General features: G+C 35.2%; 2 long non-coding RNA genes across 2 annotated transcripts; one reads left to right on the top strand and one right to left on the bottom strand.

Annotated features, from left to right (window-relative positions):
• Positions 1–20,852: 20,852 nt before the first annotated feature.
• On the top strand, positions 20,853–30,106 carry LOC116583565. The gene is made up of 3 exons (XR_004282783.1): positions 20,853–20,947; positions 23,752–23,753; positions 30,095–30,106. It is a non-coding gene; the product is annotated as an uncharacterized LOC116583565 (long non-coding RNA).
• Positions 30,107–30,330: 224 nt separating this feature from the next.
• Positions 30,331–46,234, bottom strand: LOC116583568. The gene is made up of 3 exons (XR_004282786.1): positions 46,224–46,234; positions 39,577–39,584; positions 30,331–30,426 (listed from the first exon to the last, which is right to left on the bottom strand). It is a non-coding gene; the product is annotated as an uncharacterized LOC116583568 (long non-coding RNA).
• Positions 46,235–72,089: the final 25,855 nt, after the last annotated feature.

The raw sequence follows: 72,089 nt of genomic DNA, 5'->3' as shown, positions 1-72,089 counted from the left end.
ATCATATTGATTAATTTGAAGATATTGAACCACCCTTATAGCCCAGGAATTAAATCTCACTTGGTCATGGTAAATAATCCTTTTAATGTACTGGTGGATCCTACTGGGTAATACTTTGGTAAGAATCTTTGCATCCATGTTCATCAGGGATATTGGTCTATAATTTCTTTTCTTTTTCTTTTTTTCTTTTTTTTTTTTTTTTTGGTGGAGTCTGTGTCTGGTTTGGGGATCAAGGTAATATTGGCCTTATAAGAAGAGTCTGAAAGTTTTCCTTCCATTTTTTTTTTTTTTTTTGCAAGAGCTTCAGAAGAATAGTTATTAATTCTTCTTTAAATGTTTGGTAGAATTCACTTGGGAAGCCCTCTGGCCTTGGGCTCTTGTTTGTTGTGAGATTTTGGTTATGCCTTCAATTTCCTTGCTGGTTATGGGTTTGTTCAGGTTTCCTATTTCTTCCTGTTTCAGTTTTGGTAGTTTATACATATCTAGGAATCCATCAATTTCTTACAGATTGCCTAATTTATTGCCATATAGTTGCTCATAGTATGTTCTGATAATTGTTCGTATTTCTTTGTGATGTCTCCTCTTTCATTCATGATTTTATTTATTTGGATCTTTTCTCTTTTGTTTTTGATAAGTCTGGCAAAGAGTTTCTCAATCTCAATTAATTCTAAGAAACAACTCCTCATTTCCTTGATCTGTTCTACTTTTCCTTTGATTTCTATTGCATTGATTTCTGCTCTAATCTTTCTTATGTATCTACTCTTGCTTGGTTTAGGCTTTATATGCTGTTCTTTCTCCAGCTCCTTTAGGTGTAAGGTTAGGTGGTGTATTTGAGACCTTTCTTTTTCTTGAGAAAGACTTGTATTGCTATATACTTCCCTCTTAGGACCATTTTTACTGCATTCCAAAGGTTTTTAACACTTGTGTTTTCATGTTCATTTGTTTCCATGTTTTTTTTTTTTTAATTTCTTCTTTAACTCACTGGTTGACCCATTTTAGTAGGATGCCTTTTAGCCTCCATGTATTTGAGTTCTTTCCAAATTTTCTCTTGTGATTGAGTTCCAGTTTCAAAATATTGTGGTCTGAAAATATGCAAGGACTGATCCCAATCTTTTGGTACCATTTGAGATGTGATTTGTTACCCAGTATGTGAACTATTCTGGAGAATGTTCCATGTGTAGTTGAGAAGAATGTGTATTCTGTTGATCTAGGATGGAACATCTGTGAAGTCCATCTGGTCCAGTGTGCCATTCAAAGCCTTTGTTTCCTTGTTGACCTTCTGCTTAGATGACCCGTCCATTGCATTGAGGGGGATATTAATGTTCCCTACTATTATTGTATTATTATCAATGTGTTTCTTTAGTTTTGTTATTTAACTGGGTTATATAATTGGCTCCTCCTGTGTTAGAGGCATAAATATTTACAGTTGTTGATTTTTTTGGATAGAACCTTTAATTATGATACAGTGTTCTTCCTTATCCCTTATAATGGACTTTGGTTTAAAATCTAATTTGTCTGATATACAGATTGCCACCCCAGCTTTCTTTTCATATCCTTAGCATGATAAATGATTTTCCATCGCCTCATTTTCAATCTGGAGGTGTATTTGGGTCTCAAATGAGTCTCTTGAAGACAGTGTATTGATGAGTCTTGCTTTTTTTTTTTTTTAATCCAATCTGATACCTGTATCTCTTGACTGTGGATTTTAGCCCATTTATGTTTGAAGTAACTATTGAAAGATATTGATTTAGTGCCATTGTATTACCTGTCCAGTGAAGGTTACTGTATATTATCTCTGGGGTTTTTTTATTTGTTTATTTGTTTTGTGTTGTTTTGTTTTTTTCTGGTCTGTTACTTTTGGACTCTGTCTTTACTTAGAGGATCAATTTTAATATTGCTTATAGAGCTGGTTTGGTGATCACAAATTCTTTTAGTTTTTGTTTGTACTGGGAGATTTTTATCACCCCTTTTGTTCTCAATGAGATTCTAGCTGAATAAAATATTCTTGGCTGCATATTTTTTTTCATTAGCACCCTAAATATATCATGCTAGTCCTTTCTGACCTGCCAGGTATCTGTGGGTAGGTCAGCTGCCAATCTAGGTTCTACCCTTGTAGGTTACAGACCTCTTGTCCCAAGCTGCTTTCAGGATTTTTTCTTTGTCTTTGAGATTTGTAAGTTTCACTATTATATGTCATGATGCTGACCTATTTTTATCAATTTTGAGGAAGTTTCTATGTGCCTCCTCGATTTTGATGTCTGATTCCTTCCCCACATCAGGGAAGTTCTCCACTATAATTTGCTCCATTATATCTTCTGCCCCTCTCTTTCCTCTTCTTCTGGGATTCCAATTATTCTGATATTGTTTTGTTTTATGGTATCACTTTGTTTTGAATTCTCCTCTTGTGATCAAGTAGTTATCTTTATTCTTCTCAGCGTCTTTATTTCCATCTTATCATTTATATCACTCATTCTTTCTTCTGCCTCATTCATCCTAGGAGTTAGAACTTCCATTTTTATTGCATCTCATTAATAAACTTTATGATTTCAATTTGGTTAGATTTTAGTTCTTTTATTTCTCCAGAAAGAGATTCTTGAGTGTCTTCTATGCTTTTCTCAAGCTTAACCAGCATCTTTTTAATTGTTATTCTGAACTCTTGATCTGACATCTTATTTATATCCATTCTGATTAGGTCCCTTACAGTCAGTACTCCCTCTTCTTCTTTTTTTTTTTTGAGGTGCAGTTTTTCCATCTTGTCATTCTGTCAAGGGAAGAATCGATGAAGTAGAGAAAGAAATAATAAAATGACAACAAAGACACTAGAAAAATATACACTAAACAAATCAGAAGAGACCCAAAACAAGAAAAAAAATTTTTTTTAACATAGCAGGGGGAGTGGGAGAGGGAGAAGCAGGCTTGCCGCATCAGGGAGCCCCATGTGGGGCTCGATCCCAGCACCCTGGGATCATAACCTGAGCTGAATGCAGACGCTTAATTAGTGAGCCACCCAGGTGCCCCAGAAAAAAAAAATTAAAGAGAATATAATCTAACAGGTGACTAGAATAGAGAAATACACTGGATTCTGTGTGTAGTTTGGTCTGTTTGTTAGAAAACTAGATTCCAAAATTGTAAAGAAAACTTATATGTGTATAGAAATGAAATTAAATACAATGAAAGGATAGAATGTAACTGTAAAAATGGATTCTAAAAGACAAGAAAAAACAAAAGAGGACAGCAAAAAAAAAACACAACAACAACAAAAGGAAGGAATATAAACAAACTTGTGAACAAAACAGAGCAATACCTTATCTCCTGAGTGTATTTTGTCAGTTGGTTAGAAAAAACTACATATCAAAATTATAAATTGTAAAGAAACAAAATTGTAAAGAAACAAATTATACATACAAAAATAAAATTAAATACATAGAAAGGATAGATTGTGCCTTTCAAGATGAAAATTAAAGAAGACCTTAACAAAACAAAAATAAAGAAAGAAAACAACAACAAAGAGAATATGATCAGACAGGTGAATGGAACAGAGACATACAATAGATTTCCAGTGAATTTTGGTCTGTTAGAAGAAACTACATCCTAAATTTGTTTATATATATATATATATATATATATATATATATATATATATATATAAAATTTGGTACAAAAAAGGGATAGAATATAACTAAAAAATGAAAGCTAAAAATATTTTTAAAAAGAGTTGATAAAAATAAGAAAAAAGTTGAAAACAGAAAGAAAAAAAAAATAAGTTGAAAGACTAAAGAGTCATGGGGAAAAAAAGCCCTGAATTCTATGTGCTGTATTCCCTTAGATCTGGAGTTTTATGTTTCTCATTGATTGGTAAACTTGATCTTGGCTGGATGTTCTTGCTGATCTTCTGGGGAAGGAACCTGTTGCATTGATTCTCAAGTATCTGCCCCAGGCAGAATTGTGTCACCCCTGCCAGATGGCCAAGGTAAGTAATTTACTCTGGTTTGCTCTATGTGGCTTTTGTTCCCTGAAGGCTTTCTATAAAGCTTTAGAGAATGAAATAAAAATGGTGGTCTCCCTATCTCTGACCCTGGTGCTGAAAGCTCTGGCTCTACTCCTCAGTGCATCATGAGAGAAAAGCAGTCAATCACTCCCTGGTCCCTGGTCACACTCTGTGCTCACTCACTCTGTGACAAAGTGATTCTATCTCAGGCACATGACCCTGTTCCAAGACTCCAAACCCTGTAGACTATTGTGATGTGCTCCTGTGCCACTCTTTCAGGGGCAGAAGGGGAGTGTTGCTGGCTATGCCACTTGCTGGGCTCCTGCTTGGAGAGCAGTCACCTGACAATGCCACAGTTTGCTGTTTATGGCAACCCCAAGTCCAGAGCCTACTCCTGGGCTCACTAATACAGCCGGCTTCCCTGTTCTGATGCCTGGAAGCTCTGCTGCACTCAGGCACCACTGGTCTTCTTATACGCTGAGAATCTAGAGACCACACTGTCCCAGCTTGGGTTCCATCTCTGCTGAGCAGTCTGAGCAATGTCCCTCACCAGAGCAGACTTCTAACAGTTCCAATTTTGTGTTCCACTGTTATATCACTTGCTGGTAGCCAACTGTTGGAGGCTTCCTCCTCACTGTGGTCTGTCTTCTCATATATTGCTTTGGTTTGCTGAAAGTGGTTATTTTTTTTGTTGTTTTTTTTTGTTGTTGTTGTTTTTGTTTTGTTTTCATCTCTAGAGTTGCAGCTCTTATTTTCTTTGCTCTGTGGTTGAGTTGGCAGGTGCTCAGAATTATTTGATTATCTAGATGAATTCTTGGGACCAGAGGAAATTAAAGTCTCCTATTCCCCTGCTATCTTTGACTCTTCCCCTGGGTTACAGATTATGTACCATAGTTTAAAGTGCCTTTCCTATCCCTTGATTATTAAAACAAAATTTCACCCATGTTTTCCATGTTTTCCTATTTTCTTCTAATCCTCTGGTAGCTTTTTTATTTTTTTTAACATTGGAGTTTATTCTGGGTTTGCAGTGTATATTATGTTGTGATAATCTCTTCTCATCTTTTTTTGTTGTTGTTTTTGCTGGAATATTTAAAGGCAAATTATAGACATCATGTCTGTTCACTCTTAAATAATTGAGTATGCATATCAATGTGATAGAACTTATTTTTCCATTAGACTTCCATGCCATTATCATAGCTATCCAAATTAAGTTATCCCTTATTTATTTCTAACCATGCTACATTAAAATTTTCCTGATTACTCAAAAAGTGTCTCTATACAATCATTTATTTTTTCTCTTATCAGTATCTAAATAAGGGCCATATATCACATTTGGTTGCTATGTCTCAAGTTTGCTTCATTCTACATCCTCCTGCTTTTCCCTATATTACATATATACATTTAAGGAGCAGAAAGAGGAGAACCAGAAGAGTGCAGTATCACTCTTTAAAAATGGCTTTAGAGAGTTCTCAAATACTTTTGAGAAAGAAATAAGATTTAAACAAACAAATAACAGTTAGCTTTGCCCAACATATTTAATTTTATCAAGACATGTGATTCATAAAAAGTAATTTTTTGATAAATTTAAACTTCTTTTCCATTAATCTAGAATTCTTCAAATTGTTCTTTGTGAATATACTTATCAGTTCACATTTTATATACTTATTGTTATATTTGTAATATTTTCTAGTGGGAGAATGAAATAATTTCAGTAATGTACCATAATTTGGGTACAATATGTACAATTACCCTGAAACATTGTGGCAGGAGTGTGGTGAGAGAGGTCCAAGTGACTTGGAGATAAATTGTACAGAGAGAAGTGGATTTTAAAGCATTCAGGACTCTTTAGGCCCGTAAGATATCTTGGGTTTTTTCTTGAGAACAATAGGAAGTCATTGAAAAGTTTTAAATTTTCAGCTGTATATCCTCAACTCAGTAAAATTCTGAATATTTATCTGTTGAGTAACTAGCTCGCATTAAAAATATACAAGAAAATGTAAATTGGCTGCCATACACTAACATGTGATTAAAATCTCAGTAAATTATGTTGTCAAGCCTAGAAACATGTCACTGCATTTCTGTTTACATTTCCACCAACTACTGTAGTTTATGCAGAAAACTGACCTGTTACCTGACATATAAGAACTCAGGATGCAAATATCTCTATTTGAAAAGAAAATAAATGATATTTTAAAAATAGAAAAACTGTACAGTCATTACCTTTTCAGAAGTTACTTCAATGTCATTTATTTTCCTTCCCACGTACTTAAGATGCATCTGTGTGAAGCATTTTTCTGTGATGAGAGCTGCAGTTTTACCACCATTGATTGGTGTACTTTAAAATCTCATTTTTTAATATGTAGAACTCCAAAGTAAATATTATCAATCACTTAATATTTATCAAATGAGACTAAATTTACTTGTAATACAGAGATTGGTTGTTAAAAGCAGATTTTCCTGGGGCGCCTGGGTGGCTCAGTGGGTTAAAGCCTCTGCCTTCAGCTCAGGTCATGATCCCAGGGTCCTGGGATCGAGCCCCACGTCGGGCTCTCTGCTCAGTGGGGAGCCTGCTTCCTCCTCTCTCTCTCTGCCTGCCTCTCTGCCTACTTGTGATCTCTGCCTGTCAAATAAATAAATAAAATCTTTTAAAAAAATAAAATAAAAAAAATAAATAAATAAAAGCAGATTTTCCTGAGTCATAAAACAATGTGCTATTCTTTTAACAGTGTTATATATTTCCCCATGCTCATTTTGATTTCGTAAAATCAATCTTCTTGGAAAATAGCATATTGTAGCAGAGGAAACATCAGGATTGAAGTCAGTCAGAAGACTGTCACAATCCCAGTTTCACTACATATTTGTAGTATATCTTGACCAAGTTACAGTCTCCCCAAGTGTTTGTCATTTTTTATTTTATATACATAGTGGAAATAATAGTATCTAATACATGTGAGTATCTAATAGTACTAATAGTGCTATGGTATCTAATAATACTGTGAGAATTGAGTGAGATTGTTTATGTAAACATTTGGCACACAGTAAATGCTCAGTGTAATTATGATGTTTTATTGTCATATTTAATATACTCATAATGGTAGATTTAAGAGATTTGAGATATATTAGCATTTCTCAGTATAATATTACATATTATATACATATATATTACAAACAGCTAATGATCTTTTATTTATAAGTGATACATTTCATCATTGGTATATCTCATTGGTAGTCACTCATTGATAATGTTTGAAGGATTATTGATTTTATTCTTTACACCTCTAGGGTGTCCACTTATAATTTTATAAATTAGGCCATTAGCATTATGAGACAAAGTGATCTTGCCTTATTTTGCATTCCTTTCTTAATATATCCCATTCTCTTTCTTATACATGTGTTTTCTTACTAGAAAAGTAATATAGCCTTAAGTGATTTTCATTTGCCAGACCAAATCATCACAGATGTAAAATAGTTATTCTAACAGTCATCATACAGTATTACTCTGACTCTGGATTCACTTGCTTTACAAAGTCTAGTGGCTACTCTCTATTTCATTTTACTCATACCCACAGTGCATCTTAGGGGACATGTCTCAGCTAGCATGTGAACCAGTCTTCTTGGTTGCCACTTGGTGCCTCCCATTCTCTTCCTCTCTTTGCTGTAGTCATGTTTCCTGTCTTGCCTATGCAAAAAGAATTTATGTAAGACATTGTCTCTTAAGGCCACATTCATTGCTGATAGTCTTTGAAGGTTCTTGCTGCTTCTGGAACTTGGATGTCTTTACATTAATGTTGCTAATATCTACTGCTTTTGCCCAGGAGGGATATCTCAATTAAGGGTGCCATCTCCCAACTGAAGTTGTTGATGATAGTGTTTCAGAGACCACAATGTAAGGATTAAACACTTGATGTGTTATGAAAATGTGATAGCTGAGGTAAAACAGCTATGTAATGAAGTAAAACAGCTCATTGCATTTTTCATGTTTGGTTTTCTTCTGGGACCGAAATGTGAGTCCCTGTGAGTGAGCTGGATTAATGACTAATCCAACTGAATTATAGACATCTGTGTATAATTTAAATCATTCTTTCTAATGGACCTGCCCCCTTGTCTTTGAACTTCTCTTTAGTTCTGTGAAATTTACTTCACAGAGAAGAGGAATTATTTTTCGAGAGGTTCTGTGACCCTTCAGGTAGCACTGCTCTGCCACCAGTTCTCCAAGTATACACAGATGTGTTCAAAACCCAAGTGGTACAAAGTTGGGGGCATTCTGAGACCCCTTACAATCTTTTTTCCTGGTAAAAAAGAAAAAAAAAGTTGTAGTACATACCACAATCTGCGTCTTCACTCAGGAATCAACACATAATAGAATGGGAAAATAAGCAATCCTTTAGCCACTCTAAGATGGTTCACAGGCCCAGATTCTCATGTACCAAACAATGCTGGTCTGTTTGTGACATCCTTCCATGGAATAACCCAGGTGATAGAATAATGTTGGGCTATAGTCCAGATTTTAAATTACCTCTGTGGTTAATTAATACTCTTTCTCAATACAACCATTTTCCATTCTCTCTTTGATCTCTTTTACCCTAGAAAAGTAGGCCTCCATGCTCTTTGAGTCTTCTGGAACTTCCTGAGAGCTCTCTGGAGAAGTTTCGTGTTCAAAAAACACTGTCTATTATAAAGCCTATGTGTATGGGCAGGCAGAATCCTTAGCTCATAGTGGCAATAACTCTGTTCTCATTTTCTGACTATCTACCCTAACTTCTCTTTTCTCATGGAAATCAGACACAGTCTACTTCAAACTTTTCTTACAAAAAGGACAGATACTTTATTTTCCTGCATAATTCCTCAAGCTCTGGGTTCACATACATAGGGAAAGTATCATTTCCCAATTCATCTACAGGCAATAGATCATGTTGGTAGACATCACTGTGTTAGATCCATCCCATTTTCTGCCAGCCCTTAGTCACATTAGGCCAGGCTTACTGAATTTCAATTCTCAACTCCCACTCCAATGGAAGCGGGTCTGTTGACAGGCAGGATTTATACTAAATTTGCAAAAAATAAGGGTGAAGAAAGTGGTATTTTTTTCTGAAAATGGTAATTTTTTAGAGTATTTATAGCCAAATGGAAAGGATGTCATGTGCTAGCTCTTAACCTGTGTTCTCTGCTTACACTACCTGTTTTGTGGCATGTTCAGCAAAATCCAATCAAATCCTTTAGGTTGTGAATTTACTGAGATTCATGATGGGGTTATTCTAAATATTTTTTGTGCTCATCACCTGGACTACCTTATATAATAGCTTATATATGAAGAAGCATTTTTTTCCATAAAGTTGAAGCGACTGTGATTAGAGCCCTTTAATTTTGGTCTTGATGAGTGAAAAAAATGGGTTTCCAAGAGCCTGCTCCAATGAATTCTGCTGTTTGGCTTTATTTTTTTAAATTCTTCATTTAAATTCAATCCAGTTAACATATAGTGTATTATTAATCTCAGGGGTAGAATTTAGTGGCTCATCAGTTGCATATAAGAACCCAATGCTCATTACATCAATTGCCCTCCTTAATGCCTATCACTTAATTACCCCATCACCTTACCCACCTCCCCTCCTGCAATCCTCAGTTTGTTTGCTGAAGTTGAGCATCTCTTATGGTTTCCCTCCCTCTATATATTCATATTTATTTATTTTTCCTTCCCTTCCTCTATGTATACCTATTTAGTTTCTTAAATTCTACATATAAGAGAATCATATGGTATTTGTCTTTCTCTCACTGACTTATTTTGTTCAACATAATACCCTCTACTTCCAACCATGTTGTTCCAAATGGCAAGATTTCATTATTTTTTATGGCTGAGTTATATTCCATTGTGTAAATATATATACTGCATCTTTATACATTCATTAGTTAACAGATATCTGGGCTCTTTCCATATTTTTGGTATTGTGGACATTGCTGCTATAAACAATGGGATGCATGTGTCCCTTTGAATCACTATGTATGTACGCTTTGGGTAAACACCTGGTAGTGCAATTGCTGAGTCATACGTAGCTCTATTTTTAACATTTAGAGGAACCTCCATAGAGTTTCCTGGAGCAGCTTCACCAGCTGCATTCTCATCAGCAGTGTAAGAGTGTTCCTCTTTCTCCATATCCTTGCCAATATCTGTTATTTCCTGACTTGTTAATTTTGGCCATTCTGACAGGTATGAGATGTTATCTCCTTGTGGTCTTGATTTTTATTTCCTTGATGCTGAGTAATTTTTGAACATTTTTTTTTCATGTGCCTGTTGGCCATTTGTATGTCTTCCTAGAGAAATGTCTGTTCATGTCCTCTGCCAATTTCTTGACTGGATTTTTTGTTTGGGGCTTTTGAGTTTTCTTGACTCCTTTCTTTGCTGTGCAGAAGATTCTTATCTTGATGAAGTCCCAGTAGTTCATTTTTTATTTTCTATTCCTTGCCTTTGGAGATGTGTCTAGCAATAAGTTGCTGCAGCCAAGGTCAAAGAGTCTGCTGCCTGTGTTATTCTCTGGGGTTTTGATGGATTCCTGTCTCACATTTAGGTTGTTCATCCATTTTGAGTTTAATATTTTATGTGATGTAAGAAAGTGGTCCATGTTCATTTTTCTGCATGTGGCTATCCAATTTTCCCAACACCATTTATTGGACAGACTATTTTCCATTGGATGTTTTCTCATTCTCTCCATTTATTGAAGAGACTATTTTCCATTGGATGTTCCTCATCCATAGAGTTGAGGGTCCATTTCTGCATTCTTAATTCTGTTCCATTGATCTATGTGTCTGGTTTTGTGCCAGCCCCATACCATCTTGGTGATTACAGCTTTGTGGTAAAGCTTAAAGTCTGGAATTGTGATGACTCCAGTTTTGGTTTTCTCTTTCAATATTACTTTCAGAGTCTTTTATGGTTCCATAAAATTTTTAGGATTGCTTATTCTAGCTTTGTGAAACATGTGGATAATATTTTGATAAGGATTGCATTTGATGTGTAGATTACTTGGAGTAGCATAGACATTTTAACAATATTTCTTCTTCCAATCAATAAGCATGGAAATTTTTTCCATTTATTTGTGTCTTTCTCAATTTCTTTCAAAAATGTTCTGTTGTTCTCTGAGTAGAGAACCTTTAACTCTTTCATTAGCACTATTCCTAGGTATCTTATGGTTTTGGTGCAATTATAAATGGGATAAATTCCTTGATTCCTATTTTTTCTGCTTCATTGTTACTGTATAGAAGAGCAGCTGGCTTCTTTGCATTAATTTTATATCCTGCAACATTGCTGAAATCCTGTATCAGTTGTAGCCATTTTTTGGTGGAGTCTTTTGGATTTTCTACATAGAATATCATGTTGTCTGCAAAGAATGAAGTTCAACTTCTTCATTGCCAGCTTGAATGTTTTTTATTTCTTTTTGTTTTCTGATTGCTGAGCTAGGATTTCTAGTACTATGTTGAATAACAGTGGTGAGACTGGACATCTTTATTATGTTCCAGCCTTAGGAGAAAAGCTCTCAGTTTTTCCCATTGAGCATGATATTCTCTGTAGGTCTTTTCATAGATTATTTTTAATTATGTTGCGGTATGATCCATCTATTTCTACATGGTGGAGAGTTTTATCAAGAAAGTATGCTGTAATTTGTTAAATGGATTTTCTGCACCTAGTGAGAGGATCATATGGTTTTCATCCTTTCTTTTATTAATGTAGCATATCACACGGATTGATTTGCAGATGTTGAACCACATTTGAAACTGAAGAATCAATCCCACTTGGTCATGCTGAATAATCCTTTTAACGTACTATTGGATCCAATTAGCTAGTAATGGGTGAGGAATTTTGCACCTATGTTTATCTGGGATATTGGTCTGTAATTTTCCTTCTTAGTGGAGTCTTGGAATTTGGGATCAAGGTAATGCTGGCATCCTATAAAAATTTGGCAAATTAGTCTATTTTTTGGAAACAGTTTGAAAAGAATATGTATTAATTCCTTTTTAAATATCTGGTAGAGTTTCCCTGGGAAGCCATCTGGCCCTGGACTCTTGTTTGTTAGGATATTTTTGATTACTGATTAAATTTCTTTTCAGGTCATGGGTATGTTTAGATTTTCTATTTCTTCCTGTGTCAGTTCTGGTAGTTTATATGTCTCTAGGGATGTATCCATTTCTTCCAAATTGCCTAATTTGTTGGCATATAGTTGTTCATAATATTTTCTTAGAGTTTTTTGTAGTGCTTTGGTGTTGGTAATGATCTCTCCTCTATCATTCATGATTTTATTAATTTGGGTCATTTCTCTTTTCTTTTTAAAAGTCTGACTAGTCTCCAAAGGCAAGGGAAACAAAAGCAAAAATTAACTTTGGGGATTTCATCAAGATCAAAAGCTTCTGCATAACAAAAGAAACAGTCAACAAAACAAAGAGACAATCCACAGAATGGAAGAAGATATTCACAAATGACACTGCAGACAAAGGGCTGATATCCAAGATCTGTAAAGAACTCCTCAAACTCAACACACACAAAACAGATAATCATGTCAAAAAATGGGCAGAAGACATGAACAGACACTTCTTCAAAGAAGACATACAAATGGCTAACAGAAATGAAAAAACATTCATCATCATTAGCCATCAGGGAGATTCAAATCAAAACCACATTAAGATACCACCTTACACCAGTTAAAAAGGCCAAAGTGAACAATACAGGAAACAACAAGTGTTGGAGAGGATATGGAGAAAGGGGAACCTTGTTACACTGTTGGGGGGAATGCAAGTTGGTGCAGCCACTTTGGAAAACAGTGTGGAGATTCCTTAAGAAATTTAAAACATCTAGCTATCCTATGACCCTGCAATTGCACTACTGGGTATTTATCCCAAACATACAGATGTAGTGAAAAAAAAGGGCCATCTCTACCCCAGTGTTCATAGAGAGGCAATGACCATAGTCATCAAACTGTGGAAAGAACCAAGATGCACTTCAAAAAATGAATTGATAAGAAGATATGGTGTGTATATACATACAATGGAGTGTTATGCCTCCATCAGAAAGGATGAATACTCATCTTTTGTATCAACATGAATGGGACTGGAAGAGATTTTGCTGAGTGAAATAAGTCAAGCAGAGAGAGTCAATTATCATATGATTTCACTTACTTGTGGAGCATAAGGAATAACATGGGGACATGGGGAAATGGAGAGAGGAAGTGAGTTGGGGGAAATAATAGGGGAAGACAAACCATGAACAACTGTGGACTTTAAGAAACAAACTGAGGGTTTTGGAGGGGAGGAGGTTGGGGGATTGGGTGAGCCTGGTGGTGGGTATTATGGAGGGTACATATTGCATGGAGTATTGGGTGTGGTGCATAGACAATGAATTATGGATCACTGAAAAAAATTAAATTAAATTAAAAAAAATAAAAGTCTGGCTAGGGGTTTATCAATCTTATTAATTCTTTCAAAGAATCAGCTCCTATTTTTGTTGATCTTTTCTACTTTTTTTATTGTTTCTATATGATTAATTTCAGATCAGAGCTGTCTACATGTTTCAAAGAACTTTATTTCCTCTTGTATTTCCAGCTTTTTCAGGTGAAAGTTTAGGTTGTGTATTTTAGGCTATTCTTTCTTCTTGAGAAAGACCTGTATATACTTCCCCCTTCAGACTGCCTTTGTTGCATCCCAAAGTTTTGAACTATTGTGTTTTCACTTTCATTTGCTTCCATGCATTTTTAAATTCAACTTTAATTTATTGGTTGATCCATTTATTCCATAGTAGGATGTTTTTTAACTTCCATGTATTGGTGATCATTCTATCTTTTTTTTCTTGTGGTTGACTTCAAGTTTTAAAGCATTGTGGTCTGGAAATATGCATGGTATGATATCATTTTTTTTTTTTTGGTATTGTTTGAGAACTGATTTGTGACCCAGTATGTGATCTATTCTGGAGAATGTTCCATATGCTCTTGAGAAGAATGTGTATTGTGCTGCTTCAGGATGAAGTGCTCTGAATATATCTATTAAGTGCATCTGGTCCGATGTGTCATTCAAAGCCCTTGGTTCTTTATTGATCTTCTGCTTAGATGATCTGTCCATTATTGTGAGTGGGATGTTAAAGTCCCCTACTATTATTGTATTATTATCATGAGTTTCTTTAAGTTTGGTATTGATTGATTGATATATTTGGCTTCCCCAAGTTAGGAGCATAAACATTTAGAATTGCTAGATCTTTTTGTTGGATAAACTCCTTTAGTAGGATATAGTGTCCTTCCTCATTTCTTTTACTTGTCTTAGGTTAAAAATCTAGTTTATAAATATGTTTGGTTACTTCTGTTTTGTATTGTTCTAGTGGCATAATAAATTGTTCTTTACCCCCTCACTTTCAATCTTCAGGTGTCTTGGGGTCTAAAATGAGTAAGCAGCATATCAATGGATCTTGTTTTTATATCCATTCTGATAACCTATGTCTTTTGATTTGAGCATTTAATTCATTTACATTCAGAGTAGTTATGGAGAGATATGAATTTAATGCCTTTGTATTATCTGCAAAGTCATTGTTCCTCTAAATTGTCTCTGTTCCTTTCTAGTCTTTGTTACTTTGGGGATCTCCCTCCACTGAAAAGATCCCCTTTAGTATTTCTTGGAGGACTGGTTTAGTGTTCACAAATTCCTTTAGATTTTGTGTGTTCTTGAAACTCTTTATCCCTCTTTCTATTCTGAATGACAACCTTGCTCGATAAAGTATTCTTAGCTGTATATATTTTTTTTCCCTATTTAACACGTTGAATGTATCATCCCTTATGTGTCTACACATAAGGTTAAAGACCTTTTGTCCTGAGCTACTTTCAGGATTTTATCTCTGTCTTTGTGAAAATTACAAGATTCACTGTAATATGGTGAGGTGTTGTACTATTTCTAGTGCATTTGAGGGGGATTATCTGTGCCTCCTGGGTTGAAAGTTTGTTTCCTTTCCCATATTAAAGAATTTCTCAGCTCTAATTTGTTCAAATGAACCTTCTGCCCCTTTTTCCTGCTCCTTGTCTTCTGGGACCTCTATCATGTGGATATTATTTCACTTTATGGAATTGTTGAGTTCCTAATATGCCCTTCATGATATAATAGTTTTCCTTCTCTATTCTTTCCAGCTTCATTATTTTCCAACTTTTTATCTTCTATATCACTGACTCTATCTTCTGTTTTGTTCATCCTCATTTTTATGGCTTTCACTTTGGGACTGCATCTCAGTAATAACATTTTTAATTTTGGCCCGACTAGATTTTATCTCCTTTATCCTAACAGCTAGGGATTCTTTGGTGTTTTCTATGTTTAGTGTCTTTCAAGCCCAGCAAGTATTTTTACAATTGTCATTTTTTAAAATTCTATTTCAGGGACACCTGGGTGACTCAGATAGTTAAGCATCTGCCTTTGGCTCAGGCCATGATCTCCAGATCCTATAATCAAGCTCCATTTCAAGTTTCCATCTCAGAAGGGAATCTGCTTCTCCCTCTCCTTGTGCTTCTCCCCCTTCTCATGGTCTCTCTCTGTATCTTTCTGTCTCAAATGAATAAATAAAATCTTTAAGAAAAATAAATTCTACTTCAAACATCTTACTTTTATCAGTATTGATTAAAACCATGGCAGTCAGTACTAATTCCTATTCTTGCTTTAGGTGTGGTTTTCTCCATGTTGTCATTTTCTACAGAAAAGAAAGGAAGACGAAAAAGAGAAAAGAAAAACCAAAGTAACAAGAATAGCAAGAATAAAAACAAAATTTCAGAAAATTTCTGGTCTACAGTGTTTATACTCTACTGTTGCATTTTGGTTGGTCATTCCAACTTGTCTATCTTCTATAGAGTACTTCCTTGCTTGTAGTAGGGATTGTTTGGATCTTTAAATTATGTGTGTTTTGATATGTTTGTCAAGATAAGCATGTACAAGAAAGAAGAAAAACAAAGTTTGATCCACTACAGGAGAAAAGGAAAAGGAACAAAAATACAAAGAAACATTCAAACAAAAAATTAAAAGCTTGAATCCAAAAAATAAAAAGAAAGAAAGAAAGAAAGATAAGAAATGAAGAAAGAAAGATAAGAAATGAAGAAAAGAGAGAGAAAAAAAAGTCCAATCTGAAAAATAAGACAGGGAAACAAACAATACAATAAATGAACAAAAAATTGTAAGTCTGATCTCTTACAAAAAGAGAAAAGAAAAACAGAAAAAGATATAAAAGATAAATAATAAGAAACAAAAAAAACTAAAAAAAATTTTAAAAGATAGTTATAGAAAGGAGAGAAAAAAAAAAGAAAAGAAAAGAAAAGAAAAGGAAAAACCCTGTTCCTATTCCACTGGAAGCTGATGATTTGGAGATTGATTGATTGATTGATGTTTGTGAAAGTCTTTTTTTTCTTTTTATTTAAGTTCAAATAATTAGCATACAATTCATTATTAGTTTCAGAGGTAGAGTTCAGTGATTCATCAGTCTTATATAATACCTGTGCTCATGACATCACATGCCTTCCTTAATTTCCATTACCCCATTACCCCAATTCCCCACCCCCTTCACCTCCATCAAACTTCAGTTTGTTTTATATGTTGGCTCTCTTATGTTTGTCTCCCTGTATGATTTTGTATTGGTTTATTTTTTCCTGTCTTTCTCCATGATCCCCTGCTTTGTTTCTTTAATTCCACATATGAGTGAAATCATATGATAAGTGACTTTCTTGGAATGAGTTATTTCACTTAGCATAATACCTTCTAGTCCCATCCAAGTCCTTGAAAATGGCAAGATTTTAATTTTTTGATGGATGAGTAGTATTCTATCGCATATATATTTCACATCTTCTCTTTCTATTCACCTGTTGATGGACATATGAGCTCTTTCCATAGTTTGGTTATTGTGGACATTGCTGTGATAAATATTGTAATGTAGGTGACCCTTCAGATCTCTACACTTGTATCTTTGGGAGATACCAAAGTAATTAATGATCAATACCCAGTAATAAAATAGCTGGGTCATAGGGTATTCTATTTTCAATGTTTTGAGAAACCTTTATATTGTTTTCCAGAGTGGCTGCATCAGCTTGCATTCCCACCAACAGTGTAAGAGGGTTCCCCTTTCTCCACACCCTTATCAACATTTGCTCTTTCCAGTCATTAATTTTAGCGATTCTGACTGGTGTGAGGTGGTAACTCATTGTGGTTTTGGTATGTATTTCCCTGATGCCAAGTGATGCTGAACTTTTTTTCATGTGTCTATTAGCCATTTGGATGTATTCTTGGAAAAATGTTTGTTTATGTCTACTGTCCATCTCTTGACTGGATTATTATTTTCTTTTGGTGTTGATTTTTCAAGTTTTTAAATAGATTTTGGATATTAACTCTTTATTGGATATGTCATTTGTATATATTGTCTCCATTCTGTCAATTACCTTTTGGTGTTGTAGAATGTTTCCTTTGCTGTAAAAAAGCATTTTATTTTGATAAAGTCCCAATAGTCATGTTTACTTGTGTTGCCTTGCCTCAGGAGACTCGTCTAGCAAGAAGATGCTGTGGCTCCAGGTCACAGAGGTTGCTGCCTGTACTCATCTCTAGGATTTTGATGGATTTCTGCTTCACAGTTGTTAATTTATTGATTTTGAGTCCATTTTTCTGTATAATATAAGGAAATGATCCAAGTTTCATTCTCTTGCATGTGGCTGTCCAATTTTCCCAAAACCATTTGTTGAAGAGACTGTCCTTTTTCCATTAGATATTTTTTCCTATTTGTTGAAGATTAGTTGACCATAGAGTTGAGGACCCATTTCTGGGATCTCTATTCTGTCCCATTGATCTGTGTCTCTGTTTTTGTGCTGGCACAATACTGTCTTGATTATTACAGTTTTGTAATTGAGCTTGACATCTGAGATGTCACCAGGTATGGTTTTCTTTTTCAATGTTCCTTTGGCTATTTGGGGTCTTTACTGGTTCCATACAAACTTTAGGATTATTTGTTCCAGCTCTGTGAAAAATGTTGATGGTATTTTGATAAGGATTTCATTGAATGTGTAGATTACTAAAGGTAGCATAGATGTTTTAAAAATATTTTTTCTTCCAATCTGTTAGTGTGGAATGTTTTTCCATTTCTTTATGTCTTCCTCAGTTTCTTTTATGCATGATTTATAATTTCCTGAGTACAGGTACTTTGCCTCTTTGTTTAGGTTAATTAATAAGTATCTTACAGTATAAGGTGCAGTTGTAAATGGGATTGATTCCTTAATTTCTCTTTCTTCATTTCTCATTGTTAGTGTATAGAAACACAACTATTTCTGTGCATTGATTTTATATCCTGTCATGCTGCTGAAACCTGTATTAGTTCTAGTAATTTTGGGGTGGCATCTTTAGGGTTTTCTATATACATAATATTATGTGATCTGCAAAGAGTAAGAGTTTGACTTCTTTGTCAGTTCAGATGTCTTTTATTTCTTTTTGAGGTCTGATTATTAGTACTTCTAGTACTATATTGAATAACAGTGGTGATAGTGGACATCCCACCATGTTACTGAACGTAGGAAAGCTCTCAGTTTGTCCCCATTTTGGATGATACTTACTGTGGGCTTTTCATAGATGGTTTTGAAGATATTGAAGTATGTTCCCTCTATCCCTACATGGTAAAGTATTTAATAAACAAAAGGATGCCTTACTTTGTCAAATGTTTTTCTGCCTCTGATCAGATGATCATATGGTTATTAATCTTTCTTTTATTAATGAGGTGTATTAAACTGATTAGCAGTTGTTCAACTAACCTTGTAGCCCAGGAGTACATCCCACCTAGTTGTGGTGAATAATCCTTTTAGTGTACTGTTGATTCCACTAGTTAATGTCTTGGTGAGAATTTTTGCATCCATGTTCATCATGGATATTGGTCTATAATTCTCCTTTGTGGTGAGGTCTGTGTCTGGTTTGGGGATCAATGAAATGCTGGTTTCATAGGATGAGTTTGTAAGTTTTCCTTCCATTTGTATATTTTGAAACAGCTTCAGAAAAATTGGCATTAATTTTTTTCCAAGGTTTTATTTATTTGACAGAGGTGGAGAGAGTGTAAGTGGAGAAAGTGGCAGGCAGAGGAGACAGAAGCAGGCTCCCTGCTGAGCATAAAGCCCAGTGTGGGGTTCAGTCCCAGGACCATGGAATCATGACCTGAGGCAAAGGTAGATGCTTAACCAACTGAGGAAACCAGGCACCCCATCTTCTTTAAGTATTTGGTAGAGTTCTCCTGGAAAGCCATCCAGGTCTGGAATGTTCTTTATTGGGAGATTTTTGATTACTGATTCAATTTCTTTGCTTGTTATGGGTCTGTTCAAGTTTTCTATTTCTCCCTATATCGGTTTTGTTAGTTTATGTTTCTAGGAATGCATCCATTTCTTCCAGATTGCCTAATTTGTTGGCATATAGTTGCCCATAATATTTTCTTACTGTTGTTTATGTTTCTTCAGTGTTGGTTGCAAACTCTCCTCTCTCATTCATAATTTTATTAATTTGGGTCTTTTGCTTTTCTTTTTGATAAGTCTGGCCAGTGGTTTATCAATTTTATTAATTCTCTCAAAAAACCAGCTCCTATTTACATTGATCTGTTCTACTGTTCTTTTGATTGCTATTTCATTGACTTCTGCTGTAATCTTTATAATTTCTCTTCACCTGCTTAGCTTGGGCTTTATCTGCTGTTCTTTCTTCATGTCCTGTAAGTGCAAGGTTAGGTTGCATATTTGAGACCTTTATTGTTCCTTGAGAAAGGCTGGTGTTGCTATATACTTCCTTCTTAAGACCACCTTTTCTGCATCCCAATGGTTTTGAACAGTTGTGTTTTTATGTTCATTTGTTTCCATTTTTTTCTTAATTTCTTCTTTAACTTCCTTGTTAACCAATTTTAGTAAGATGCCCTTTAACCTCCATGTGTTTGAGTTCCTTCCAAATTTCCTCTTGTGATTGATTTCCAGTTTCAAAGCATTGTGGTCTGAAAATATGCAGGGACAGATCCCAGTCTTTTGGCACCAGTTGAAATGTGATTTATGACCCCATATGTGAACTATTTTGGAGATTATTCCATGAGCAATTGAGAAGAATGTGTATTCTGTTGATCTAGGTTGGAACACTGTATATATCTATGAAGTCCATCTGGTCCAATGTATCATTCAAAGCCCTTGTTTCCTTGCTAATCTTCCACTTAGATAAGCTGCCCATTGCCATGAGTGGGACATTGAAGTCCCCTACTTTTATTGTATTATTATCAATGTGTTTCTTTAGTTTAGTTATTTATTACTTTACATAATTGGGTGCTCTCATGTTAGGGGCACAAATATTTACAGTTGTTAGATTTTGTTGGATAGGCCATTTAATTATGGTATAGTGACCTTCCCCATCTTTTATTATAATCTTTGCTTTAAAAATCTAGTTTATCTGATATCAGGATTGCTACTTCAGCTTTCTCTTCATGTCCCTTAGCATGATAAATGATTTTAACATCCTCTCACTTTCAATCTGGAGGTGTCTTTGGATCTAAAAGGAGCCTGCTGCAGACAGCATATTGATGAGTCTTGCTTTTTTTATCCAATCTGATACCCTGTGTCTTTTGATTGGGTCATTTAGCCCATTTACATTCAGAGTAACTGTTGAAAGTTATGAATTTAGTGCCCTTTGTATTACCTGTAAAGTGACTGTTTCTGTGTATTGTTTCTGTTCTTTTCTGGTCTATGTTACTTTGGGGCTCTCTTCAGGATCACCTTTAATTTTACTTGCAGGGCTGTTATAGCGATCACAAATTCTTAGTTTTGTTTGTCCTGGAAGCCTTTTAATCTCTTCTTGTACTTTGAATGAGATCCTTGCTGAATAAAGTATTCTTAGCTGCATACTTTTCTCATTAACACCCTAAATATATCATGCCAGTCCTTTCTGACCTGCCAGGTATCTGTGAATAGGTCAGCTGCCAATCTAGTTTCTATACTTGTAGGTTACAGACCTCTTGTCCCAAGCTGCTTTCAGGATTTTCTCTTTTTCTCTGAGATTTGTTAAGTTTCGCTATTATATGTCATGATGCTGACCTATTTTTATTGATTCTGAAGGGCTTTCTATGTGTCTCCTGGATTTTAATGTCTGTTTCCCCAGATTAGGGAAGTTCTCCACTATAATTTACTCCATTATATTTTCTGCTCCTCTCTCTCTTTCCTCTTCTTCTGGGATTCCAATTATTCTGATATTGTTTTGCTTTATGGTATCACTTATGTCTTGAATTCTCCCCTTGTGATCCAGTAGTTATCTCTATTCTTCTCAGCACCTTCACTTTCATCTTTTTATCATTTATATCACTAATTCTCTCTTCTGCCTCATTTATACTGGGTGTTAGAGTCTCCATTTTTAAAAATATATTTTAAAAGATTTTATTTATTTATTTGAGAGAGAGGGAGAGAGTGAGAGAGAAAGCATTAGAGGGGAGAAGGTCAGTGGGAGAAGCAGACTCCCCATGGAGTTGGGAGCATGATATGGGACTTGATTCTGGGACTCTGGGATCATGACTTGAGCCAAAGGCAGTTGCTTAACCAACTGAGCCACTCAGGCACCACAGAGCCTCCATTTTTAATTGCATTTCATTAATAACCTTTTTGATTTTGACTTGGTTATATTTTAGTTCTTTTATTTCTCCAGAAAGGGATTATCAAGAGTCTTCTATGTTTTTTTTTTCAAGCCCAGCTAGTATATTTTTAGTCATTATTCTGAACTTTTAATCTAACATCTTGCTTATATCCATCTTGATTAAGTCCCTGGGAGTCATTACTGTCCCTTGTTCTTTTTTGAGGTGAGTTTTTCCATCTTGTCATTCTTTCCAGGAAAAAAAATAGTTGAATGAGAGAACAAAATAATAAAATGGCAATGACCTTAGAGAAATATACACTAAACAAATAAGAAAAGAGGAGAAAAAAATAAAGGAAGAGAAAAAGAGAGAGAGAGAGAGAATATAATCTGACAGGTGAGCAGAATAGAGCAATACACTGGATTCTCTGGTCATTTTGGTCTGTTTGTTAGAAAACCAAAGCCAAAATTTTAAAGAAAGAAAAACCTCATATATGTACAGAAATAAAGTTAAATACAATGAAAGGATAAAATATAACTGTGAAAATGAAAATTAGGACAAAAAAAGGAGGGAATATAACCATACAGGTGAACAGAGCAGAGCAATACACTGTATCCTGTGCGTATTTTGGTCTGTTTGTTAGAAGAAACTACCTTCCAAAATTTAAAGAAAGAAAAGCTTAATATACATATATACATGTATTTATACACAGACTAAATATATATATATATATATAAATAATTATATATAAATATATATACATACTAAATATATATAAATATATATGTGTGTATATATATATATATACATACACAAATAAATTAAATACAATGGGATGATAGAATGTAATTTTAATGATGAAAATTTAAAAAGACTTTAAAAAAGAAGAAGAAGAAGAAGAAGAAAAAAGATAATATGATCAGATAGGAGAAGAGAACAGAGCAATACACTAGATTCTGGGTGTATTTTGGTCTGTTTGTTCAGGAAACTACATTCCAAAATTGTAAGGAAATATAAATATATATACTCAAAAATAAAATTAAATTTAATGGAAGGGTAGAGTGTAAGTGTAAATTTAAAAATCCTCAGAAAATTTGATAAAAGAAAAATTTTTTTGAAAAAGGAAAGCAAAAAAAATTAAAATTGAAAGGTAAAGAATCATGGGGAAAAATCCCTGTGAATTCTAATCCACTGTTTTCCCTTAGAGCTGGAGTTTTGCAGTTCTGTGGAATTGGTAATCTTGTTCTTAGCAGGATGTTCTTGGTGATTTTTTGGAGGGGGCAGGGGTAGAGGCCTCTTTGATTAATTCTCAGGTGTCTGCCTGGGTGGAGTTGCACCACCCTTGCCAGGAGGCCAGGGTCAGTGTAATTGGCTCTGGATTGCTCTATGTGGCTTTTGTTCCCTGAGGGCTTTCTGTGCCACTTTAGCGGGTGAGAATCAAAATGGCAGCTTCTAAGTCTCCATCCCTGGAACCAAAATCTCGGGCCCTCACTCTTCAGTCCACCCTCAAAGAAAAGAAATCTATCACCCCTGTCTCCCTGGTCTTCGTCCACACTCCATGCTCACCAAGCCTGTGACTAAGCATTTCTATCCCTGTCTCATGACCCCATTTCAAGTCTCCAAACCCTGCAGACTCCTGCAGTGCACACCTGCACAATTTCTCCCAGAGGGGAAGGGGAGGGGGTCTCAGCAGTGGTTCTCCTGCTTGCTTACCATCTGCTCAGAGATCAGTCACCCAGCTGTGTCACAGATCATGGTTTACAGTAACCATGAGCTAAAAGCCCACTCCTGGGCTTTCTGATTGCAGCCGTCATTACTGCTCCCATGCCTGGGAACTCTGTCACACTCAGGTACCCCTTTTCTTTCTGTGACCCCAGGGATCCTGAGAACACATTATCCCACCTGAGATTCTGTCCCACTTCACCACCCGAGTGGCTTTCAGGCAGGGAAGTCCCTCACTGGAGCAGACTTCTAAAACTTCAGATTTTGTTCCCCACTGCTACATCAATTTCCAGCAACTGGCTTAGGTAGGCTCCCTCCCCCCATAGCTATCTTCCCATATATCCCCTCAGTTTCACTTTTCTGCACCTCCTACCTTGCAATAAATGGTCACTTTTCTATCTGCAGAGTAGCAGCTATTCTTTTCTTAGATCTCCAGCTGAGTTTGCAGATGTTCAGAATGATTTGATAGTTACCTAGATGAATTTCTGGGACCAGACAGAACTAAGGTCTTCCACTCCTCAGCCACATTGGACACCTTTTGGAGCATTCTATAATTAGCAGAATTGCAACATCCAGGGACATGTGTTGGTCTTCTGAGGGAGAGGCCCATTGGTCTGACTCACAAATTGACTTGCCCTTGTAAAGATATCCCTGTCAGGTATAATGGGGCAAGTTTTAGTGTAGGGGGCTCCAGCCTCCACTGGAGGTGCTGTGTGCATCAGGGAGAGAGGGGTGATGGAGGAGGAATACAGTGTCACTCTACCCTGATGTCTGCATGGAGGGGACCCCTGGACACCACTGTTCAGAAGGCTCTCTCAGAAAAGTGAGCAATCTCCTGTGTCCCAGGTTTTCATTAGTTCCTTGCCCTTAACTTGTGCACTCCCAGGCTGTTTATGTGCCCGTTGCCACCAGATCTCCTGCATTTTATCTCTGGCTGGTAACTGGGATTCAAAACTCCAAGTTTTAAAGGGCCTTGCAAATTGTGTACCCCCACTTATCCCCTGGAGGAAAGCTTCATGGTGCACCTGGCATTCTCATGTCCCAGAAAAGCAGCTGCACAGTACAAGCATGGAGGCTAGAGTTTATTGTGATGCACAGAGAAAAGTTGCAACAAAGTTCTTCTGTCTGTGCATGACTCAGTCCCCTACTCTGTTCCTTCCCAGAAAAGCAGTTGCACAGAAGCTTGCATATATTGTGGCAGACAGCAAAAAGCAGTAGCTAGGTTAGCTGAAGTCTGCCCCAGTCTCTATTTTCTGTTCAGTTCTGCTGCAGAAAAGCAGCTGCTTGGTTCACATACAGAAGTTTACGCCTATTGTGGCTTTTCTGTGCTCTCCGTACACCTCTGACCTCACTGTTGAATGCTGCTCAATGGCTCCTACTTGCCCTTTTGTCCTTGGAAGGACAAAATATGCTCTTCCAAATACACTCCAGGAAGGGGAGTGATCTCTCCCTGTGCGACCCAAGGGATCTCCTCACTATGGCTTATTTTCTGATATCTACCCACAGTACTTTTTCCCACTTTCTCTCTTTCTTTTGCTCCACAAAAAGTGTCCCTCCCCTTTGAGGCTGCACAATTGCTCTCAATCCCAAATCATGGCTCCAAAACTTGCATCTGCCATGTTCTCTCCTTCCAACTGTGCTGATTGCTTTTTTAATTCTCAAATCATATTCCTAGTTGTTCAAAATAGTTGGATGTTTGAAGGACATGCCAAGCTCAAGGTCACCCTACTACTCTGCCAACTTAACTCCACCCTATTCCCTGTTACCTGTTTTTTTTTTAATTAATTTTTATTTTTTATAAACATATATTTTTATCCCCAGGGGTACAGGTCTGTGAATCACCAGGTTTTACCTGTTACCTGGTTTTAAAAACAATACATCTTTGTTCATTATTAAAACTATGGGCTTGGCATTATGGATTGTTTCCAGATACACTGCCAAATTTGAACATCTTTTGCATTATGCTCAAGATTCCTAGTGGACTTAATGTATACAATCATTCTGGTAAATAAAACAAAAGAAAATACAGGTCCAAATAGGTCTAGGGTCTTTTTTTTTTTTTTTAGTAGTCTCAGTCATTGCTAATGCTTTCACAACTCAAGGCTGATATCCTCTGAGAAAAATGAAATGAGTGAAAAAAATCTGATATTTATGTTTTCCTTGCACAGACCAGTGAGAAACTTAAAATGATATGTGGCTATTTGCAAATTTTGTCATTCTTAAAATGAAACACTAAAAGAGTCTTTTGTTTTGTTTTGTTTTGTTTTGTTCTAGTTTCAAGTTTTTATTTAAATTCCAGTTAGTTAATGTATAGTGTAATATTAGTTTCAGGAGTGGAATTTAGCAATTAATTACTTACATAAAAAGGGCTCATCACAAGTGTCCTCCCTCATACCCATCACCAATTTAACCAATTTCCCTTCCCACTTCCCCTCCAGCAACCCTCAGTTTGATCTCTATATTTAAGACTCTATTTTATGGTTTGCCTTATTATTTTTCTCCCATGTTCATCTGTTTAATTTTTTTAATTCCTTATATGAGTAAAATTGTATGATATTTGTCTTTTTAAATGACTTATTTCATGTTAATAAGGCTCTTAGTTCCATTCACATCATTGCAAATTGGCAAGATTTCATTCTTTTTATGGTTGAGTAATATTCCATTGTGTATATATACTACTTCTTCCTTATCCATTCATAAGTCAATGGACATTTGGACCCTTGCCATAATTTGGCTCTTGTAGATAATACTTCTATGAACATCGGGGGACATGTGTCAATTCGAATCAGTATTTTTTATTTTCCTAAATACCTAGTAGTACAATTGCTGATCATAGGATAGTTCTATTTTAAAATTTATGAGAAACTTTCATACTGTTTTCTGGAGTGGCTGCACCAGTTTCTATTTCCAACAAAACTGTAAGAAGGTTCTCCTTTCACTGCATCCTTGTTAACATCTGTTGTTTCCTGTGTTGTTAAGTTTAGCCATTCTGACTGGCATGAGGTGGAATTTCATTGGAGTTTATGTTTACATTTCAACTATATTGAGTGATGTTGAACATCATTTCAATGTGTCAACCATCTGTAGGTCTTCTTTGGAAAAGTGTCTATTCATGTATTCTCCTCAATTTTTAAATGGACTATCTGCTTTTTAAGTGTTAAGTTTGATAAGTTCTTTATATATTTTGGACATTAACCCTTTATCAAATATGTCATTTGCAAATATCTTTGCTCATTCCCTAGGTCATCTTTTACTTTTGTTGATAGTTTCCTTTGCTGTACAGATTATTATTTTGATGAAGTCCCAAAGTTTTATATTTTATGTTTATTTTTTAAAAATTTTTTGCTTTGGGGCGCCTGGGTGGCTCAGTGGGTTAAAGCCTCTGCTTTCGGCTCAGGTCATGATCCTAGGGTCCTGGGATAGAGCCCCGCATCGGGCTCTCTGCTCAGCAGGAGGCCTGCTTCTCTTCCTCTCTCTCTCTGCCTGCCTCTCTGCCTACTTGTGATCTCTGTCTGTCAAATAAAAAAAATAAAATCTTAAAAAAAAATTTTTTTTGCTTTTTTCCCCCTTGCCTCAGGAAACATATACAGTAAATAGTTGCCATTTACTGTCAAAGACATTACTGCCTGTGTTCTTCTTTAGGATTTTGATGGCTTCCTTTCTCACATTTAGGTAATTCATCCACTCTGAATTTATTTTTGGGTACGGTGTAAGAAAGTGGTCCAGTTTCATTCTTTTGCATGTTGCTGTCCTGTTTTCCCAACACCATTTGCTGAAGATACTCTTTTCCTTTGGTTACTCTTTCTGGCTTTGTTGACAATTAATTGACTGCATACTTGTGGGTTCATTTTGGGGTTTTCTATTCTGTTCCATGGATCTATTTGTATTTGTGTCAGTACTGTATTCTCTTGATCACTACAGGTTTATAATGTAACTTAAGTTGGAAGTTTAATCTTTTTTTTTTCCTGCTGATCTGGATGCTTTATATTTATTTTTATTGTCTGCTGAGGCTAGGACTTCCAGTACTATGTTAAATAACTGGTGAGAGTGGATATCCCTCTCTTGTTCCAGACTGTAGAGGGAAAGCTCTCAGTTTTTTCCCATTAAGGATGAAATTAGCTATGGGTCTTTAATATATGGCCTTTGTTGAGGTATGTTCCCTCTATACCTACTCTATTGTTTTTGTTGTTGTTTTTTATCAAGAGTATATGCTACTTTGTCAAATACCTTTTATGCATCTATTAAAATAATAATATACTTCTTATTCTTTATTTTATTAATGTGATATATCATGTTGAATAATATGTGACTATTGAACCACCCTTGCCACACAGGAATAAATTCCACTTGATCATGGTGAATGTATTGTTGGATTCGATTTGCTACTATTTTCTTGAGTATTTTTACAGATGTGTTCATGAATGATATTGGCCTGAAATTCTCTTTTCAGTGAGGTCTTTCTCTGGTTTTTGAGTTAAGGTAATATTGGCCTTGCAGAATGAGTATGGAAGTTTTCCTTTCATTTCTATTATTTGGAAAAGTTTGAGAAGGATAGATATTAATTCTTTAAGTATTTGGTAGAATTCCCCTGGGAAGCCATCTGGCCTTGGGCTTTTGTTTTTTTGGAGATTTTTTTTTTTTTTTTTTTTTTTGACAGAGAGAAATCACAAGTAGACGGAGAGGCAGGCAGAGAGAGAAAGGAAGGGAAGCAGGCTCCCTGCTGAGCAGAGAGCCCGATGCGGGACTCGATCCCAAGACCCTGAGATCATGACCTGAGCCGAAGGCAGCGGCTTAACCCACTGAGCCACCCAGGCGCCCCTGTTTTTTTGGAGATTTTTGATTGCTGAATCAATATCTTTGCTGGTTATGGGTCTGTACATTCTTTTTTTATTTCTTCTTGTTTCTGTTTGGTAGTTTCTATGTTTCTCGGAATTTATCAATTTCTTCCAGATTGTCCAATTTGTTGGTATACAAATTTTCATAACATTCTCTTATAATTGTTTTTATATGAGGTGTTGGTTGTTATTTTCCTCTTTCAGTTGTGAATTTATTATATTATCATTCTTTATCTTTTCTTTTTGATAAGTCTGAGGTTTATCAATTTTATTAATCTTTCAGCTCCTGGTTTCATTGATCAATTCTACTGTGTATGTATATATATATATATATATATATATATATATATATATATATCTCTATCCCCTAACTTTCAATCTGTAGGTGTTTTATATATATATGTGTATCATATATATATATATCATATATATGTGTATATATATATGTGTGTATATATATCATATATATATATGATATATATGTGTATATATATATATCATATATATGATATATGAGGTGTTGGTTGTTATCATATATATGATATATATATATACACATATATATCATATATATATATGATACACATATATCATATATATATGATATATATATATCATATATATCATATATATGTGTATATATATATGATACACATATATATATAATTTATTTCTGCTCTAAGCTTTATGATTTCCCTTAGTCTGCTGGTTATAGTCTTCATTTGTTATTTGTTTGTACTTCTATAGATGTAAGGTGAGTTTAGATATTTGAGATTTGTCTTGCTTCTTGATTTAGACCTGTATTACTTCTTCTTAGGACCATATTCCTGTATCCCAATTGTTTCATATGACCACATTTTCATGTTCATTTGTTTCCATGTATTTTTTTTTTAATTTCTTCTTTAATTTTCTGGTTGACCCATTCATTCTTTAGTAGGATATTCACTAACCTTCATGTATCTGTAGTGTTAACAAATTCTTTTCTCATGGTTAACTTAAAGTTTCACAGTGTTGTGGCCAGAAAATATGCATGGTGTGATCTCAATTTTTTTATACTGTGGAGGCCTGATTTGTAACCTAACATGTCATTGTTCTGAAAAATGTCCCATGTGCACTAAAGAAGAATATATATTCTGCAGCTTTAAGATGAAATGTCCTGAATATATCTGTTAAATAAGTATGGTCTAGTGTGTCATTCAAAGCCATTGTTTCCTTGTTGATTTTTTTCTTTGATGATCTGCCTGTTGATTTAAGTGGGGTGTTAAAGTCCCATACTATTATTGTATTAGTATCACTGAGTTCCTTCATGTTTGTTATTAATTGTTTTATATATGTGGGTGCTCCCTTGTTAAGTGTACACATATTTATAATTGATAGATATTCTTGTTAGATTGTCCCCTTATTATGATATAGTGCCTTTGTTCATCTTTTGTTACAGTCTTTGGTTTAAAATGTACTTCATCTTACAATTACTGCTAGTTCAGTTTTCTTTTGCTGTCGATTTTTACAATAGATGGTTCTCTATCTCCTAACTTTCAATCTGTAGGTGTTTTTTTTAGATCTAAAATGAGTTTCTTGTAATCTGCAGGTGTTTTTTAGATCTAAAATGAGTTTATTGTAGTTAGCATATAGATTGGTGTTTTTTTTTAATCCAGTCTGATTACCTCTGTCTTTTGAATGGACCATTTAGTCCATTTCCATTCAAAGTATTGATAGATATAAATTTAGTGACATTTCGTTATTGGTTTTCTTGTTATTTCTGGAGATTTTCTCCAATCTCTTTTCTAGTTTTTGTGTCTTTTGGTCATTTCTTACCACCCAAAGATTCCCCTTTAAATTTTCTTGCAGGGCTGGTTTAGTGGTCATAAACTCCTTTAGTTTTTGTTTTTCTAGGAAACTCTTTATCTCTCTTACTCTGAATGATAGCCTTGCTGGGTATAACATTCTTGGATGTAGATTTTTCCCATTCAACACATTTAATATATCATCCCACTTCCTTCCTTGCCCATTAAGTTTCTGTGGAAAGATCTGCTGTTAACCTTATTGGTCTTCCATTCTAAGTTAAGGATTTCTTTTGTCTTGCTACTTTTAGAATGTTTTCTTTATTTTATTTTGCCAGTTTTACTATGATATGTTCTGTTGTTCACCTCCTTTTTTTTTTTTTTTAATTTTCATGGGAGTCCTGTGTGCTTCCTTGATATGGATGTCTGTTCCCTTCTGCAGATTAGGGAAGTTTCAGCTACGATTTCCTCAAATAAACCTTCTGCTCCTTTTCTCTTCTCTTCTTCCTGGATTCATATGGTATGACTGTTATTACAAATTACAGAGTCACTGAGTTCCCTATGTCTACATTTTTGATGTAATATTTTTCTTTTCCTTTTCTTTTCAACTTCATAATTTTCCATTATTTTATTTTCTATGTCACTTATTTATTCCTCTACTTCTTCCATTCTTGTTCTCATTACATTGAATCCATTTTTAATCTTAGTTATTGCATTTTTCATTTTGGTGTGTCTAGTTTTTAGCTCTTTTATTTCTGTGGTAAGGGACTCACTGATTTCCTTCCCTGCCTCTCTCAGGCCCTGTTTTTATCCTTTTGATTGTTACTTTAAATTCTGCATCAGACATATTACTTATATCTGTCACTTTTAGATCTCTGGCTCTGATCTTTTCTTGTTCTTTCTCTTGGGCTAAATTACTCTGTCATGGTGTTTTATCTTAGTGTCTGTCTCTTTCAGTTTGTTAGGAAAGTCTGTTATGTTTCCTGTTTCTTAGAATACTGGTTTTATGAAGAATAGGTCACATACTGTCCAGGGCATGGCACTTTAGGATGTGTCTCTGGTGTATGCTGTGTGCACTCTGCTGTTGTGTTTTGGCTGCTTTTTCCCTTAGGTCAATCCTTTTTCAGAGTTTTTCTTTGCCTGAAGTGTGAGTGTTTGTACCTTGGCCAGAGTGTGACAGATTTTAAGTAGATGTGCTCTGATCTGCTTATTAAAAGACGCCTATACTATTTCCAGTAGAGCCAAAGCTTTGCAGAACTCAACATGGTAGGCACAGTGTGTGCAGGTGGTTTGGGTTGATCTTCTGGGAGAGGGCCCCCACTGCACCCTTGTCCAAGAAAAGCAGAACCAGTGGAGAACAGGGGGGCAGGGCTTGGTGTAAGGGGTTTATGACTCTATCCCAGGCAGGCTAGCTGAATTTTAAACTCCAGACTTTAGGGATCTGGCATGGTGTGGACCTGTACTGGTCCTCTGGGAGAGGGTCTCACTGCACTGGGACTGATGCAGGTTTGTCCCAGAAAGGCAGTTGCACCAAAGGGCAGGAGCATGGAGTTTGTAGTAAAGTAGACCAATGAGTTGATGTCAGGTTTGCTACCCTCAGGAGGTGTTTCTGTGCCTATCCTGAAGTATAGTGGAAGACAATGGCACCAGCTGGCTCTTTGATCCCTGGAGAGGAAATGCCAACCTCTTTAAGATGTCTCTAAGAAAGGGAAACCATCTCTTCTAGTGTGTCCCAGGGGATCCTCAGATTGTGCTGTCTGTCCCTGGGCTATTTGTCCTCCTTCTTCAGAGGAGCACTGCAGAAACCCAATAACTCTGGTGCTGTGGACCTCTAAAATTCTGATCATTGAACCTCATTGGCTAAAAAAACTCCCCCAAAACAGCTTCTCTCATTTATCAGTCACGGGCTTTGGAAAATTGTTTTCCTTGTGTAATCTCCTGTGTACTCCTCTCCCTTTTGCCCTTCTCTGTAGCTAAGACTCCCTCCCTTCTGCAGCACCCACAATCTCTATCTCCCCCAAAATATATCCCACACCTACTTTCTACAGTGTGACTTCCTTTCTCCCTCTAGTTATGCAGCTTGTTTTGTCAGTCCTCAGATCGATTTCTTGGGTATTCAGAATAATTTGGTATTCGAGGAACAAGGCAATCTTAGGGTCCTCCTCCTACTCTTCCATCTTAGTTCCTTCCCTAGGATTTTTTTTTAGATTTTATTTATTTATTTGACACACAGAGAAAGATCACAAGTAGGCAGAGAGGCAGGCAGAGAGAGAAGGGAAAGCAGGCTCCCTGCCAAGCAGAGACCCCCAATGCGAGGCTCGATCCCAGGACCCTGAAACCATGACCTGAGCTGAAGGCAGAGGCTTAACCCACTGAGCCACTCAGGCACCTGCCCCTAGGATATTTTTGAAACCGCAGATCACAGCCCATTAAGTAGTGAGTTCAAGTCACTGTGTCATAAACATCATTTTTTAAAAAGATTTTATTTATTTATTTGACAGACAGAAATCACAAGTAGGAAGAGAGGCAGGCAGAGAGAGGGAGGCAGCCCACTGAGCCACCCAGGTGCCCCAATAAACATCATTTTTATAAAATGAAGTAGAACAGGGTGAAGTAAGTAAGACATATAAGAATAACTGTCACTTAAAAAAAATTTTGCAAAACTTTCAGTTACTACACACACACACATTTATGGATAGGGCCATAAAATCTACCTCAAATTGTGAATAATAGCCACACCAGTCTTCTTGTGCTAGAAGGAACTTTTCTCTCAGTTCATCATGTTCTGTATCTATTTCCTACCCTATACGTTGAAGCACCAAGAACTTATGCAGTGCAGTGTAGCTGCTACAGATAGCATCTGGAGGCAGGCACAAGTTGTTTCCAAACATGTTTACTAAAAAAATACCAAGTGCTCTGGCAATTTCAAGTAAACTTAGTTTCTTCTATAAGGATAGTTCCCATTTCCTATAAATTGAATACCTGAGATGGCATATTTTTGTTCCTAATCTTGGCTCTGTAGCAGATTGAAACCTTTAAATTATAATTTAGGAAAACTACCAAGCACTTAAGTCCAGTAAAATCTAATGTCAAAGTGTTATTCATTTCCTTCTCTGGGTGGCTGAATAACAAAAGGTTGGGGATAATAAAAACCAAGGTAAGATATGGTACCCTAGGTGTCAGTGCCAACAGTGATAGAGAGATTATTGAGATTTTGTTACTCATGCAGTTGGGTTGACTGAGACCAAGAATGTGTAAGCTGCTGGCTGGACTTCTTTGAAATTCTTTTCCTGAATTCCTCTTGAATAGTATCATCACAGAACTAGAAATTTTCTAGGTATCTTTTCAAATTGGCTATACTCATGTGGCTTGGGACTTTAAATAGCTAGCATTCATGTTCTTCCAGTATTCTGACAAAGGCAATGCTGTCATTTAGAACCACCAATATTTCTAGGTAGTTAACATAATCCATCACCTTTCCATTAGGTGTTATGATATGACAGAAACTTATATTTTCCTCTAAAGGGCTCTCTTAAAATTTATCTTCATCAATTCCTGGGGTTTTATAATACATGTTCTACAAATATAACAAGGTAGCTTACTGGATTCCTAATAAGGTGTACTGTACAGCTTGTACCTGGTCATAGTAACTGTGAGTTTGATAATACATGTCCATTTGTAATTTTTAAGACCTTTTCTCTTTACCACAATAGGTAAGGTATATGGACAGAAAGATTTCACAATGATTCCATTAGTTGACAGTTCTTCAATATAATTTCTCATATCATTAATCTCTGATAAATCAAGCTTTCTAGATCAATAACTATCAACTGAGGAAAATTTTGTCATTCAGCACCATCTGAAGTCATTTTCTTTTGTCAAAACTGTGATTTATATCTAGTGAGTAGAAGTCAGGGGTGCTAGTAAACATTATACAATGACCAGGGCAGCCCTTCCCCACCCAAAACACAGAATTATTTGTCCAAGATGTCAGTAATGCTGATGTTGATGTTGAAAAGTCTTATCTTGACCCTGCTGTTTGACCCTAACATTTTTTGAACCATTCAAAATTATAGTGAGCTATTTTCTTCATAAAGCTCTTCATTTACATGGATATTTTATCATGGCCTGAACCCTTAAGTTATTTCTCAACATTCTTCTTTTACTTCTCAGATCTTGAATAGTTCTCAAGCTCAAAATTAAGTTAACTCAGACCTTAAACTTGGAATTTTCTAAGACAGGTAGGGGGAGTACAAATTGAGAGGGGTTTGTTGTGGTTATTGTTGTTTACATGTCATAATTTATTTTTTTTAATAATTTAATTTTAGGGTGCCTGGGTGGCTCAGTGGGTGCCTTTGGCTCAGGTCATGATCTCAGGGTCCTGGGATCGAGTCCCACATCTCTCTGCTCGGCAGGGAGCCTGCTTCATCCTCTCTCTATCTCTCTCTCTGCCTGCCTCTCTGCTTACTTGTGATCTCTCTCCGTCAAATAAATAAATAAATTCTTTAAAAAATAATTAAAGTATAGATGATATACAATGTTACATTATTTTAGGGGTATGGGTATGACTTAGTGACTTGAAAAGTTTGTATGTTATGCTGTGCTCTCTACAAGTATAGCTACCATCTGTCACCATACAATGCTATTACAATATAATTGACTATGTTGCTTCTGCTATGCCCTTTATTTCTGTGGCTTATTTATTCCATAACTGGAAGCCTGTATCTCCCACTTCCCTTCACACAATTTGTCCATCTTCCCACACTCCCTCCCTGCCGGCAACCATCAGCTTGTTTTTTGTATTTATAGGTCTGATTCTGCTTTTTTTTTTTAACTTTTTCAATTTTTTAAAGATTTCACAGAGTTGTAGTTTCTCTTTGTCTTTAATTCTGGCAAGCTAGTGTGCATAAGGTAAAGGATATATATCATCAGTCTGCTGCTGGAAATAATCTACTGGGACTTAAAAAGGCTAAAATTAGGCTCATCAATGCCACTACATCACAGCAGTGTTGGTTCAACTCATCTCAATGGCTAATGTGGAAGAAGTAAAATGAGTTCACTTTTAAATATGATAGTTTGAGGTGTCTGTGTATCATTCAAGCAGAGATGTCAAATAAGTTATTTAATATATGGAACTGGAGGTAAAAATAGACATGTGGACATTATCATTTTACAGATGGTAGTCAATGCCATAAGAATGTATGGTTATAGCTAAGGAAATAATATAGATTTAGAAGAGAAAGTAGTGCATAGCTAAACTCTTAGGCAACTCCATCATTTAATGTTCAATTCAGAATGATCAATTGAACTGATAAATTGAACTGATCAATTCAGAACAAGTGATATCTCCACTACATCAAGTTCTCTAAGACAGAAAGACAATTGCATTTAATCATTTGATAAAATTGTATATCAAGCACCCATTATATGGAGGAACTATTATAGGCTCTCGAATACATCAGTAAATAAAACTGACAAAAACTCTAGACCTTAAGGGAGCTTATTGTATGGTAAATTTATTTATAAACAAACAGGGGTTTCAGAAGTTTTCCCTTGTTATAAAGCTTCTGGCTCTCTGAAAATCTCAATCCCCCATTTTCAATATTATAAATAAATCCTAGATGTTACCTTATTCTCCCATTTTCTCTACTCCAGCATCTTTGTTCAATGTTGTACATGACTTTAGTTTTTCTATGAAACTGCTGGTTGTTTTGAAAAAGTGAAATAGATAATGCAGTAATCCAGAAATTAGGTATTGACTTTGAGCAAAAGGAAGGAGAAAATATGTCACATAAATGAATGGCAGGCATTCAGAGTGAAACAAATAACATTATAGACCCATGTTAAGATAAGTGTACAAATAATTCTCAGTTCTTAGACTGACAAAATATAACAAAACTAGGACAACATAGCTACACAGTAAAGGAGGATAAGGGTACAGAGATGGGCCTGGTTTGAAAATGCCAGTGTGCATTAGGAAAGGGAAAATTAAAGGGAAGAGAGAAAGTCAAACAATCATCTTTTTTTATTCTTTATCTGTGCTCTTATTATCTTGGCCTGAGTTTTACTTCCATTGGGCAAGAAATTGATGTGAGTCAGACAACATAAATAATGTATTGATCTGGGGTGCCTGGGAGGCTCAATCAGTTAAATGCCTGCCTTTGGCCCAGATCATGATCCCAGGGTCTGGGGATCAAGTTCCTACTGCTCAGCAGAGAATCTGCTTCACCCTCTACCTTTCCCCACTGCTTGATTTCTCTCTCTCTCAAATAAATAAGCAGAATCTTTTAAAAAATAAAAAATAAATTAAAAACACATTGAACTAAAATTGATAAAATTTTAGATTTTCTCAGTTATTTTATTATTATTGAAGTATAGTTGACACCACAGTCTATTAATTTCATATGTGCAACATAATGATTCAACATTTGTATACAGTATACATTTCAAAAATGAATATTGTGTAGGATGTAATTTAAAAGTAAAGGAAAAGTGTCACTTTTTAATTCATACATTTAAAGTTTTGTGTTTTAAAATACACTTTTTTTTAAAGATTTTATTTATTCATTTGACACAGAGAGATCACAAGTAGGCAGAGAGGCAGGCAGAGAGAGAGAGAGGAGGAAGCAGGCTCCCCGCGGAGCAGAGAACCCGATGTGGGACTCGATCCCAGGACCCTGAGATCATGACCTGAGCCGAAGGCAGCGGCTTAACCCACTGAGCCACCCAAGCGCCCTAAAATACACTTTTAAACTCTTAAAAACTGACAAGTATTTAAAAAGTGAGTTAGATAGTAACCAAAAGAGCAAAATTGTCCTAAAATCTTTCCTTATTCGCTTGACCACTATTTGAATTCTCCTTCTACATCAGGTCACCCTTGATTAATCAATCCTATCACCCAAGACTCCCTGGTGGGCATTCTCACTGGACTTTCCATAGCCTAAAGTATTAAGACATGACCATAATGTTATGAAACCCATAGATCCAAAAGCACTACACATATGGACACAGATGAGCTGGCAATAATCGTGCAGTCCTTCCAGGACTGTTTTTTTGAAAGAGAACAATTACAGAACTATTAGCTCTGTAATCAAAGGTCTTACTTACATATTAGGGCTTTACATCTGCATTATTGTTTGGGAGTCTAGTATCTTTTAAGAAGAATTTCTTGGTCTGGGTCAGTTAATGAAGTCCCCTACATAATTCTGTGAATACTCAGGCCTCACACTTCTGAGCAAGGCAGAACATTTGACACATTCTGCTGATGGAAGGATATAAAAATAGATCATTCTGTACAACCAAAAAAGTCCTTTTTTATGTCAAATCTATATTGGATTAGTATTAACACCCTAGATGGTATGTGACTTCTTGCTTATGAAGAGATGCCAATACTTCCAGACAAGGAAGCAGACACTATGGAAAAGTTCCAGTTGCTGGAAAAGATACACTAGGGAATGATGCTGCCCTGAACATATTTTAAAAAAAGGCTTTCTACACTTTTATGTCAGAAATGGATTTAGATACCCAAGGATAGCAGTTTGGACCCATGTGTAAAACTGAAAGGCTAGGGGCGCCTGGGTGGCTCAGTGGGTTAAAGCCTCTGCCTTTGGCTCAGGTCATGATCTCAGGGTCCTGGGATCGAGCCCCACATCGGGCTCTCTGCTTAACAGGGAGCCTGCCTCCCCCGCTCTCTCTGCCTACTTGTGATCTCTGTCAAATAAATAAATAAAATCTTTAAAAAAAAAACCAAAACTGGGGCGCCTGGGTGGCTCGGTGGGTTAAGGCCTCTGCCGTCAGCTCAGGTCATGATCCCGGGGTCCTGGGATCAAGCCCCGCATCCGGCTCTCTGCTCCGGGGAGAGCCTGCTTTCTCCTCTCTCTCTGCCTGCCTCTCTGCCTGCTTGTGATCTCTGTCTGTCAGGTGAATAAATGGAACCTTTAAAAAAAAAAAAACTGAAAGGCTACCTGTACACTTAGACTCATCTTCTAGCCATGCTGTTTCAACCTATCACCAACCATAACTGAATAAATGGCTCTGCATGAAAAGTTAGACCCACCAGCAAGAAATGCTGAAGCTATCCAGTAATGATAAAAATCAGCCAGGTTCTCTTCCTCTAGCTTTATTTTAAGTCAGGGAAATCTTGACTTCCTATATAACTGGTTATAGGTACATGCAGTGACATTTCAGGATGATGAGGACATCATTCATGGTCAGCAGGCCCAGACTCACTCCAAGCCTCAGCTACATTTAGTGAGCACATGTAATGAACATATGCTGCTAAGAGAGACCTATCATCCATTAGAACTTAGGGTAGAAAGTTATATAGGGCTACGCATACTGATGCAGACATTTAAGCTCACCTGTTTTAGGTCTATAACTGAACTATCATCTGGAGTATCCTGAATTACTGCTGAACTACTTTTAACATCTGTGCCTACTGATATGTCAATAATCACAAGCTTTCCTTGTGTGCCTGCTTTATTAGTAACATGGACAGCTAGAGTGCCCAAGAAAAAATCAATCTACCAACAACTCTTCTCAGAAGAAAGTGCAAGGAAGATACCTGTTTATTTGTTTATTGAATAAGTAATTATTGAGGATTTATTCTGAGATAGGCAATTGGGATGTAGTGGTGATCAGGACAGACAAAAAGTATTTGCTTTATGGAGCCTACATAATAGAGTGGAAGCCAAAATAAACAAAACACATAAGTAAATTAAATAGTTTATTAGAAAGTAATATGCCTCCATCAGAAAGGATGAATATTCAACTTTTGTAGCAACATGGACAGGACTGGAAGAGATTATGCTGAGTGAAATAAGTCAAGCAGAGAGAGTCAATTATCATATGGTTTCACTTATTTGTGGAGCATAACAAAAAGCACGGAGGACATGGGGAGTTAGAAGGGGGTTGGGGTAAATTGAAAGGGGAGGTGAATCATGAGAGACTCTGGACTCTGAAAAACAATCTGAGGGGTTTGAAGTGGTGGGGGGGTGGGAGGTCGGGGTACCAGGTGGTGGGTATTATAGAGGGCACGGATTGCATGGAGCACTGGGTGTGGTGAAAAATAATGATACTGTTATGCTGAAAATAAATAAATGAAAAAAAAATTAAAAAAAAGAAAGTAATAACTGTGATGGAGATAAATAAAGCAAGGAAAGAGGATAGGTAGATTAGTTTTTAATGTGATCATCATAGTTCTTCCCAAGAAAGGGACATTTAACTAAATAGAGGAAGCTGAAAAAGCAAACCTTGTACAGGGATACTCCAGACACGTGAGTATGGATCCAGATCACTGCAATAAAGTAAATATTCCAATAAACCATGTCAAATTAACTTTTTGAATTCTAAGTGCATATAAAAGTTCTATTTACACTATGCTGCAGTCTATTAAGTGTGCAAAAGCATCATGTCTAATAAAGTGTGTGTGTGTGAATTTAAAAATACTTTACTGCTGTGTACAGAAGAACAAAACTGGACAATTCTCTTACACCATACAAAAAGATAAACTCAAAATAGGTAAAAGACCTTAATGTGAGACAGGAATCCATCAAAATCTTCATGGAGAACATAGGCAGTAACTTCTTCGACATCAGCCACAGCCGCTTCTTTCAAGACACTTCCCCAAAGACAAGGGAAACAAAAGAGAAAATTAACTTCTGGGACTTCAAGATAAAAAGCTTCTCCACAGCAAAGGAAACAATTAACAAAACAAAAAGGCAACCCACTGAATGGGATAAGATATTTGCAAATGACACTACAGATAAAGGGCTGGTATCCAAGATCTATAAAGAACTTCTCTAACTCAACACCCAAAAAAGAGATAATCAAGCCAAATAATGGACAGGACAGGAACAGACACTTCTCCAAAGACATACAAATGGTTAACAGACATGAAAAAATGTTCAACATCATTAGCCATAAGGGAAATTAAAATCAAAACCACACTAAGATACCACCTTACACTAGCTAGAATGGCAAAAATTGACAAGCAAGAAATAAATGTTGGTGAGGATGTGAAGAAAGAGCAACCCTCTTACACTATCGATGGGAATGCAAGTTGGTAGACCCACTTCGGAAAGCAGTATGGAGGTTCCTCAAAAAGTTAAAAATAGGGCACGGATTGCATGGAGCACTGGGTGTGGTGAAAAAATAATGAATATTGTTTTTCTGAAAATAAATAAATCAATTCAATAAAAAAAAGTTAAAAATAGAGCTATCCTATGACCCAGCAATCATGCTACTGGGTATTTACCCCAAAGATACAGATATAGTGAAAAGAAGGGCCAGGGGCACCTGGGTGGCTCAGAGGGTTAGGCCTCTGTCTTTGGCTCAAGTCATGATCTCAGGGTCCTGGGATCAAGCCCCACATCAGGCTTTCTGCTAGGCAGGGAGCCTGCTTTCCCCTCTCTCTCTGCCTGCCTTCCTGCCTACTTGTGATCACTCTCTCTGTCAAATAAATAAATAAAATCTTTATTAAAACAAAGAAAGAAAAGAAGGAACGCATGCACCCCAATGTTCATAACAGCAATGTCCACGATAGCCAAATTGTGGAAGAAACTGAGATGCCCTTCAACAGATGAATGAATAAAGATGTGGTCCATATATACAATAGAATATTCCTCAGCCATCAGAAAGGATGAACACCCAACTTTTGCATCAACATGGATGGACTGGAGGGGATTAGGTTAAGTGAAGTAAGTCAGACAGAGAAAGACAATTATCATATGGTTTCACTAATCTGTGGAACATAAGGAATAGGATGGAGGACATTAGGAGAAGGAAGGGAAAAATTAAGGTGGGGGGGATTCAGAAGGGGAGATGAACCATGAGAGACTGGACTGTGGGAAGAAAACTGAGGGTTTTAGAAGGGAGGGGCTGGGGATATGGGTGAGCCTGGTCATAGGTATTAAGGAGGGCATGCATTGCATGGAGCATTGGGTGTTGTATGCAAATAATGAATCAAAGAATGCTACATAAAAAGTCTAGTGCTGTACTGTATGGAGACTAACACAATATAGTAAAAAAATTAAAAAATACTTTACTGCTAAAATATGCTGACTATTTTCTGAGCTTTCAGTCATAATCCTTTTCTTATTGTTGGAGGGTCTTGCCTCAAAGTTGATGGTTGTTGACTAATCAGGGTGGTGGTTTCTGAAGACTGAGGCAATGGTTGTGGCAGTTTCTTAAAATAATAAAGTTTACTCCATTTTTTGGCTCTTCTTTCCCTGAACTATTTCTCTGTAGCCTGTGATGTTGTTTGATTGTATTTTACCCACTGTAGAACTTCTTTCAAAATTGGAGTCAAGCCTCTCAAACCCTGTCAATGCTTTATCAATTAAGGTTAGATAATATGCTAAATATTATGTTGTTATTTAAACAATTTTTATAGCATCTTCACCAGAAGTGGATTCTATCTCAAGAAACTTTCTTTGCCCATCCATAAGAAGCAACTCTTCATCAATTAAGGTTTTATTTGACATTATAACCATTCAAATATTCAGGCTTTACTTCTAATTTTAATTCATTTGCTATTTCCACCACATCTGCAGTTACTTCCTCCACTGAAGTCTTGAACCCCTCAAAGTCTTCCATAAGGGCTGGAATCAACTTTTTCCTAACTCCTGTTAATGTTGGTATTTTGACCTCTTTCTATGAATCAGAAGTGTTTTTAATAATATCTAGAATGGTACATCTTTTCCAGAAGTTTATCACTTTGCATTGCAGATATCCATTGAGGAAATTGTGATCTATAGAAGCTATAGACTTACAAAGTCTATATACTAATTAAATAAGACTTGGAAGTTGAAATTACTCCTTGATCTATGAACTGCAGAATGGATGCTGTGATAGTAGATATGAAAACAATATTCATATCATACAACTCCATCAGAGCTCTTGGATGACCAGGTGCATTATCAATAAGCAGTCATGTTTGAAAAGAATCTATTTTTTTTCCTCAGCAATAGGTCTCAACAGGGGGCTTCAAGATTCAATAAGCCATGTTGTCAACAAATGTACTGTCATCCAGGCTTTGGTGTCCCATTTATAGAGCACAGGCAGAGTAGCTTTAACATAATTCTTAAAGTCTCTAGGATTTGAGGGTAAATACCCAACAGTGCAATTGCTGAATTGTAGGGTTTTTCTATTTTTTAACTTTTTCAGGAGCCTTAGTACAGTTTTCTACAGGGGCTGTACCAGTTTATATTTCCACCAAGTGTGCAGGAGTGTTCCCCCTTCCCAACCCTGGCAAACACTTGTTTCTTGTGTTGTTGATTTTACCCATTCCTACAGCTGTGTGGTGATACGTTTTTGTATTTTGGATTTACATTTCCCTGATGATCAGTAATGTTAAGCATCGTTTCATGTTTCTGTTGCCCATATGTATATCTTCTTTGGAAAATTATCTATGCCTTCTGCCCATTTTTTAACTGGATCATTTGTTTGTTGGATGATAAGTTTTATAAGTTCTCTATATATTTTGGTTATTAACTTTTTATCAGATATGCCATTTGAAAATATTTTCTCCCATTCCTTAGGTTGGTTTTTACTTTTGTTGATTGTTTCCTTCACTGTACATAAGCTTTGTTTTGATGAAGTCCCAATAGTTTCTTTTTGCTTTTGTTTCCCTCACTTCAGGAGACATATCTAGAAAGAAGTTGCTATAGTCAGTGTCAAAGAAGTTACTACCTGTGTTCTCTTCTAGGATTTTTATGGTTTCAGGTCTCACATTTATGTTCTTCATCCATTTGGAGTTAGTTTTTGTGTATGGTGTAAAAAAGTGGTCTAGTTTCATTCTTCTGCATGTTACCATCTAGTTTTCTAAACACCATTTGTTGAAGAGATTGTCTTTTACCCATTGGATATTCTTTCCTGTTTTGTTGACGATTAACTGACCATATATAGTTGTGGGTTAATTTCTGGGTTTTCCATTTTGTTCTGTCAACTGAGATGTCTATTTTTGTGCTAGTACTTTGCTGTTTTAATTATGACATTTATGTAATATAATTTGAAGTTCAGAATTGTAATACCTCCAATTTGCTTTTCTTTTCCAAGGTTGCTTTGGCTATTTGGAGTCTTTAATGGTTCCGTACAAATTTTAGGTTTTTTCTAGCTCTGTGAAAAATGCTAGTGATATTTTTTTTTTTTTAAAAAGACACATTTATTCAGCGTCATGATCAGACTATTACATTTAGCAATCAACAGCATGGGTGCAAAAAAAAAAAAAAAATCTACATTAAAACCCTTTGTTGGAATGCTTTACACTTTCCACAGAACAGAAACTAAAATAACCTGTTATACAATTAGTGATTTTTTTTTTAATTAAAAAAAATTTTTTTTATTATGTTCAATTAGCCAAAATATAGTATATCATTAGTTTTTGATGTAGTGTTTAACAATTCATTATTTTGATAGGGATTGCATTTAATGTGTTGATGGCTTTTGGGTAATATAGAAATTCTAACAATACTTGTTCTTCTGATACAGGAGCATGGAATGTATTTCCACTTCTTTGTACTTCCTTCAATTACTTTCATCAGTGTTTTATTGTTTTCACAGTACAGATCTTTCACCTTTTTAGTTAGGTTTATTCCTAGGTATCTTATTGTTTTTGATGCAATTGTAAATGTGCTTGATACCTTAATTTCTCTTTCTGTTGCATCATAATTGGTGTATAGAAATGCAATAGATTTCTGTATATTGATTTTGTATTTTGTGACTTCACTGAATTCTTTTCAGTTCTAGTAGTTTTTTTGTGGATTCTTTCAAGTTTTCTATATATGGTATCATGTATGTGCAAAAAGTGAAGGTTTTACTTCTTCTTTGTTAATTCACATGGCTTTCATTTCTTTTTGTTTTCTGATTGCTGTGGCTAGGACTTTCAGTACTATGTTAAATAAAAGTGAGGAGAGTGGGGTGAAGAATGAATGTTCTCAGTTTATCCCCACTGAGGTCATGTTAGCTGTGGGTTTTTCATATATTACCTTTATAATATTGAGGTTTGTTCCCTCCAAACCTACTTTGTTGAGGGTTTTTATCATGATTAGAGGTTGCACGTTTACAAATGCTTTTTCTGCATCCATTGACATAATCATATTGTTCTTATCTGTTCTTTTATTAATATGATGCATCATGTGAATAGATTTGCAAATATTGGACCACCCTTGCCACGTAGGTATAAATCCCCCTTGGTTGTGGTGAATTATTTTTTAATGTGTTGCTGGATTTGATTTGCTAGTATTTTGTTGAGAATTTCTTCATCCATGTTCATCAGGGATATTGGCCTTCAGTCCTTTTTTTTTTCTTTCCTGGGGTTTTTCTCTGGTTTTGGTATTAGGATAATATTGGCCCCATAGAATGAATTTGGAAATTATCCTTCCATTCCTACTTTTTGGAATCACTTCAGAAGAATAGGTGTAAATTCTTAAGTGTTTGGTAGAACTTGCCTCTGAGGAGTACCTGGGTGATTCAGTTAAGCACCTGCCTTCTGCTCAGATCATGATCCCAGAGTCATGGGTTTGAGTTCCACATCAGGCTCCCTGCTCAGTGGAGAGCCTGCTTCTCCCTCTCCATCTGCCTGCTGCTCTGCCTACTTATGCTCTGTTTCTATCTCTCTCCCAGATAAATAAATAAAATCTTAAAAAAAAAAGAAAGAATATCCTGTGAGCCCATGTGGTCCTTGATTTTTGTTTTTTGGGAGATTTTTGATTACTGATTCAACTTCTTTACTGGTTATCTGTCTATTCAAGTTTTCTATTTCTTCCTGTTTCAGTTTTGGTAGTATATATATATATATATATATATATATATATATATATATATAATTTTTCCATTTCTTCCAGGTTGTCCAATTTGTTGGCATATAGTTTTCCATTATATCCTCTTATAATTGTTTGTATTTCTGTGGTGTTGGTTGTTATTTCTCCTGTCTCTTTTTGTGATTTTGTTTACTTGTGCACTTTCTCTTTTCTTTTTGATAAATCTGGCTAGAGGTTTATCAATTTTATTTTATTATTATTATTTTTAGTTTCTATATCATTTATTTCTTCTCTAATCTTTATTAGTATTTTCCTTTTGCTGGCTCTAGGCTTAATTTTTTATTCTTTTTCTAGATCCATTAGTTATAAATTTAAGTTGTTTATTTGAGATTTTTCTTGCTTTTTTAGGTAGGCCTGTAATTGCTATGTACTCCCCTTTTATGACAGATTTTGCTACATCCAAAAGGATTTAGACCATTGTGTTTTCAAATTCCTTTGTTTTCATTTATCTTATGATGTCTTCTTTGATTTCTTGGATGACCCACTCATTGTTTAGTAACATGTTATTTAAACTCCATGTATTTGAGGTCTTTCCAGATTTTTTTTCCTTGAATTTGACTTCTAGTTTCATAACATTGTTGTCAGAAAAGGTGCATGGTATGAGGTCTGTTTTGTGGTCTAATATATGATCTATTTTGGAGAATGTTCCATGTGCACTTGATAAGAATGTATATTCTGCTGTTTTAGGGTTGAATGTTCTGATTTTATCAGTTTATTCCATCTGGTCCAGTGTGTGGCTAGTTTTAACTAGGTGTGTTTGGTCTGCTTGTGAAGTGAGACCTGTCACCTCCTCCACCAGAGCAGAAGACCTGAAAAACTCTGCTCAGGAGACATGGTGTGGGTAAAGGTTTGTGCTGGTCTCCTGGGAGAAGGGCCTGCAGTTCTGGGACTGAAGTAAGCATGACTAAGGGCAGTTCCATTGAAGCACATGTAGGTGGGGATCAGTGTCAGCAATTTAGGCAGCCAGTGTCTCCTCTGCACTACTTCCCATAGATGGCTCTGTGTTTATGGTGAGGGGCAAGGGAGGGAAATTGTGCTAGCCAGCAACTTTATTGCTAGAGTGGTGTCTCTGTGAATACTGCCTCTCTCGGTCATGCTCTGAGAAGGGCAAATAATCTCCCCTGTGTGCCCCAGGTGCTTCTCAAATCACTGTTTCTACACTATGACCCTGGGTTGTTTGCCTGCCTTATCTCCAAGAGCACTGCAGTGCTCTCTAGGCTCTATCCCAGCTCGCCCTACAGACCTTTAAATCTCCAGGCATCAAGTCCTATTAGTTGCAATGATTCATTAAAAAACTAAAAAGAAAAAAAAATCATAAAATTCAGCCCTTCTCATTTTCCAAACCAGTGGCTATTGTGACACATTCTCCTTGTGCATTCCCCTGTGTGCTCCTCTTTCTCTTGCCCTTCTGCATGACCACAGCTCCCTCCCCTCCATAGCAGTAAGGACAGTTTCTACCCTAAATAACATTTCCACACTTCCTACCTCCTTTGATGTGGTCTGTTTACTGTTATTTGTGGAGCTTGTTATGTCAATCTTTCAGTCAGTTTCTGGGGTATTTAGTTTGATTTGATAGTTACTTAATTGTATTCATGGGAAGGGATGAGCCTAGGTTCCCCCTACTGTGCGACCATCTTCCTCCATATCTCTTTTCAAATTTTCTTTCTTCCTGCTTCAGCTTTGGTAGGCTACATGTTTCCAGGAATTTATTGATTTCTTTTAGGTTGTCCAATTTGTTGGCATATACATTTTCATAATATTCTCTTACAGTTGTTTGCATTTTTCTGGTATCAGTTTTTGTATCTCTTCTTTCATTTGTGATTTGGTTTATTTGAGTCCTCTGTCTTTTTCTTCTATTAGTCTGGCTAGAGGTTTATCAGTTTTTGTTTTTGTTTTTTTGTTTTTGTTTTTATTTTAATCTTTTCAAAGAGCAAGCTCCTGGTTTCATTGATGTGTTCTATTGTTTTCTTAGTTTCTATATCATGTAATTCTGCTCTAATCTTTTTTATTTCCCTCTGCTGTGATTGGGTTTTGTTATTTTCTTAGCTCCTTCAGATGTAATATTAGGTTGTTTATTTGACATTTTTTTTTGCATCTTGATATTGATGTAAACTTCCCTGTTAGAGCTGTTTTTGCTACATCCAAAGATTTTGGACCTCTGTTTTCATTTTTATTTGTTTCAATGTAATTTTTCTATTTTTTCTATGATTTCTTGGTTCACAAGTTGTTTAGTAGCATGTTATTTAAACTCCATGTATTTGTGGTCTTCCCAGAGTTTTTCCTTGAATTTGACTTTGTTTGCATTTATCTTTTGATTTCTTCTTTGATTTCTTAGATGACTCACTCATTGTCTTGTACCATGGCATTTAGCCTCCATGTATTTGTCTTCTTTCCAATTGTGTGTGTGTGTGTGTGTGGTTGAATTCTAGTTTCATAATATTTTGTTGGGACTTGTTTTGTGACCTAATCTGTGACCTTTTCTGGAGAATGTTTCATGTGAACTTGAAAAGAATGTATTCTTCTGTTTTAGTGTGAAATATTCTGAATATATCTGTTTAATCCACCTGGTAAAGTGCATCATTAAAAGCCATTGCTTTCTTATTGATTATCTGCTTGAAAGACCTGTCAATTTATGTAAGTGGGTTGTTAAAGTCCCTACTATTATTGTTAGTATCAATACTATTAGTTTCTTTATGCTTATTGACTGTTTTATGTTTTGGGTGCTCCAATGTTGACTGCATATTTATTTTTGTTTTATCTTCTTGTTGGATTGTTCCCTTTATTATTATAACTTGTTTTTCTTTGTCTCTTTTTACAGTCTTTGGGTTTTTTTTTAAGGTTATATTTATTATTTGAGAGAGAGAGCATGCAGAAGTGGGGAGAAGGACAAAGAGAGGGAGAAGCAGAAGCAGACTCCCAACAGATCAGGGAGCCCAACACAGGACTCTGTCCCAGGACCCCGGGGTCATGATCTGAGCCAGAGGCAGATGCTCAACTGACTGAGCCACCCAGGCACCTCTACAGTCTTTGTTTTAAAGTCTATTTTGTTTCCAGTAAGTATTGCTACTCCAAATCTCTTTTGACATCCATTTGTATGATAAATATTTTGCATACCCTCACTTTCTATCTGCAGCAATCTTTTGATGTAAAATGTGTTTCTTGTAGGTAGCATATAGATGGGTCTTGTTTTTTTTAATTTTTATTTAATTTTTATCCACTCTGTCACCTTATGTCTTTTAATTGGAGCGTTTTGTCCATTTCCATTCAAAGTGATGATTGATATATATATATCAATCATCACTTTGAATATAGTCATATATAAATATAGTCATATATATAAATATATATATTTATATATATAAATATATAGTCATATATATAAATGTCTATATATATATAAAATATATGACAAAATGACTATATATATGACTATATTCAAAGTGAATATATATAGTCATTTTGTCATATTATATATATATAGACCTATATATATAGGTCTATATAAGGTCTATATATATATATATACATTTTGTCATATATTGTAGTCATTTTGTTACTTTGTTGTTTTCCTGTGATATTTTCTTCTCATATTTTAATGGTTTGTTGGTTTATTTATTATTTATTGTGATATACTTGGATTTCTTTCTTTTTATTCTTTTCATGTCTGTTACTCATTTTTGACTTGTGTTTATCATTAGGTTTGTATATATCATTTTCTGATTATAGCAGTCTGTATTAATTTTATGTTCTCCTAACTTTGAGCCTCTTCTTTACTCCTCTCCAACCTCCACATTTTAGGTACATGGAGTTATATTTTACATCTTTTTGTTTGTAAATTCCTTGATTGATTTTTAGAGATATACTTATTTTTACTGCTTTTGTGTTTCCTTTCCTACTTTTCATCATAGGTTTTTCCTTATGGTTTTCCTTATGGTTTTTCCTTTCCATTTCCTTTCCATTCCAAGATTTCACTTAATATTTCCTAAAGGACTGGTTTTATACTCATGTATTATGTGAGGGGTTTTATTTTGTTTTGCTTTGTTTTGTTTTTGGCAAAGAAACCTTTTTTCTTTCTTTGTATTCGAACTGATAGCCTTGCTGGATAGATCATTCTTGGCTGCAGATTTTCCCTTTTAGCATTTCGACTATATATCATGCCACTCCCTTCTGGCATGTAAAATTTCTGCTAAAAGATTCACTCATAGACTTATGGAGTCTCCCTTATATGTAACTGTCTTCTTTTTCTCTTGCTAATTAAAAAAGTCACTGTCTTTTGCCATTTTTATTACTATGTGTCTTGCTGTGGACTTCTTGGGTTGATTCTATTGGGGATCTCTGTGCCTCCTGGAACTGAATATTTGTTTTCTTCCCCAGATTTGGGAAGTTTTCTGCGATTACTTCAAATAAGTTCCTGGCTCCCTTCTCTTTTTTTCCTCTAGGTTCCCTATAATGCAAATTGTTATTATGCATGATGTAGTCACTGAGTTTTCCAAGTCTATTCCCCTTTTACATAATTTTTGTGTGTAATTTGCTGAGCTTGATTAATTTCCATTACTCTATCTTCCATGTCATTAATTTGTTCCTCTCCTTCTCTAGCCTGGTAATTATTCCATCAAACATATTTTTTTTTCTTTTAATGTGTTTTACATCTCTGATTGGTTCCCTTTGGTCTCATTGTTAAGGGTCTCAATTAGGTTTTCCACCCTTTTCTCAAGGCCAGTGAGTATCTTCATGATCATTACTTTAGATATTCTATCAGACATATTACTTATATCCATTTTGCTTAGTTCCCTTCTATAGTTTTGTCCTGTTCTTTCATTTGGGAATATTCTTGTCCCCTTATTTTGTCTATCTCTCTGTGTATATTTCTCTGTGTTAGGAAATATATCTGCATCTCTTGCCCTTGAAGGTATGGGCTTATGAAGAAGAGGTCCTATACTGCCCTGCAGTCCAATGTCCCCTGATCTCCAGGGTATGGCACTTCAGGGAGCACCTCCTATGTATGTCACATGTGTTCTGCTATTGTGTCTTACCTGCTCTTTTCCTTTAGTCTAGTCATCTTCAGAAAAATCTCTTTGAGTTTTGTGGGCAATGTTTTGTACCTGACTGGGTGGGGTGCATTTTTACAAAGTGTGTTTTGATCTGCTTTCAAAATGAGCCCTCCATCCACTGTAGGTGTAACCAAGGTCCTGGGTCAGGATACATGGTGTTGATAGGGTTTGCACTGGTCTTCTGAGTTAGGGAGTCCACAGTGCTGGGCCTGAGGCAGGTGTGACTAGAAAGGGCAGATCCAATAATATGGGGGAAGGGGCTTGTTGTAAAAAAATTAGTAGTGAGTGCTGGGGTTGCACATGTTCCTGGTGGTGGCACTATGTTTTTCTTGTGAGTTGGAGAGGGAAATGGTGCCTTCAAGCTCCTTTGTTCTGGAGGAGGTCTTTGTGATCTTTGCTTCTTCCAACCAGACTCTGAGATGAGTAAATAGTTCTCCCTCCTGTGTGCCCTGACATTTTTCAAACTGCTGCTTCTATACTGTAACTCCATGATCTATTTGTCATGCTATGTTGGTAAGGGAAGGGCCTCAGATTCCTTACATTGTCCAGGCTCTCCTAGAGCTAAGCCTGTTGATTTTTAAAATTGCAACCTGTAAGTGCTGCTGGTTGTAAGAACTCATAAAATATGATCTCTCTTGATTTCAAAGCCAAATGTTATGGGGATTTGTCTTCCTTGCGCACTCTAAGATGTAATAATCTATTCCTCCGACTTCACCATGCCCCCAGCTACCTCCTCACCAGGGATAGCCATGGTCTTTATCACTTTCAAACTGCATTTTTCCCTTCCAACCTTCTTTGATGTGACCTCTTCTCTACTTATATTTGTGGAGTTTGTTTTGCAAGTCTTTGGGACATTTTCTGAGTTATTTATGCTGATGTGAATGTTACCTAATAGTATCCATGCAACAAAGTGAGCTTAGGGTCATCCTAATCTACTCTCTTCCCCTGAACCATTTTTGTTAAGTTTAAGAATTATTTATATATGCTATTCTGATCAAAATTCCACCAGTATTTTTCAAAGAGCTGGAGCAAATAATCCCAAAATTTGTATGGAATCAGAAGAGACCCTGGATTGCTTAGGAAATGATGAAAAAGAAAAACAAAACTGATGACATCACATTGCCTGAAGCTTTACTACAAAGCTTTAATCACCAAGCAGCATGGTACTGGCATAAAAACAGACACATAGACCAGTGGAACAGAGTAGAGAGCCCAGATATGGACCCTCAATTCTATGGTTAAATAATCTTCGACAAAGCAAGAAAAAATATACAGTGGAAAAAAGACAGTCTCTTCAATAAATGGTGCTGGGAAAGCTGGACAGCTAGTGTAGAAGAATGAAACTCAACCATTCTCTTACACCATACACAAAAATAAACTCGAAATGGATAAAAGACCTCAACATGAGACAGGAATCCATCAGAATCCTGGAGGAGAACATAGGCAGTAGCCTCTTTGATATCAGCCACAGCAACTTCTTCCAAGATATGTCTCCAAAGGTAAAGGAAACAAAAGCGAAAATGAACTTTTGTGATTTCATCAAGATCAAAAGCTTCTGCACAGCAAAGGAAACAATCAACAATACAAAGAGGCAACCCACAGAATGGGAGAAGATATTTGCAAATGACAGTATAGACAAAAGGCTGATATCCAGGATCTATAAAGAACTTCTCAAACTCAACACACACACAACAGACAATCATGTCAAAAAATGGGCAGAAGACATGAACAGACACTTCTCCAATCAAGACATACAAATGGTTATCAGACACATGAAAATATGTTCATCATCACTAGTCATCAGGGAGATTCAAATTAAAATTACATTGAGATACCAGCTTACACGTTAGAATGGCCAAAATTAGCAAGACAGGAAACAACATGTGTTGGAGAGGATATGGAGAAAGGGGAACCCTCTTACACTGTTGGTGGGAATGCAAATTGGTGCAGCCTCTTTGGAGAACAGTGTGGAGATTCCTCAAGAAATTAAAAATAGAGCTTCCCTATGACCCTGCAATTGCACTACTGGGTATTTACCCCAATGATACAGATGTAGTGAAAAGAAGGCCCATCTATATCCCCAATGTTCATAGCAGCAATGGCCACGGTCCCCAAACTGTGGAAAGAGCTAAGATGCCCTTCAACGGATGAATGGATAAGGAAGATGTGGTCCATATACACTATGGAGTGTTATGCCTCCATCAGAAATGATGAATACCCAACTTTTGTAGCAACATGGATGGAACTGGAAAAGATTATGCTGAGTGAAATAAGTGAAGTGGAGAGAACCAATTATCATACAGTTTCACTTATTTGTGGAACATAAGGGATAACACGGAGGACATGGGGAGATGGAGAGGAGATTGGATTTGAGGGAAATTGGAGGGGGAGATGCACTACGAGAGACTACGGACTCTGAAAAACAGTCTGAGGGTTTTGAAAGGGTGGGGGGTGGGAGGTTGGGGGAGGCTGGTGGTGAGTATTACGGAGGGCACGTATTGCATGGAGCACTGGGTATGTTGCATAAACTATGAAATCTGTTACACTGAAAAGAAATTAAATAAAAATAAAGTAAAAAAATAAAAATAAATTTAAAATCTTTAAAAAAAAAGCAATGCATAAACAATGAATGTTGGAACACTGAAAAAATAAAATAAAGTTAAAAAAGAATTATTTATATACATGAAACCTTTATTGGATATATGACTTGCAAAACTTTTCTCCTTTTGTAGCATGTCTTTTCATCCTCCTTGCAGTATATTTCACAAAACAAAATTTTGTAATTTTGCTGAGGTTCGATTTAGCAAATTTTCCTGCTATGGATTATGCTTTTTATGATCAAATATAAGGATGTTTGCTAGCCATAGATCCTGAAGATATTCTTATATTTTCTTAAAAATTATATAGTTTCATGTTTTACATTTAAATCCATGATCCATTATGAGTTTTTCTTTTTTTTTTTAATTGGGTGTGAGGTTAAGATATGTTTATTTTGTACCTGGTAGATAGCCAGTTGTTTCAGCACCACTTGTTGAAAAATACAATCTTTCCTTCATTGACTTCTTTTTACATCTTTGTAAAAAATAAGTTGGGTATACCCAGTGATCACTTATTTCTCTGACAACACCATACTGTTTTAATTATTGTGGTTAAATGTTAAGACTTAACATTTTAGGGGTGATTCTTCTTTTTCAAATTTGTTTTAGCTATTCTAGAGTGTGTCTATTTTAATATTATCTTTAGAAATGCTTATCTGTGCCTACAAAAAACTCAGAATTTTAATAAGAATTGCTTCAAAATAGGTCAATTTGGGGAATAGATATCTTTAATATAGTGTCTTCCATTTCATAAGCATGATAAATCTCTCCATTTATTTAGGTCTGCTTTGATTTTTTTTTAATCAGCATTTTGTAATTTTAAGCATATAGAACCTTTACATATTGTGTTAATTGTACATATAATATTTCAATTTCTTTGTAATAATTGTAAGTGGTATTGTGCTTTCTTTCCATTTTGGTTTCCATATAATCATTGTTAGAATATGGAAATGCAATTTACTTTTGTTTGTTGATCATGTATCTTCCAATCTAGCTGAACTCATTAATTAGTTCTACCTTTTTTTTTTTTCAACATCAGTGAAATTTCTTTGCAGACAGTCATGTTATCTACAAATAGGGACAGTTTTATTACTTTCTTTCCAATCTGTGTAATTTTCATTTTTTTCTTGCCTTTATTTTGCTCACCAGACTTCCTATAAGACACTGAGTAAAAGTGGTAATAGGTGAAGCCTTTCCCAATCTTAGGGGGAAAGCATTCATTCTTTGATCATTAAGTACAATGTTAGCTCAGGACTTTATAGTAGGTGTTTTTTACCATAGTGAGGTAATTCCTTCTATTTCTGATTGGCTGAGTTTTTATCATCCAAAAAAATTGAATTTTGTAAAATGCACCTTATGGGTGTTTTGATATAATCGTATGACTTTTCTTTTGTAACCTGTTAATATGGTGAATCACTTTAATTGATTTTCAGATGTTGAGCTGGCCTTGCATAACTATAATAAAACACACTTGTTTCTTTTTTCATAATTTTATTTTATTTAATTTTTAACTTTAATTCCAATGTAGTTAACACACTGCTATATTAGTTTCAATTGTACAATATAGTGATTTAACAATTCTATACATTACTCACTGTTCATTATGTTAAGTGTACTCTTCTTAATTCCCTTCACATATTTCATTTACCTTCCAACTGCTTCTCTTCTGGTAACCATCTGCTTATTCGCTAAGTTAAGAGTCTGTTTTTTGGTTTGTCTTTTTTTGTTCCCCCCTCATTGGCTTGTCTCTTTTAAAAATGTGTTCATTTGTTTTGTTTCTTAAAGTTTGCATATGAGTGAAATTATGTATTTGTCTTTCTCTGATTAGCTTACTTCACTTTGCATTATATTCTTTAGATCCACCCATGTTGTTGCAAATAGCAAGATTTAATCCTATGTTATAGATGAATAATATTCCATTATAAATATACACCACATCTTCTTTATTCATTCATCTATCAATGGACACTTAGAATGCTTCTGTAACTTCCCTATTGGAAGTAATATAAGAACAGGGGTGCATATATCCCTTTGAATTAGTGGTTTTGAATTCTTTTGGTAAATACTCAGTAGTTCAATTTTAAATTTTTTGAGGCAACTTCATACTGTCTTCCACAATGGCTACACCAGTTTGCATTCTCAAAAAGAGTACATTTTTCTCCACATTCTCACCAACACTTGCTGTTTCTTGACTTTTTTTGTTGTTTTTAACTGTAGTCATTCTGACAGGTGTAAAGTGGTATCTCATTGTTTTTTGAGTCAGATTTCCCTGATGATCAGTATGTTGAACAGCTTTTCATGTGCATATTATCCATCTGTATGTCTCCTTTGGAGAATGTTTGCTCAGGTTTTCTGCCCATTTTTAATTGTTTGTTTTTTGGGTGTTTAGTTGTATAAGTTCTTTATAGATTTTGGTTACTAAACCTTTATCAGCTTTGTCATTTGCAAATGTATTGTGCCACTCAGGCGGTTGTCTTTTAGTTTTGTTAGCTGTTTACTTGGCTGTACAGATATTTTTATTTTGATGTAGTCTCAATAATTTATTTTTTAATTTTATTTTCCTTGCCTCAGGACACATAGCTAGAAAGATGTCCCTACAGCTGATGTCAGAATAATTACTGTCTGTGTTCTTTCCTAGGATTTATATATTTTCAGATCTCACATTTACATTTTTAATCCATTTGAGGTTTACTTTTGTGTATAGTGTAAGAAAGTAGCCCAGTTTTATTCTTTTCTATGTAGCTGTCCAGTTTTCCCAACATAATTTGTTGAAGAGACTGTTTTTCTCCCGATGCATATTCTTGCTTCCTCAGTCAAAAATTAATTGACTGTAGATTAAGATAAGATTGTCAGTCTAGTTTTGGTCTTTCAATTATGTTCCATTGATCCATGTGTCTGTTTTTGTGCCAGTACCATACTTTTTTCATTACTACAGATCTGTAATATTACTTGAAGTCTGGAATTGTGATACCTCCAGTTTTGTTTTTCATTTTCAAGATTTAAAGCACATTTGTTTCTAATGTGTTTTTCCTTTTTACTTTGTTGGATTCAGTTTGCTTATATTTTGTTGAGTTTTCCCCCCTCCCCCCAAGTCCATAAGATATATTTGTTTGTGTTCTTTTTTTTTTTTTGAGTTTTACACTGTTTTTGTGTGTTTTGGGAGCAATATAATACTGACCTCATAAGTTAGTCATGAAGTGTTCCTTCTTTGAGTTTTTAAAAGAAATTGTGTGAAATTGTTGTTAATTATTTGTTAAATGTTTGGTATAAAAGACTTATTCATCTTGGTTGAGGTTTTATAGTTTATTATTTTCAAGAATCTGGTCTATTTCCTGTGAGTTATGTAATTTATGAGTGTAAAGTTGTTCATAGTTTTCCCTTATGACCCTTTCAAAAGCTGGAGGATATGTACTGATATCTTCTGTTTTACTCCTGATAGTGGTGATTTGTGCCCTTTTACTTATTATTAAAAGAATCAGCTTTTGCAGAATTATCAACAAAAGCCAAATTATGGAAATAGACTAATGCCCATCAATTGATGGTTGGAAAAAGAAGAAGTGATATATGTATACAATAGAATAGTAGTCAACTATAAAAGTGACTGAAATCCAACCATTAGCAATGATGTGGATGGAGCTAGAGAGTACCATGCTAAGAGAAATAAATCAGTTATAGAAAGACAAAAACCATATGATTTCACTCATATGTGGAATTTAAGAAACAAAACAGATAAACATAGGGGGAAAAAAGAGAGGTAAACCATAAAGTAGACTCTTAACGATAGAGAACAAACTGAGAGGTACTTGAGGAGAGGTGGGAAAGGGGATGTCTCAAGGAAGGCACTTGAGATGAACACTGAGTGTTGTTTGTAAGCAATGAGTCACTAAATTCTACTTCTGAAACTAATATTACACTATGTGTGAACTAACTGGACTTTAAATAAAAACTTGAAACTACAAAAAGTAAAAATAAAAAATAAAAGAATCAGCTTTTTATTTTATTGATTTTTTTCTAATGCTTTCCTATTTTCAATTTGTTGATATAACCCCTTATCTTTAATACTTCATTCCTTTTACATTCTCTGGAATTATCATGCTCTTTTTTTTGTAGTTTCTTAATGAACTTATTATAAATTTGAGATCCTTCTTGTTTATTATAAGAATTGACTACTATGAATTTCTCTCCATGCTACTTTAACTATATCCCCCATGTTTTGTTATGCTTATTTTTATTTCATCTAGTTCTATGTATTTTTCATCTCTTTAGAGAGTTATTATTGTCTCATAGATTATGTAAAAAGTGAATTAATTTTCATATATTTTGAAATTTTCCTCTTTTCTTATTTATTTCTAATTTGACTTTATCATGATCAGAGAACATATATGTATCATTTCAATTCTTTCACATTTCTTGGGATTAATCTGATGGCTCTGAATACAGTCTGTCTTGGTGAATGTTCGATGGGTGCTTTAAAACAAATGTGTTTTCTACTATTTTTTTGTGGAGTACTCTATACCAATCAGATCCTGTTGACTGTCTTGTTTAGATCTATAACATTAATGATTTTCTGCCCACTAGTTCTATCCATTGCTAAGAGAATTGTGATTGTCACTGCTGGCAAATACCATCTTAGCAAGCTCCCTCTAACCTGTCAGCACTTGCTAGGCATACTCAACTTCCTACACCACAGCTGAGCCACAGTGAGATTGGTGAGCACCCCTCATACAGTAGCCATGTCACAACCTTCTGTACAAGCTCCCTACCACCCTGGCTATAGCTACATCACAGCCAGCCACATAAGAACCTCTCCCTCCTCAAGCTGCAGCAACACCAGAGCAGGCTGCATGAGTGCCTCACCTTCCAGCCATAGCAAAGCTGCTCTAGAGCTAGACTGGGAAACACCCTGCTTTTCAGAAGCTGCAGTTAAACCACAGCTGAACAAGCACTGTTCCCCCTTAAACACTCTAGTCATGGCCCTATCACAGCAGACAGATACATAAATCCATAAAGGGGATGTCTCTTGAGCTCTTGGATCTGGTGACTATGGAGGACTCTGTTTCTGAGCCCTACAGGTCATCTACACAAGGTTACTTCTTCAACTCAGAGAGTTAGCTGTTCCATTTAATACAAGGTAATAAAAATAATTAGGCAAGATGAGAGACATAGAAATATGTTCTACTTGAAAAAAGTCAAAACCTATAAAAAAAAAAAGGACATTAATGAAATCAGTTATCTACCTGAAAAAGAGTTCAAAGTAATAGTCACAAAGTTGCTCACCAAACTCAGGAGTACAGATGAACACAGCAAACTTCAAAAAAGGGATAGAAAAGAAGAGAAAATACCAAACAGGAGTCACAGAGCAAAAGAAAATACTGTAAGCTGAACGGAAAACTACACTACACTAGAGTCTATTTCAACAACAGACTAGATGAAGCAGAGGAACTGATCAACAAACTGATGAAAAAGCAATAGAAATCACCCAGAAAGAGTAGCAAAAGAAAAAAAAAAGTGAAGTTCTCTTATGTGTCTTTTATGCCTATAGGATACCATCAAGCAGAATAACACCCGCATTGTATAGGGGACCCAGAAGAAGAAGAAAGAGATAAAGGGGCAGAAAATTTATTTGAAGAAATAATGGCTAAAAATTCCTTAATCTGGGGAAGGAAACAGACATCCAGATCCAGAAAGCCCAGAAAGTTCCAAATAAGAAGAACCCAAAAATATCCACACCAAGAAACATTATAATTAAATACTAAAAGTTAAAGAAACAGAAAATCATAAAAACAGAAGAGAGAAACAACTTGTTATATACAAGGGAAACCCAATAAGTTATCAGCAAAGTATCAACAGAAACTTTGCAGGTCATTGACATATTCAAAGTGCTGACAGGAAAGAAAAAAAAATAAAAATAAAACAACAACAACAACTTCTGACCAAGAATACTGTTCCTGGCAGGCTTATTATTCAGGATAGAAGGAGAAATAAAGAATTTCCAGATAAGCAAAATAAGGAGCTCTTCACCACTAAAGTAACCTTACAAGACATGTTAAAGGAACTTCTTTAAAATAAAAATAAATTGCACTGATTCATAGCAACAAAAACTATGAAAGTGAAGATCTCACTGGAAAAGGTGAATATATGATAAAGATAGTGGATTAATCATTTAAAAACCTAGTATGAAGGTCAAAAGACAAAAGTAGCAAAATTACCTAAAACTACAATAAGTAGTTAAGGGATTTAAAAAATGTAAAAAGTGAGTTTTAAAACATGAAGTGGGGAGTAGTGAAAATGTAGTTTTCAAATGTTTTAAATTTAATTGCTATCAACTTAAAAACATCTGTTATTTTCATATGAAGATATATAAGAACTATATGATAACCATAAAACTATAACAAATACACAAAATAAATTGCGAATGGAATCTAAATATACCTCTAAAGAAAAATATCAAACCAGAAGGAAAAAGAGACACGAAGAAAGGGAGAGAGAAGAAGTACAAAAATAGGCCGAACACAAAAATTACAATAATTATATACTCATTAATGATTACTTTAAATGTAAAGGACTGAATTTTCCAATCAAAGGACATAGAGTGGGTGAATTGATTTTTTTAAAATAAACCTACATGCATCTGCATGTTGCTTACAAGAGGCTTACTTTGGAAGTAAGGAAATATACAAACAGAAAATGAAGTGATAAAAAATATATTTCATGCAAATGGATATGAAAAGAAAACTGGTGTAGTTATACTCACCTCAGATAGCAAAACAGACTGTCAAACAAAGACTGAAATAAAAGAAAAAAGGCATTGCATGATGATAAAGGGGTCAATCCAGCAAGATGAATAACATTTATAAATGTATGTGCACCCAATATAGAAGCATAAAAATATACAAAGCAAATATAAAGACCTGAAAAGGGAAGTTGACAAAAGTACAAAAATAGTAGGGAACTTTAACTTCCCACTTATGAAATAATAGATCATCCAGACAGAAAAGCAACACGGAAAAAATGGTTTTGAATGACATATTGGACCAGATAGACTTAATAGATATATACATAATATTCCATCAAAAAGCAGCTGAATACATATTCTTTTCAAGTACAGATGGCACATTCTCTAAGATCACATACTAGGCCAAAAAACAAGCCTCAATAAAGTCAACAAAATTGAAATTATATAAAACATATTTTCCAACCACAATGATATGAAACTGGAAATCAATTTTGAGGAAAAAAAAACTAGGAAGAAAATGTGATTAAACATGTTGCTGAAAAACAAGTGTGTCATTGAAGAAATCAAAAGAGAAATTTAGAAATATTTAGGGACATATAAATACAGAAATATGACATAACCAAAGTTTATGGGATGTAGTAAAAGTGTTTTAAGAGGGAACTAAATAGCAATTTAGGCCTACCTAAAGAAACAAGAAAAATCTCAAACAATATAACTTTCACCTAAAGTTTCATCTAGGAACTAGGAACTAGAAATTAGGAACTAGAAAAAGAAGAGCAAGTGAAATCCAAAGTTACTATAAGGAAGGAAATGATAAAAGATCAGAGCAGAAAAAAACAGAAACCAAAAAGACAATAGAAAAGATAAATGGGGTTTTGATTTGAATTTCCCTGATGGTTAATGATGGTGAACATTTTTTCATGTTTCTGCTAACCATTTGTATGTCTTCATTGGAGAAGTGTCTGTTCATGTCTTCTGCTCATTTTTTGACTTAATCATCAGTTTTTGAGGTTAAGTTTGAGAAGTTATTTTTAGATCCTGAATATCAACCCTTTGTGTGTAGTGTCATTTGCAAATATCTTCTCCCATTTCGTGGGTTGCCACTTTGTTTTGTTGACAGTATCCTTTAAGTTGGTGCAGCCACTTTGGAAAACAGTGTGGAGATTCCTCAAAAATTAAAAATAGAGCTACACTATGACCCAGCAATTGCACTACTGGGTATTTACTCCAAAGATATACATGTAGTAAAAAGAAGGGCCATATGTACACCAATGTTCATAGCATCAAATGTCAAGCAGAGAAAGTCAATTATCATATGGTTTCACTTACTTGTGGAATAAGAAGAACGTGGAGGACTTCAGGAGAAGGAAAAAAAATGAAGAGGGGAAATCAGAGTGGGAGACAAACCATGAGAGACTGTGGACTCTGAGAAACAAACTGAGGGTTTTAGAGGGGAGGGGGTGGGGGGATGGGTGAGCCTGGTTGTGGGTATTAAGGAGGGCACATATTGCATGGAGCACTGGGTATTATATGTAAACAATGAATCTTGGAACACTACATCGAAAACTGATGATGTATTGTATGGTGACTAACATAACAGAGTAAAAATTAAAAAAAAAAAAGAAAAGATCAGTGAAGCTAAAATCTCTTTTTTTTTTGAAAACATAAAACTGACAAAACCTTAGCTAGATTCACAGAAAGAGAGAGAGAGAGATAGAAAGGGCTCAGATCTGTAAAATCAGAAAAGAGAGGAGAAGTTATGATTGATATCACAGAAATACAAAAGATAAGAGGCTACTATAAAAAATTACAAATCAACAAACTGGACAACCTAGAAAAAATGGATAAATTCCTAGAAACATAATTTTTTCAATCATAAAGAAATTAAAAACCTGAATAGACTAACTAGTTGTAGGAGCACTAAGTCAGTAAATTTAAACCTCCCCAAAACAAAAAATCTGCAGACCAATATTACTGATGAATATAGGTATAAAAATCCTCAATAAAATACTAGCAAAACAAAATCAGTAATGCATTGAGAGGATCATACACATCTAGATTTATTCTAGGGTTTCAAGAATGGGTCAACATCTTCAATTCAGTTAATGTCATACCACATTAATAAAACAGAAGGATAAAAAAACATACAATTATCTCAATAGGTACAGATAAAACATTTGACAACCTTGACATTTATTTATAATAAAACTCTTAGCATATTGAGAACAGAGGGAATTTAATTCAACATAATAAGGGCAATATATGACAAACTCACAGCTAATATCTTACTCAATTTAAAAAAAAAAAATTTCACTTAAGAGCAGGAACAAGACCATGACCCCCACTGTTGTCCTCTGCTTATTCAATATAGTACTGGAAGTCATAGCCAGAGAAATTAGGCAAGTAAAAGAAATAAAAACATCCAAATTGGAAAAGAAGAAATAAAATTGTCATTATTTTCATATGACATAAAAAACCCCAAAGACCCTAAATACCTCACTACGAAACTGGTAGAACTAATAAATAAATTCAGTAAACTTTCAGGATAAAAAATTAATATATAAAAATTCATCGTGTTTCTATACACTCATAATGAACTATCAGAAAGATAAATTTTAAAAAAATCCCATTTACAACTGCTTCATAAGGAATAAAACATCTAGGAATAAATTTAAGGCAGTGAAAGATTTATACACTGAAAACCATAAGACTTGGATAAAAGAAACTGTACACAAATGGAAAGTCATTCCCTATGTATGGGTTAAAAGAGTCGATATTGTTAAAATGTCGATACTACCCAAAGCCATCTACAAATTCAATGTAATCTCTATTAAAATCCCAGTGGCACTTTTCACTGAACTAGAACAAATAATTCTAAAATTTGTATGTAACCACAAAAGACCCCAAATATCCAAAACAATATTAAGAAAGAAGGGCAAAGTTGGAGGTATTAGACTCTCTGATTCAAACTGCATTATTAAGTTACATTAATAAAAACAGTATGGTATTGACATAAAAATAGACACATAAATCACTTAAGCAGAACAGAAAGCCCAGACATAAACTTATATATATATTTATGGTCAATTCTTTATGACAAAAGAAGCAAGAATATGCAATGAGAAAAAAAAAAACAGTCTCTTCAATAAGTGGTGCTGAAATTGATGGTAACTAGAGAGGAGGTGGCGGGAATGGGTTAAATAGGTGTTAGGGATTATGGAGTGCCCTTGTGATGAACACAAGGTGTTGTTTGAAGTGCTGAATCACTAAATTGCACCTGAAAGTGATAGTACAGTGTATGTTAAGTAACTGAAATTTAAATTAAAATTAAGGGGAGCCCTCTTACACTGTTGGTGGGAATGCAAGTTGGTGCAGCCTCTTTGGAGAACAGTGTGGAGATTCCTCAAGAAATTAAGTAGAACCTGCAATTGCACTCCTGGGTAAAGAAGGAAAAGAAGGGCCATCTGTACCCCAATGTTTATAGCAGCAATGGCCACGGTCACCAAACTATGGAAAGAACCAAGATGCCCTTCAATGGACGAATGGATAAGGAAGATGTGGTCCATATACACTATGGAGTATTATGCCTCCATCAGAAAGGATGAATACCCAACTTTTGTAGCAACATGGACGGGACTGGAAGAGATTATGCTGAGTGAAATAAGTCAAGCAGAGAGAGTCAATTATCATATGGTTTCACTTATTTGTGGAGCATAACAAATATCATGGAGGACAAGGGGTGTTAGAAAGGAAAAGGGAGTTGGGGTAAATTGGAAGGGGAGGTGAATCAGGAGAGACTATGGACTCTGAAAAACAATCTGAGGGATTTGAAGTGGCTGGGGGATGGGAGGTTGGGGTACCAGGTGGTGGGTATTATAGAGGGCACGGATTGCATGGAGCACTGGGTGTGGTGAAAAAACAATGAATACTGTTTTTCTGAAAATAAATAATTTAATAAAAAATATAAAAATAATAAAATTAACTAAATAAATATGTAAAAGCACACATATATAAATAAATGGTACTAAGAAAAAATGGGCAACTACATGCAAAAGAATGAAACTGGATGAAAAAAATAACTTGAAATTGATTAATGACTTGAATGTAAGACTTGAGATCATGAAACTCCTAGAAGAAAACATAGGAAAAATCTCCCTCAACACCAGTCTACGAGATTTTTTTTATTAGACACCAAGGCCAAGGCAATAAAAATAAAAATAAACAAATGGGACCAAATCAAACTAAACAGCTTCTGTATGGCAAAGGAAACCATCAACAAAATGAGAACAAAACCATCTGCATGAAGATGATATTGTGGAACATATATCTAAAAGGGGGTTAATATCCAAAATATATAGATAATTGATACAACTCACTTAAAAAATAATGTGATAAAAATGGGCAGAAGAAATGAATAGACATTTTTTCCAGGTAAGACAGATAGATGTTCAAAAGGCACATGAAAAGATGCTCAGTATCACTAATCATCAGGCTAATGCAAATTAAAACCATAATGAAGTATCATCTCACACCTGTCAGAATGGTTATTATCAAGAAGACAAATAATAAGAATTGGTAAGGATGCGGAGAAAAGAGAACCCTAGTGCACTGTTGGTGGGAATGTAAATTAGTGCCAGTTATATTTCATAAAACTAAATAAAGTAAATAAAATGGAACACAAAATACTGATGGACTCATTTTTAAACAAGACATTTTCATTTTATTTTTGAATTTTCTTGTCTTAAATTCTTCTTTTTTTTTTTTTTTAAGAATTGAGTTTTGGGATGCCTGGGTGGCTCAGTCGGTTAAGCCTCTGTCTTTGGTTCAGGTCACAATCCCAGAGTCCTGGGATCAAGTCCCACATCCAGCTCCTTGCCTGACAGGAAGCCTGCTTCTCTTGCTGCCTCTGCCTGCCTTGTGTGTACTCTCTTTCTGACAAATAAATAAATAAAATCTTTAAAAAAAAAAGTATTGTTTTTTTAAATTTTTTTATAAACTTATAATGTATTTTTAACCCCAGGGGTACAGGTCTGTGAATCGCCAGGTTTACACACTTCACAGCACTCACCATAGCACATACCCTCCCCAATGTCCATAAGTATTGGGTTTTTTTTAAGATTTTATCTATCTATCTATCTATCTATCTATCTATTTATCAGAGAGAGACAGAGAGTTAGAGGGAGAGATCACAAGCAGGGGGAGAAGCATGCTCCCCAGTGAGCAAGAAGCATGATATGGGATCTCAGGACCCTGGATTCATGATCTGAGCCAAAGACAGATGCTTAACCAACTGAGCCACCCAGGCATCCGCAGACTTAAATTCTTAAGCACATAGCAGTGATGACCATCTTAGATCATACTTTTAAAAAAGTGATTAGTATAGACTGCTTAAATATATTCACTATAGAATAGATGCCTAAAGTTTAAGAATCTTGCTGGAACTGATAGGCACTGTATCCAATTACAGGGAAACGAATATGTACCTAATTAAATAATAATATTCACAAGATATGTTGAATTACAAAATAAGTTCATAACACCAAACAATATTTTAAAATCTGGAAATAATTTCCATTTGATGTTCAGCAGTGATTCTAAGAATCTCTTATGAATTGGAGAAAATTTATATAGATATTTCCAATATGTGTAAAATGTACTATCTCAAGTACTATTTTTATTGACCCCATGTGAAAATAATTTCATCGTCCCATGTCTTTGAATTTTTTGTGTGAAGGGGTAGTAGAGAAAATACTTTTCTCTAATAAAACACAATAAATATTTGCATGGTATATATTTTCCCACCTTTTACTTTTGACACACTCATCTCATTGAATTTGAAGTGTCTGTTGCTAATGGCATATAATTGGCTCATTTCTTTTCTTTTCTGTTTCTTTTTTTTTTTTTTTTTTTGGCTCATTTCTTTAACCCACTCTGCCAATCTATTTTTGAAATGTATTTGCCATTTATATATAGCATTCTGGATATGTTAGAGTTTAAGTCTGCAGTTAAACTAGAGTTAACTATCTTTTGGCTCATTTCTTTAACCCACTCTACCAGTCTATCTTTTGAAATGTATTTTCCATTTATATTTAACATTTTGGATATGTTAGAGTTTATGTCTGCCATTTTATTATTTATTTTATGTTTGTTACTTCCAAGCATCATTCCTCTGTTTCTATATATCTCATTAAAAAAAAGATTTTATTCCTTTATTTGAGAGAAAGAGAGAGAGAGGGAGACTACAGAGGAAGAGTGAGAGGGAGAAGCCGACTCCCCACTGAACAGAGAGCCGGGTGTGAAACTCAATCCCAGGACCCTGAGATCATGACCTGAGCCAAAGGCAGATACTAAACCAACTGAGTCACCTAGGCATCTTCAGTCTCTCTTTTTATGCCTTCCTATTTATTATTTGAATATTTTTCAGGATTCTAACACGAATTATTTATAGTGCTTTTGAGTAATCTTTGTATAGTTTTCATAGAGGTTCCTCTGGGTATTGCAATATACATATGTGACTTATCACTTTACTGATTTCAATATTTTACCATTTTGAAGTATGAAATAATACTTTTATTGAGTCACCTTTATTTTCCCCAATTTGTTTACTTTTATTTCAAGTTTTTATTTAAATTCCAGTTAGTTAACATACAGTATAATACTAGATCCAGTTATAGAATTTAGAGATGGATCACATACATAAAACACCCACTGCTCATCACAAGTGTCCTCCTAACACCCTTCACTTATTAAACCCATCCCCCCACCCACCTCCTCTTTAGTAAGCCTCACTTTGTTCTCTATAGTTATGATTCTGTTCAATGATTTTCTTGTCTCTTTTTTCCCCTATGTTAATCTGTTATGTTTCTTAAATTCCACATATGAGTGAAATAATATGGTATTTGTCTTTCTCCGACTGACTTATTTCACTTAGCACAATACTCTCTACATCTATCAACATCATTGTAAATGGCAATATTTCATTTTTTAATTTAAATTTTATTTAGTTAATATATAGTACAATATTGGTTTCTGTGACTTCATCACTTACATACAACAGCCTGCACTCATCACAAGTGCTCTCTTTAATACCCATTACACATCTAGCCCATTTCCCACCCACCTCCCTCCATCGACCCTGTTTATTCTCTATCATTAAGAGTATTTTATGGATTGTTTCCCTGTCTCTTGTTTCCTCACTTCTACTAGGTTCATCTATTTGCCTTTTTAAATTCCACATATGAGTGAGATAATGTGGTATTTGTCTTTCTCTCACTGACTTATTTCACTTAGCATATTACATTCTAGCTCCATCTACATCATTGCAAAGGGCAAGATTTCATTCTTTTCAATGGCTAAGTAATATTCCATTGTGCATATATATCACCTCTTCTTTATCAATCCATTAGTCAATGGACATTTGACTTTCTCCATAATTTGGCGATTACCAATAATGCTGCTATAAACATCAGGGTGCATTTACACCTTTGAATCTGTATTTTTGTATCCTTCTGGTAAATACCTTGTAGTGCAATTGCTGGATATGGAAAAGTTTTATCTGTAACTTTTTGAGGAACTTCTATACTGTGTTCCAGAGTGGGCACCAGACTGCATTCCCATCAACAGCAAAAGAGGGTTCCCCTTTCTCTTCATCCTTGCCAACACCTGTTGTTTCTTGTATTGTTAATTTTAGCCATTATGACTGGTGTGAGGTGGTATCTCCTTGTGGTTTTGATTTGTATTTCCCTGATGATGAGTGATGAAGAGAGTCTTTTTATGTGTGTATTAGCCATCTGAATGTCTTCTCCTGCGAAGTGTCTATTCATGTCTGCTGACCATTTCTTTTTTTTTTTTTAATATTCTACTTATTTATTTGACAGACAGAGATCACAAATAGGCAGAGAGGCAGACAGAGAGAGGAAGGAGGAAGCAGGCTCCCCACTGAGCAGAGAGCCTGATGTGGGGCTCGATCCCAGGACCCTGGGACCACGACCCGAGCCGAAGGCAGAGGCTTAACCCACCGAGCCACCCAGGCACCCATTTCTTAACTGAATTATTTGTTGAGTTTAGTAAGTTCTGTATAGATTTTGGATACTAACCTTTTATGAGATATGTCATTTGCAAATATCTTGTCCTATTCTGTAGGCCGCTTTTTAGCTTTGTTGACTATTTCCTTCATTGTGCAGAAGCTTTTTATCTTGATGAAGTCCCTGTAGGTTATATTTGCTTTTGGTTCCCTTGTCTCAAGAGACACATTTAGGAAGAAGTTGGTATGGCCCATGTCAAAGAGATTACTACCTGTGTTATCCTCCAGGATTTTGATGGTTTCTTGTCCACATTTAAGTTTTCATCCATTTTCTCCATTTTTTAAATGTCATTGGCTTGAATATTTGATGCTGTAATAATTTTTGTTCTAACCACAAAATGTAATGTTTAAAACACATGAAGAGAAGGAAAGGATAATCTATTGTATGTACCCATATTTCTTTTAGCAGCTTTATTAAGATACCAATCAGATACCATATAATTCCCTGATTCAAAGTGTACAATTCAATATTTTTTGTATAACAGGGTTGTGCAACAATCATCACAATCAATTCTAAAATACATTTTTCCCTCTAGAACAAAACCCTGTGCCCATTAGCAGTCATTGTTCATTCCCCAAAACTCCTAAACTCCACAAGCCCCAGACAACCACCAGTATATTCAATATTGCAGTAGTTTCATAGATATGCCAGCGAGAGAAAAAACAAGAAAATAAAAACAGATAAATATGACTTCACCAAAATTAAAATATTAGAAGCTGCAAAAAAATATCATCAAGAAAGTGAGTATATAACCCAAACAATGAGGGAAAAAATTGCCAATTGTGTATTTTATAAGGAAATTTCATTCAGAATATGTAAAGAACTCTTACATATCAATAATAATACAATAAATAACCCAATTTAAGAATGGGCAAAGTATCCGTATGACTCTGCAATTCCACTCCTAGACATGTATCAAAGAGAAATAGAAGCATGCCTCCACATAAAAATATTCATTGCTGCATTATTAATTATAGCCAGAAATAAAAAGAACTCTAATGTCCACCAACTGATAAATGGGTATGTACAATGTAGTATATCCATACAATGAAATATTGCTTAGCAGTAGAAAGGAATAAAGTAGTGATTCATGCTACAATGTGGATGAACTTTGAAAGCATTGTATTAAGTGAAAATCAGTAACAAAAAGACTACACATGACATAATTTTATTTTTGTGAAATGTCCAGACAAGACAAATCTATAGAGACAGAAAATAAACAAACTGGTGATTTCCTGGGGATGGCCAGGTTGGAGGAATTTGGGGGGAATGAACAGTGACTGCTAGTAGGTCCAGAATTTTCTTCTAGAGAAAAATTATTCTGAAATGGATTGTGATGATTATTGCACAATCCTGTTGTACTGAAATAAATTGAATTGTATACTTTGAATTGGTGAACTATATGGTATCTGAATGATATCTTTACTAAAGTTGTTAAAAAAGAAATATGGGTATATACAATAGATTATCCTTTTATCACTCAATGTATACATCATATTTTATGAGTAGAAAAAAATTATCCACATCAAATATTCAAAACAATGACATTTTAAAAGTATGCAAAGGTAAAGGCATCTCTATGAAAATACTGTTTCCACTATTCAAAGAGGACTTGATTGAAGTTGCAAGTTTTTGACAAGGGTGTAAGAGATAAAACAAAAATGCTTTTGGAAGAAAACATGAAAGTAAATATTCATGGCCTTATCATTTTATCTCTTATGTTCAGATATATGATCCATTTTGAGTTGATTTTTGTGTATGATGTGGAGTCCAACTTCATTTTTTCACATGTATATATCCCCTCTTTCCAGTGCCATTTGTTGAAAAGCTTTTTTTTTTCTCTCTCAGTCATTTTTATTTAAAGTTTGTGTTCAATGCAAATCAATTCTGTAAATGAGAAGTTACTATGAATCAAAGCATAAATACACAAACACAATATATAATCCAAAATAGATGTATAATATTCAGGTATGCAACAAAACAGAAAGTTCATTCACAGACACAGTGGCTTGAGATGTGCTGGACATGGTTGTTCTGGTGTAGGTTCCTGAAGATGGGAAAAACAAATAGTTATCAAGACCATGTGGCCATATTTGATATTGGGACATCTAAGCATCAATATGTGATCATGTGAACTGAAGACCTTAGCATGTGTATATTTAAAAAAACACTTTCTGTGCATTGAGGCAATTGTGAAAAGATTAACTTTCCAGAATCAAGTCCACTTTAGGCTTAGGACCAAGTTATAACTATCTAAAAATATAGACTAACAGAAACTGTTCAAATGTGACTATTCTGATTGAGAGTTAAAAAAAAATTTGAAGAAAGAATAAAGAAGATTTTTTTTGGAATTTAATGTAAGTAGTAACCTTCCAGTCTTCCCTTCCCAAATACTTGATTTACAGTTTTGGTTCCTATATGCATTTTGCCTTTGTAATTTTAAGATTTGCAAATTTCACCTTCAAAACAGATCATTTCCTTTAAATTTTAAAAAGTATTCAACAGGGAAGCCTGGGTGGCTCCATCTGTTAAGTATCTGCTTTTGACTCAGGTCATGATCTCAGGGTCCTGGGATCAAGCCCCACATCTGGCTACCTGCTCAGCAAGAAATCTGCTTCTCCCTCTCTCTCTGCCCTTTCCTCCCACTCATGATCTCTCTCTGTGTGTCAAATAAACAAATAAAATCTTTTTTAAAAAGATCTTATTTATCTCTTTGAAAAAGAGAGAGACAGCAAGAGAGGGAATACAAACTAAGGGAGTGGGAGAGGGAGAAGCAGGCTTCCTGTGGAGCAGGGAACCCAATGTGGGTCTCCATCATAGGGCCCTAGGATCATGACCTGAACCAAAGGCAGACACTTAACGACTGAGCCCCCCAGGTGCCCCAGAAATAAATAAAATATTTTTAAAAATTATTCAACATATGCAAAAATAAAAATTATTTTGAAATTAGTTGAGGTCAATGTACATCTACTCTTTGGGATCAATTTAGCTAAATGAATCTGGCACTCTCGTTGAATAGGTACAGGTGGTAAATATATAAGCAAAATGTACTCATTATCCTTCAGTCTGGTATAGATTCCAATCCATCATTGCCCTGGCACATGTCAATTACTATATAAAAAATCAAATGCAATGTTCAATCTAAAGCCTCAGAAGAAAAAGTTCAGTTTCCAAGAAATAGTGATAGCTTAACAATGTGAAACTTTAGAGTACACAGGCATTAAATTAGTACTGCTGAAACAATGCATTGAGGTTTTACAGTAACAGCTGGAAGTTGCTTCTAATGTACATACATACAAATAGAATCATGGAAGATTTCTGTATTACCTGTTTCATGGCCTTAAAGATTTAATGAACCAAATGAAAACATTCTGTTCACATCCCATCCTTTATATCTATGTAAGATAAAACCTATTCTCATTTTCAAGGTAGAATTTTACATGTCAAGACTTCTTATGCTGCATTTAAAGAAATCAACTCTTAACTAATCTTCGATGTTATTCCTTCATCTTGTACAGGAAACTCCAGTAGATTTAATAGACATTCACTGTCTAATCAAACTCTTCACATGTTCTTCAAACCAATCAAGGATGGGTTCCTCAACATTTTTTGTGTCAATAAAGTAAGATGTGGAATTAGCAGATTCAATGAAGACCTGTTTTTAACTTGTCACATTGGATATCTATATGATATTTTGATTGGGCTTAGAAGATGAAGAAGTATAGATGTTTCTCAATCTGAATCTCTAAATAGTAGAGATGAAAAGGAAGAATGAAATCATGAAGAGAATGGCTATTGACTACAGAGCACTGCCAGTTGTTGCTGGATTTGGGGCAGTGGAGGTATCCTGGGATGAGTTACTTGAAATTGTTACAACAGTAGTTTGATTTGAATAAATCTGCATGTGTGGGAGCAGCCCAGAAGCAGCAGCCCCAGTTTGAGCCTGGCCGCCACTCCTCTGCTCATGTCTGCTCCCACGGCATTGGTGCTCAACTGGTCTCACTGGATGTGGGGTAAGTGGAGAACTGCAGGTTTTTGAAAGGTACAGGCAAGGTGGGCAAAAACCAAAACCAAAAACAAAAACAAAAAACAACTTTTTTTAATTTGGGTGTCCAAGTAGCTCAGTTGGTTAGGTGACTGCCTTCAGCTCAGGTCATGATCTCGGAGTCCCAGGACAGAGTCCAGCATGGGACTCCCTGCTCAGCAGGGAGTCTGCTTCTCCCTTTGACCCTCCCCCCTCTCATGCTCTCACTCCCTCAAATAAATAAATCAATAAATAAAGTCTTTAAAAAGAAAAAAAAAACTTTTTTTTTCTATTGAACTTTCTTTATAGCCTTGTCAATAACCAGACATATGATAATGGTTACTTTCTAGATTCTCAGTTTTATTCCATTGATCTATATGTTTACCCTTATGCCACTCTCTTAATTAATGCTGCTTTATAATAAGTTTTGAAATTGGGAACTATGAGTCCCATAACTTTATTATTCTTTTCTAAGATTAGTTTGGCTATTCTAAGTCCTTTTAGTTTTCACATGAATTTAAGGATTGTGTTAAATATACAGATCAACTGCAGAGTGAGGGGTTTGGGGGAAAATGGGAAGTGACTGCTGATGGGTACAGTGTTCTTTTGGGAGTGATTTAAATATCACAAAATTGACTGCAGTATGGTTTCACACACTGTGAATTTCTAAAATACATTGACTTGTACACTTTAAGAAGGTGAATTTTATGGTATATGAATTATATCTCAATAAGCTGTTTAATGAAAGAAAAATTATTCTAGTTATAAAATTTGGAATTTGGTCATAGAAATTTAAAATATTAAGGAAGCCAAGTATTAAATCCAAAACTCACTGCAACAATCTAGTTCAATATTAAAT

Source organism: Mustela erminea, chromosome X (assembly GCF_009829155.1).
Source record: "Mustela erminea isolate mMusErm1 chromosome X, mMusErm1.Pri, whole genome shotgun sequence".
Taxonomy (NCBI): Eukaryota; Metazoa; Chordata; class Mammalia; order Carnivora; family Mustelidae; genus Mustela; species Mustela erminea.
Note: the sequence above shows the minus strand (reverse complement) of the source record. Positions and strands in the feature narration are given on the sequence as shown.